Raw genomic sequence first — 71,941 nt, 5'->3', positions numbered from 1 at the left:
GCAACTAGAGAAAGCCCGTGCGCAGCAACGAAGACTCAAAGCAGCCAAAGATAAATAAATAAATTTATAAAAAATAAAATAAAATACATTCATATAATTTAACAGTATTAATATAGTACTCTTTTCCTTTTTTACTATATTTATCTTTTTATTACTGACAATTATGTATATGATATTCAATTAAAAAAATTGTCTTCTGGCTGTTATTATTTGTTTTAATTTGATTGTTACTGAATATAATCGTGTTGTACAGAGGAAAGGAAGTTAAAAATGATCTGTTCCAAATACACCCTGGGTGCCAGCTTGCCAAGGGTGCACACAATTTCCTCTTGATCCAATAAAACCTTTGACTTATCCATCCCCCACAGCATTTCAGAAACAAAGCTCCAATGAGGCTATGTCTCTGGTAAGTTAAGTTTTATCAGTTGTGTCTTCCTTATTAAATAGTAATCACCTTGGCTCTGGGTCCTAGTTCATTTTCACAAGTGTGAAAGGAGAGAGACAATTTCCCCCTTGGAATCAATCCCCTATAATGTATATATCAGAGGGTTTCTTCACCTTGGCACTAGACATTTGGGGCCCGATCATTCTTTGCTGGGGCCGTTCTTTGCACCACAGGTTGTTCACCAGCATCCCTGGCCACTACCCACTGGGTGCCAATAGCATCTCTCCCCTCAGTGTGACAACCAAAATTGTCTCCAGAAACGGAGACAATTAGGCGGAGATTCAGCAGCTGGTATTGAAATGGACATGGAAGAGGCCCTCTCCTGAATTGTTGGACTTGAACAAGGCTCTGACCATCATTGAGCCTGTTTTCTGCAGCTATAAAGTTGGAATAAAACATCTACTTTGATTTGATGTCAAGTTCAAAAATGATAATAATGTATGTGAAGATGATTCATAGGCTCTAAATTTGTTTGTGAATGTGTAAGCACATCATTATAGAGAGGTAAAAATTTTTACACTGCAATTCAGTTGTGCAAAAAAAAAAAGAAAATTGCAGCACTAAAAAGTATCTATAATTGATTTCATCAATTTATTTGAGTTCCCAGAAAATTTAATTGGCCAATTAAAAGTAATTTCCTCTTTTCCAATTTAAAACAGGCTCTTTCATTCAACTTGAACTCTTTGGGTTAATAATTCAATCAATTCAAAGTACAAATGTCCAGGGCAGTTTCTCTCAAGATATCTCTCTACCTTCCTCTCTTTCTCCAGGGTGGAGGTGGAGGTGTCTGGGTGGAGATGGAACTTAAAAGTCCTACAGTAGCAGGGGGTAGTCACAGTTCCATGTGCTGCTATTGGGTATGTGCTGACCCGTGGGCCATTCTGGTCTGGTTCCTGGGTATATACCCGGGAAGGAAATCCCGCCTGGTCCTTCGGAGCTTTGTGTGGGGTCCCCGACTTGGCCTCCAGGGATGAGTTGCCACTCCCTGCAGTCATCTTATCTACCACCCAGATCTATTCTGGTTCTTCCTTTATTTCAGCCTCTGCATCTCCCTGTGGGTCCAGGAACTCTCAGATGTGTACCCCGCAACCAAGCTGGAGTCTGCCAGTCTCTGCAAGTTGGATCTCCTGGAAACCTTCCTCAGCCCTGGTGTCTGCTGCCCTGGGCTAAGACATTTGCATTTCCTGGGGTCGGGGATGGGTAAGTCATCCTATTTCCCTTATCTGGGTGTTTCTAACCCCTGATAAATATCTTTCCTCCCCTCCTACCCACAACAACCTGAGTTTGACCTGGAGTGGAGGAGCAGAAACACCCACACCTCATACTTCTTGCCCTGACTTCTCTCTCTTCTATGCCCTCTTCTCAGACATGCAAATGCATTTCCTCCCCTTTACTGCTGGGTGTGGAATTCCCTTAATAACCTGTCTTCCTTCTTTGCTACTCCGTAGCTTTCCTCTCCCTCCCAGTGGCCATATGGCTGAAGGGATTCTGGGAAAGAAACAGATTCGTCAATAAGAGAAAATACATTTAGATGTATTTCAAAAATATTACAGTGAGGGCTCAGGGCCCAGTGGTGGGAAAGAAGAATTCTCTGAACATAAAAAGCATGCCCCAAACTGTCTTCACCCTTCAGCTTACTGTTCTACACAGAGACCAACTCCTGCCCTTGCAAAGCAAAACCCGTCCTCAGAGAGAATGTCTCTTAAACCTTTTAGACCTGCTTGCCCTTCTGAGTTTTCCTTTCTTTTCTTTTCCTCCTTGTTTTTCCATTGTCATCTCCTCTCTATCTGGATTTGGTTTCCTGTATGGTTTGCTCTTGGGAGTTGTCCCCTGGAAAGAGCCCCCTGGGTTAGCAGAGGGAGCTCTGCTTGCTTTCCCTTCTTTTCTGGGGAAGCTGGGCTGACACAGCTGCTCTGGCAACCATCGTTTCCAAGGAGAGCCGCCAAGCATTTGGAGCCTCCACGGAGGAAGCTGGGACAGCATCTCCTCACGGAAAAGCCATTCCAGTGGGTTCCTTCAGAGCCACCTAATAGGGCCAAGGCAGCCCCCAGAGTTACTCACCAGCCTGAGGCGCTCAGGAAGCAATCCCCAGTGGCTCCCTCAACAGCTCCCTTTGAAAATTCATATCCTACAACCTGTCCAGGGCCAACTATACATTCTTGATAGCACTCCAAACTCACACTATGAGCCACGCGCGTGCGCGCGCGCACACACACACACACACACACACCCGAACACATCTCCCCTTCGGCTCTGTTGAAAAGCCTGGATTAATATAATGGAACTTCCTCTGCCTTATGGACTAAAATAACTCTGGCATCCCCCTTCTGGATGGATTTTAATTAGGAAAGACACAGCATTTAAATTATGCTTATTATTTGCAGTTGCTTGCTGTGGGTTTAGGAAAAGGCAATAGAAGTCATGTGAGCTGGAGTTTTTAATGGGATGCCTCTGGAAGGGAAAAAATGCCAAGGGCATTTTTAATCTTTTCTCCCCTTGTAATCATCCTGGCTGAGAAAAGAAGTCCAGGTTCCAATATCATCATCATTATCATCATCTTCATCATCACTAATATCCCTTGAGTGCCTACTCCATGCCAGAATAACAGCTAATAAGCATTTTATATGCATTGTCTTATTTAGTCAAAAGAATTAGAATTTGACCAACAGAACCTATAAGGGACCATCCATTTCTAGGGGAGACCAGGAACAAACCCTTAGCATGAATCAAGGGTTCCTTTCCTCCCTGGAGCTGCCAGGTGCCTATCATAGTACCGGCTAAGAGTATGTATGTGATGAATCGATGTATTAATAAATAAATGACTGAATGTAGTAGATGTGCTCAGAATGAATCATATACAGAAGAAACATGTGTGGGAATAGAGTCCATCACTCCTTGGGGTTGAGTCCTGGTCACAGACCTTGCTTTTGAGTAGACCAGACAGGCAATGCATTATTCCATTCTCCAATGGATGGATAACGTGATGGTGGGATTTAAAATTTGGAAGAATAGAGAGAATTTCTCTCCCTAAAAGGTCTATTGGTATCTCAAAAGGGATAAACTTCCAGGCCACAATTATGATTTTAGGCAAGTTGTTAAACTCATCTGATTTTCCATTTCCTCTACTGTAAAGTGGCTGTGATGGTAATATCCACCTCAGGGAGTTTTCTGAGGATAATAAAAGATCAGATATGTAGCTAAGGAATGGGGGCTCCAATATATTAAATGACTTTCCCATCATTACTCATTCAATCATTCAACAAATATTTGATTATCTATTATGGTCCATACTCTATTCTAGATGCTGAGGATACGACAGTGAAAGGGACAGACCAGGCTCATTAGCGGGTCGGGGGGTGGGGGGCAGACAATAAACAAATAAAGTAGATAATTCCAGATTACAACAAATATGAGAGTAAAAGAAAGCAGAGTGAAAGGGCTGTGATAGAGTAGGGTGGGGAAATTTATACGAAATCCTCAAGGAAGAACTCTAACAAAAAAGTACCTGCGAAGCTGAGATCTGAATCATAAGAGGGAGAAGCCATGCAACTGGTGAAGAGCAGTTCAGTCAACAGCAAGCACGGAGGTCCTGAGGCAGAAAGGACATTACCGCAATGTGGAAACAGAAGGTCAGTGAGCTTGGTGAGTGAGAAGGAGGGGGTCCAGGATAGAGCTAGACAGGTAGGCAGATGCCAGATCATGGGAGGTGTTACAGGACTTGGTGAGGAGTTTGGATTTTATTTTACATGCAGTGAAAATATTTGGAAAGTTTTAGTAGGGGAGTAGCGTGTTCTGATTTACATTTTTAAAAGATCCCTCTGGCTGCCATATGGAGGATGAATTACAATGAGACGTATGTGGAAGTTAAGTAGAATGGTTGAGGGCAGACGTGATGGTAGCAGGACTATGGGACAGTGACTCAAAGGAAAAGCTTGGGTTCAGGCAGTAAGGCAACTGGGAATAGAGCCTGGCCTGCTGCAGCACCTGCCCTTCCGGCCCACTGTGTGCTGAGAGAAATACTCCTGCTTTTTCTTTCCTTTCCCATTTAACAGTGTTTCTTGGAGAGCCAGGAGGTCCCTGAAAACTGCTAAGGTCCACACCTGAGCAAAATTAGCATGCTGGTGTGATATGCATTCATCAGTGTCTCCACAGTTCACTCACCTGCAGTGCTGGGCCTGAAAGGATCCAGGAGGCCCCAGGAAGGTCAGGAAAAGAGGGACTGGTGGGATCCCAGGGCTCCTGCAAAGTATGGGGTTTCTCATCCAGAAGGTGCAGATCTGAGGAATACACAGTAGGGGTTACAGCCCATTCCCACATAAGAACAGCAAGCTTGCTGGCAGCACAAGGAGAGAGACCCGCGTGGAGGGTGCTGGGGGACAGTCGGTGGGAGCCCATGGCCTCTTTGTTTGTGAGTTCACCTCTCCCATGGAAGAGCAGTCTCTCTGAAAGTGTCTTATTGACTTTTGCATCCTTGGACCATATCAAAGGAATCAGTAGACAGTTAGCAAAGACTGCTGAACAGTTAGATGTATGACATTTCTAGAAGCACGGAGCCAAGGAATTGCTCCAAGTTGGATGATAAGAATTTGTAAATCAATAAGTCCTGGGATTCTAAGCCATTGTTGGTCACAGACCCTTTTGAGAAAACAATGATATCCATGGATACTTTCTGCAAAATTCCACATATAAAAATTCTTCTAATATGCAATTTTTAACAGATGGGAAAAATGGAGGAGCATAAAATAGAAGTGACTTATCCAAAGCCACCAAACTTTCTATGACGGTCATACCCGGAAGCCCAGGTGTCTTGACTCTCCCCTCCTGTGCCTGGGCGGAGCATGTGGACTCTTCCATAGATGATGTCACACGGAGGGTACAAAGATAACAGTCAGAACCATCCCAAGAACTGGCCCCCCAGGAGAGTTCTTAGAACACAGATGATTGCAGAGATAGTAAGCTACTGCCTGGGACTGCATGATCACCTACACCTATCCTGGGCAGGCTAGGAAGAGCCCATCGGGTATTCAAGTCCTGAAAGTGAATGACTACTCAATTGTCTCTGAGAGTGAGGCAACAATACCAGGTGTGCGTTCAGGAATCCAAACCTAATTGTAACCACTAATGAGCTCATTTTCCACCTCCTGGGCACAAACACCTGGAAGCAGCAAAGCTCCACCTTTACATAGAGGTTTATTTAGGACAAAGTCACAGGGCAATGCAGGAACCTAGGCCTGTCCTGTCTGTGTGGCTGAAGCAGGAGGAAACACGTCTGCTAGGTTTATCTCACCCCCTCCCACGTAGAGAGAGAGAGAGAGAGAGAGAGAGAGAGAGAGAGGGAATGTGTTGGAAGAAATGAAAGAAGAGGAGGAATTAGTATACGATTCCTTAACAGTTCTCTGGGTCTTCACGGCCTAAAAATGCCTTCTCAATGTTATGTCACAGAATCCCCCAGCACTGGTTGCAATGGCTGAGAAGACCTGGAGGAAAAAATAGTAATATTCTCTGTAACCATCCTGATCATTTTCTTCCTTCAAGAGCCATAAGGCTGGGTTCTCAGGAAAACAGAACAAAACAAAACACTCAAAAAAAGACAACCAGCTTCCCTCTGAGGATTGTCATTAAACACCAGATGTCCAGGAGGGAGACTCTAAACCAAAGCAGCTGTGTGGACAAGGCTGCTTCCAGCCTCTTCAGACTACAAGTCCCTGTGCCTTTCAGCCTGATGGCAGTTGCATCCCCGGCCCCTGCCCTTGATGGGTGGGGATGATCCCAAGGCTGTTGCTCTCTCCCCTTGTGGGCAGGCTCCCTCCCTTCTCCGGCCCTCCAGGCCTCTGGCAAATTCTGTTCAGTCTTATTCAGCTCAAATGTTATCCCTTCCATGCTGCTTTTATTCTTAGACCCACTCTTCCCTCTGTGCTGAAGATGAGGACGGCTAACATTTATGTGTCTATTGTGTATCCACCATGTGCTACATACAGTCTCCTAAGTCTCAGATCTAGGAATAGCTGGGCTTCTTCAGAACTCCTCTGCATTTATCTCAGCACTCTGAATCATAACTAACCATATTTCCTTTCTTACTGCCTTGGATGCTAAGAAGCTCAAAGCCAAATTTGTGCCCCATCACTAGCAATTATACAGACGCTTACGATGGGAGCTAAGATCCTAACCTTGTCTCTTGTTTTTTCTATCCTTGATTTTAAGACCTATTCTAAAAAAAAGTCATTGGGCTAATTTCTGTTTTTGAGTGGGTAAATTCAAATCCTATCTAAAATGGGTCATGATACAAATAAAAAGTGAAAGGTACTGTATACACATTTCTGTAATTTTCATGATAATCTTTTGACTTGCAAGGCAAGTAGAGCTCAGAGAGTTTACATAACTTATTCAAGATCATGCAAGATCTTAAGCCAAAGAGCAGGGCATCAAATCGACACCTGACAGACTTCAAAGCGCATGCCCTTGACAGTCATAATTGCTTATACTCACAGGCGTGCTTACTAGGTACCAGGTTTTATGCTTATTATCCTAAGTATATTTTCTCATGTATCCTTACAACAATCCTATGAAATAGCCACAATGATTACCAACATTTTTGAGATGAAGGAATTGAGGCTCAGAGAGATCAAGTGTTTGTCCGAGGTTGCTCAGCGCTCTGAGATTCAAATCCACATGCCTGAACTTTGAAACGCTGCACTCTTTCCAGGTCCTTTAACTTATAATAGAGGTAAACATATAAAAAGCCAGCATCCTAATTAAGTGTTTGACTTCTTTGGAATGCCCAACTGCCTGGTTATATCACAAAGGCTTAACAACTGACAAATCCTAGTGGAGAAATGGGTGTCTGGCTGGAAGTAGGTATTTCTGAGTTTCACAGTTCTTCATGGAGCAGATGGATCAAAAACACAAAGTCTGTGTGCAATACTGGATTTTAAATACCAGCCTAAGCACTGACAGAGGAAGAGAACTACCTCGCACCAAGGGGTGGAAATGAAAGCCTTTGGAAAGGGCAGCGCTGCTCACAGGCGCCATCTTGCAGTAGAGGTGGGAAATTGCTCCCAGAAAGAAACCCACATACAAAATGGAATTCCCCAAAGTACAACTTATTGGGCCTCTTGTGTTCTGAGTGCTTAATGCACGTATTTTTCTTTCATACCATTCCTGCAAGAGAGATATGATTATTTTTATTTTATAAATGAGAAATTTAAAACTCAGAGATATTAAGTAACTTGCCAAGATGTTTGACCATAGTGTGAGTAGCCTCTCTCAACCTCCATTCCCACTGGACCAGGTAAACTCTCAACAGCAGTGTTCCTTAGGGGCTCCTGCCTTCTCCAGTCCCTCTCAGCTGGAATCACAGGTGCTCCACCCTCCACCTTGAGCCATTCGTGAGACAGGCAGGAGCCACGGCAGCAGAGGAATCCGTGACACCACACCTGGAGCTACGGATTAGCTGCCCAGGCTGCCTACACTGGAACCAGTCTCTGTAGCTAAGCCAGCTTTCCCCCGACCATGCTCCTCCAGGCCCTCTCTTCATCGCGAACAAGACTGCTGAGGATGCAGATGAATTCTCACACAGTTGTTGTTGTCCTTTGGGTAATATGTGAAGAGATGAAAAAGGGGCTAGGAACTTGAGGGCAGACCAACGCTGCCTCAATTTTCAAAAAGGAGCAGTGATGGCTCCTTGATATTTCACTAAGTGTAACGTTCTTCAGAAAGAAATGATGTGTGAACAGCAAAGAAATAGTGAAACATGAGAGTTAGAAAATTTTGCTATGAATAAATCATGGAAAATTAACCAACTTTCCTTTTGAGAAAAAGTTGTCTTACTAGTAGATTTTGGAATGCTAGAGGCACAGTTTGGAAACAGGTAAGGATTCCAAAAGATTTTAATGGACTAAAAGTTCCCCTGGAGGGGTACCTGGTGAAGCAGCAAAAGACTGGTCTGCGCTCTGACTCAGCCAGGGATGTTGTCCGTGACTTAAATGAAACTAAAAAGCACACTTACTGATGCAGGATTCACAATTATTTGACATCTTGGAAAAACAACAATAAAGAAAAACGAAATTGAATTAGTGAAGATGAAAAGTCTTAAGCCTCCTTAAAAACAATTAAATACAGGCAGGAGCAGCCAGCAGCTCCTGACAAAAGACTGCAGCTTTTGATGACTACAAGCCAAGTATGAGTGAGAACGTGACGCTGCTGCTTAGAAAGTCCTGCAGCCAGGCTTCCAGTTTGCACAATGGCAGAGTAGAGACTTTGAAACTCTGCTCTTCCACAAAGCAATGAGAACACTGACCATTTGGTCAAAATGGTCAGAATCAGCATTTTCAGAGCTCTGGAAATTAACCAAAGTCTTGCAACAATCTGAGCAGTATTTATTACGAAAAAATGCCTGAATCTCATCAAAAACAGTGTCCTTTGTGCATGTAAACTTGTCCTATTCCTATCTGCCTCCCTTATATTTATATAAATATAAATATATAAAGATACATGTATGAACTTAGCAATGTGCCTGGTACATAAGCACCACTTAATAAATTTTAGCTTTAACGTTTCTTTTTTTCCCTTCCTGTAGTAGTTCTGCCTCCATATATGATCACTTGCGAGGTATCCTTCATTTTTCTTCCCTAATTTTCACCGGAGCTAGAAAATCCTGGCAAAAGTAGTGGTCTTCTGGGTCCATGCTAGGGCTCCAATGTATAGGGCTGGGGCAGGCCAGGTTGCCTCTGGGGAGGAGAGGCAAATGTGAATTATAACCAAGGACCAGACCAAGATTAATGCCAATGGGGGCTCAGACCCTGAGCCTGTGCTTGTGTAAGACAATGGGCAGAATGCAGGGGAGCAGGAGAGTGGGGCAAGGAGGAAGGGAGTGATGTGCACAGGCTGCAGCGTGGGCTGAGCAAGGCTGCCGGCAGCAGGTATAAGTGCTGGTCATCTTTCCGCTCCATCCTCTTCATCCTCATAGGCATCCTTTATCCCGTATCTCCATCCACTCACTGTACTCTTTGAACAATTGCAGGTGTTTTCAAAATGTGCTACCCAGAGGTGCACCCAAGGTTCTCCCAACATTTGATTTGATTTTTAAAAACTATAGCCAATTCACCATTTGCGAGCTGTAAGAGGATAAGAAAGAGACCTAGTAGGTGAAGACCCAGGTTCCATACTCCTGTTTCAGTCAGAACAACAGCTTCATTTTTATTTCTCTTAACTTCTGGGGTTTCTCTTAAAATTCAGCTTTATTAAGAGTTTTTGCTGTAACAATATTTGGCATCACGTTGGTCTACTGCAACATTGCCAGGGCATCCCTGATTTTGCCACTTTTTTTTCCTGCACCCACTCTAAATAAGTCATTCTAAGTGCTTCTTCATTAAGGTACCTCCCCCCTGATCCAGAATATTTGTTGACTTTTTATCATGCTCTGAACAAATCAAATCCCCAGCTGAGCCCCTGGGTCCTCTTCAATCAGAATGAAAGGAATGGGGACTTCCCTGGTGGCACAGTGGATTAGAATCCTCCTGCCAATGCAGGGTCATGGGTTCAATCCCTGGTCCAGGAAGATGCCACAGAGCAGCTAAGTCTGTGTGCCACAACTACTGAGCCCCCGTGCCACAAGTACTGAAGCCCACGCTCCACAACAAGAGAAGCCACTGCAATGAGAAGCCCTCGCACTGCAACGAAGAGTATCCCCCGGTTGCCCCAACTAGAGAAAGCCCGCTCACAGCAGTGAAGACCCAACACAGCCAAAAATAAACAAACAAACAAATAAATAAATAAACAAAATTTTAAAAAAAGAATGAAAGGAATGGGGTGATGCCTGACACTGTTTAGAACACTTAGTGCATGGCAGGCACTCAATAAGTAAATACCAACTTATGATATTTGTTCCTTAAGGGAAGTTTTGCATCCTCCCAACTCCTAGAACACGACCTTGCACGCAGGACCTTCCTCTTCACAGCATAATTCCTTGTACACAGCTGAATTTCCATGGGGAAGCGACCTGATGATGTTTAGGAAGGTCCCGAATTTCTATTTTCTGTGGAAAATGGTGTGGTGATGTTTAGGAAGTGCCTTCCACTTCCATCTTCTGTTGTCTGGAAAAACACCTACTTCTGGTTGGCTTACAGATGGAACTATTGGGATGACCTAACTGAATCCCTGGGGTGGTTCATCATTAACCTGGCTCTTGGTGCCCCCTTGTGGCAATCTGCCACCATGCAGAGTTCAACAAGAGGGTGAGAGCCGTCCTTTAGCGGGTGGCGAACTCTGAGCCAAATATCACACTAGGCGTAGCTCATGCATCCTCACCACACTCCTCTGAGGTAGCTGCCAACTCGTTCTTAGCAACATAGCTAACAAGTGGCAGAATAGAGACTTGAACCTAAGCTGGTTAGTCTGGGGCTTGTGCTGCTGATGGCTATGCTAACATGCCGAGAGACATTTGGGTGGGCATATAAAGATGAATTAAGAGGCAGCATTTCTGGAATAAAGGAGTAGAACTCTTGGCAGACCTTATCCCCAGCAAAATAACAATCGAACTGAGAATATTATTTAAAATAGTCATCATTGAAAGTCTCTGGAAAGTGTCCTAAGGGCATACAGCAAAAGAGAAACATTCGTTCAAGAAAATCTATAATATCTCAATCAAAACCGTGAAACTCTGTGGTGTGTGAGCCACACTCTGCTCCATTGCCCTCCCCACTAGCTCCATGTTATGGAGGTTCTGCCCAGGGCAGGCACAGCCAAGGGCTCCATCTCTCCTGAGATCCCAGTCTGGGGTTGTGGTTTGACCCCAGAAAAGGCAGGATGCTGGTGCTTCTTGGCCCCCAGCCTCATTTTGCAGAAGTCGTACTGCAGATAGGCACTCCAAGAGGACCAGGCCCCCCACCTGTGGGGCGGAAGCTCTGCTCCAGGCTTGGCAAGTCAGGGTACTAGGGCCCTGGTTGCCCAAACCCCAGCTCACTTGCAGGGCAGAGATTCTGTGCTGAGATGACAAGGGGTTTCCACATCCCCCTCCCCCAGAACCCACTTGTAAAGCAAGCACATCACTCTGGGAGAAGGGTCTCTGGCCCAGCTCCAGTGCAGTGGTAGAGGGGTGCTGCCTAGTGGGAAAGGCAGGCCATAAGGAGGAAAACTTCCACAGCTCTGAGTTTCTTTGGAATAAAGAGTGGAGAACTCCATGCCTAGGAGTGTTGTTGAAAATACCCCTAATCTTTGTGGAGAGCAATGAAGGAGGCTGATATCTGCATGATACAAGCAAAGTGGTGGAGCACAAGCCTAATAGCGAAAACCAGGGAAAGAGAAACACAGAAGAACTCCCCGTCGATCACAGCCAACTCTGGGGGTCATGCTGCCCCCTCAGGAGCAGTCAGAGCAGCATGAGGACAGAGGAATCACTGTGGACTCAGACAGGAGCCATTCTGGAGTGGTGAGGGGAGAAAGCCGACCAGAATGGGCACAACAGTGAAGGGGGAGTCTGAATGGGAAGAGAAGATGTGGAGACAGACCACCCATCTGAACTAAATGCCCCAGAGGAAGGCAATGCTTGTCTACACAGGTCTCGTCTGCCCAACAGCTGAGTCAGAACTGTGTCCAGCCATCCGCTGCTCTGAATACAGGACAGCAAGCCCTCTGCAATGGCCCAGCTGTTGATCAGCAATGGCATTTGTTGGGACCACAGAGACCCAGTTCCTCTTCCTCTTGCTAAGAAACACTTAGAGCCATTCACTGGGGCCTTATTTAAAGACATTACATTGATAAATTAAATGGAATAATATATCCAGCTTGCCTAGCACATAGGAAGGCTACTTTCCTCCACTTCAATTATAAAAACACAATGAAACAATGGAGAATACACATTGCTCTAAAGAATTGTTTTTCCCTCTGAATTCTAAAATTGCAATAATTGTAATACTGAAACTATTATTGCTATTGTTGATCCTAAATCACTCTCTTGGCATTGGCTGGAATTCCATCTGAAGTGAGTCTTTCCTTGGCCCCTACCAAATAGGCTTGGTGATGCAGCCTGGTCTAGAAGGTGTTCTCTCAGCAATAATGGTAATTACCGCCCGTAGTGAGATGCTCCCGCGTGTCAGTTAGGTGCTGTGCTTGACGTACATTATCCCCATTTTCCCAGAAACTCTGTGAGAAAGGTAATCGGCAGCCCAGCTTAATGGATGAAGAAACGGAAGCTTAGGAGAGTCTTGGCCAAGACTATTTTATTCATGATGAAATTCATAAATAAAAGGTTTTATTTGATGCCTGTCATGTCATTGATGAAGCATAGCTAACCTTTGATTAGAATCTTCTGAAGAATTTTAAAGTTCTTTGAAACTGTTTCCTAAGCTTCGGTCACTGTGATCAAACACAAGAGGCATATAGTTGAAAATGGCAAGTGGAAATTCATGCCTATCTTATATTTCTTGAACACTGCTGATTTTTGATCAAAACATAGCTCCAACTATGGGAATCTGCCCTTGGGTTTTCCCTTCTCCTCTGCCATTGTCTCTCTGTGCAACCTCACTCATGCTTAGGGCTTTAACTGCCAACTCTATTCTGAGGACTTCTAAATCTTTAATTACAGTTCAGTCTCTTTCCTGAGTTCCAACCCACTTATATCCAGTTACTCATGAGGTAGGTGTCTCCTCCTGGGTGCTCCTAAGGGACCTCAAACTCAATATATCCCAAACTGAACCCATAACATTTTGTCCCAAACAAGCATCACCTCTTCTAGTTTCCATCTACGCAGACAGCTGTGGCAGAAACCTGCAGTTCACAGAATTCTCCCACTCCCTCTCTCTCTCTTGCTGTTATCCTATTGGTGGCCAAGTCCTGTAGAGGGGAGATTCTCGGAGTAAGGTCTCCAGATCACCAGCGGCAACAGCATCTGGAAAGTAGTTAGAAATAAAGATGCTTAGAGGCTTCCTTAGGGGCTTCCCTAGGGGCTTCCCTGGTGGCGCAGTGGTTGAGAGTCCGCCTGCCGATGCAGGGGACACGGGTTCGTGCCCTGGTCCGGGAAGATCCCGCAAGCCGCGGAGCGGCTGGGCCCATGAGCCATGGCCGCTGAGCCTGCACGTCCGGAGCCTGTGCTCCGCGGCGGGAGGGGCCACGGCAGTGAGAGGCCCGCGTACCGCAAAAACAAAAAAATAATAATAATAAAAATAAATAAATAAATGAATATGCTTGGACTCCATCCTCATTCAGAACCAGCATCTTTGGGGCTGGGACGCAGCAATCTGTGGTGCAACCAGCCCTCCAGGTGATTCTGATGACGCTCTAAATTGGCCTTCCTTATTATCTCTCTAATTTCTCCATTCCTAAAGCTCCTAAGTCAGGCCCTCCTCTTCTCACAGCTGAACTATTGCAATCATTTCCTAACCGTGTACCTTTCTCCAGCCTTAGATCTCTCCACGCTTCCTCTCCTTTCCTGCCAGAATGTTCCCTCCAAACGCAAATCTGATCATGTCTCTACCCTACATAAAAGTCTTCAATGTTCCCCCAGTGCCTAAGTGGCACCGTCCCCAAGGAAATATAATGCAGGCTCATATGTAATCGTTTTATGTGGCTACTAGAAAATTTTTTAATTAAAAAAAAAGAAATTCCTTTCTCTCCTTTCTTCTTTTATTTTTTTGGCCATGCGGCATGAGGGATCTTAGTTCCCCGACAAGGGATCGAACCCGTGCTCCCTGCAGTGAAAGCATGGAGTCTTAACCACTGCACTGGATGGCCAGGGAAGTCTCCAAAAGAAATTAATTTAAATAATATATTATTAAATCAAATATATCAAAAATATTTCATCATCTAAACAATATGAGGGTCATTAATGAGGTACTTTACATTCTTTTTTTCATGCCAAATCATTGAAATCTGGTATATATTTTTATGCTTACAGGTGTATCTCAATTCAGATGTTAAATTTTCATTGAAAATACTCAATTTATATTTAGATTTTATAAAATGTACAGGTGAGTTGAAAGAGTAGTTGTACTTATCCAAGTTGCTCCAAACATACTTAAGCATTTTTCAATAATTGAATTAACACCTTTAAAATTTAAATGAATTAAAATTAAAAATTAACTTCTCAGTCATGCTACCACATTTCAAATGCTCTATAGTCACGTGTGGTTGTGCTACCGTGTCGGTCAGCATGGCTTAAAGGACAAAATCCTAACCCTCAGCCCTCCCTCCAGGACGTGGCTTCTTCCCCTGGTCTCCAGTCTCATCCCCGTCGCATCCCTGCTGCACAGAGTGATTCATTACAGGGAAGCACATTTCCTGAGATATTTCTTGTCATTTCCTGCCTCAGGACCTTCCCCCACGAAACCTCCTCTCCCTCCACTGCCCTGTCCCTCATCTCCTTCTTCACGTGGCAAAACCCACTCATTAAATTTAGAGTCAGCCCAAGAGGCACCTCCTCTATTAAGCCTCCTACCTCTCCTCCCCAGGAATGACCAATCATTGAATTTTATTTGGATATAAAATTTATTTGAATTTTATTGAATTTTATTTATTTGTTCACGTGTCTCTTTTTTTTGAGATTTTTAAAAAAATTATTTTATATTGGAGTAGAGTTGAGTAACAATATTGTGTTAGTTTCAGGTGTACAGCAAAGTGATTCAGTTATATATATACATGTGTATGTGTCTCTTGTTACTAGGGAGTGAACTCCTAAAATCTTGTTATTCATCTTTTTTATCCCTAGCACCTAGAACACCATCACTAATAGACATTAATAAATGTTGTTGAATGAACACATGATTAATACCCAAATTTACACCCTTTTGTTATCACATACTCCCCTCCATGGACCTGAAGGGCAGCAGTTCACTGTCACTGAAGAAGTAGTGCTCTTGTAATTGTCACATCATGGCAATTTCCCCAAAGCTGAAGGAAAGAGATAGGCTTTTCACTATTTTTTTTTTTAACATCTTTACTGGAGTATAATTGCTTTACAATGTTGTGTTATTTTCTGCTGTATAACAAAGTGAATCAGCTATACGTATACATATATCCCCATATCTCCTCCCTCTTGCGTCTCCCTCCCATGCCTCTAGGTGGTCACAAAGCACCAAGCTGATCTCCCTGTGCTATACAGTTGCTTCCCACTAGCTGTCTATTTTACATTTGGTAGTGTATATATGTCAATGCCACTCTCTCACTTCGTCCCAGCTTACCCTTCCCCCAACCCGTGTCCTCAAGTCCATTCCCTACACCTGGCCTTTATCCTGTCCTGCCCCTAGGTTCTTCAGAATGTTTTTTTTTTAGATTCCATATACATGCGTTAGCATACAGTATTTGTTTTTCTCTTTCTGACTTACTTCACTCTGTATGACAGACTCTAGGTCCATCCACCTCACTACAAATAACTCAATTTCGTTTCTTTTTATGGCTGAGTAATATTCCATTGTACATATGTGTCACATCTTTTCTATCCATTCATCTGTTGATGGACACTTAGGTTGCTTCCATGTCCTGGCTATTGTAAATGGAGCTGCAGTGAACATTTTGGTACATGACTCTTTTTGAATTATGTATTTCTCAGGGTATATGCCCAGTAGTGGGATTGCTGGGTCGTATGGTAGTTCTACTTTTGGTTTTTTAAGGAACCTCCATGCTGTTCTCTGTAGTGGCTGTATCAATTTACATTCCCACCAACAGTGTAAGAGGGTTCCCTTTTCTCCACACCCTCTCTAGCATTTATTGTTTATACATTTTTTGACGATGGCCATTCTGACTGGTGTGAGGTGACACCTCATTGTAGTTTTGATTTGCATTTCTCTAATGATTAGTGATGTTGAGCATCCTTCCGTGTGTTTGTTGGCAACCTGTATGTCTTCTTTGGAGAAATGTCAGTTTAGGTCTTCTGCCCATTTTTGGATTGGGTTGTTTGTTTTTTTGATATTGAGCTGCATGAGCTGCTTGTATATTTTGGAGATTAATCCTTTGTCAGTTTCCTCGTTTGCCAATATTTTCTCCCATTCTGGGGCTTGTCTCTTTGTCTTGTTTATGGTTTCCTTTGCTGTGCAAAACCTTTTAAGTTTCATTAGGTCCCATTTGTTTATTTTTATTTCCACTTCTCTAGGAGGTGGGTCAAAAAGGATCTTGCTGTGATTTATGTCATAGAGTGTTCTGCCTATGTTTTCCTCTAAGAGTTTTATAGTGTCTGGCCTTACATTTAGGTCTTAAAAATATGGAACGCTTCACGAATTCGGGTGTCATCCTTGCGCAGGGGCCATGCTAATCTTCTCTGTATTGTTCCAATTTTAGTATATGTGCTGTCAAAGCAAGCACTGGGCTTTTCACTTTGCCATTTGTTCTTACTGCAAGGTGATGGGGCACTCCTATGAGTGCACCCTTCACAAAGGATTTAGAAACAGAAGACTGTAAGCCCTGATGATTGTTATCTTTCTCTGGTTTGCCCAGACCAAATCCCTTAACCTCTCTGAACCTTGGTGTCCCTTTCCGTAAAATGGGGATGTGATAACCTAATGAACTAAAGGTTGTAAAATGCTTGGTAGACTATGCTGAGTAAAGCACACCTATGGTTCTATTGTCATTTAACCTCAGAAGGTCACCAACACAGACAAGAAGAGAGGAAACACCTCCTTTATGCAGGAGTCTACACAGCCTGGGGAGGCAGGTGAGGAGTGAAGTGTGTGTATGAAGCGTGGATGAAGACATGGGCTGCCTCGTCCTGTCTCTTCATCACATTATGTTCCTAGAGGGAGAAGATGCCACCTTGCACTCTCATTGGTGTTGGGTGTTACCCAGCTGCTACATATGGCCTTTCCCCCTCCAAACCTTCTTTTACCGTCTTGAGATCTTTCTGTACACAGGCCGCTACATAAAAGGTCTTTGGAGTTCAAGGTGGGACTAAAAAGCAAGAACAACATTGTCAAATTATTGGGTGTTAAGATCACCGTCGTAATCCAGTTGTAAGCTGTAGTGATTTAGCTCAGGATACTTGCTGAGCTGGGTTCCCCCTGCCCATCTCCATCTCCCAAGGGGAAGAACATTAGAAGGTTGGAAGGAAAACAAGAAAGCAGATGGTGAGTGTACCTGAGAAGGGACCACCCCCCCTCCCCAGAGTCAGCTTCAAGGGGGGTGAGATGAATGTCCCCAGGTGAGTGTGAGTATCCAGGAGTAGGGGAGCCCTGCCCTGGGCCTGGGACCCAGCATGCAGGTGTTCCTTATACCCCTGTGGCATGAGAGCAGTAGGTAGAGATTATTATGCCAGAGGCTGAGAGTAGAGAGAGTCCAAAGCAGCCACACACAGTTTCCTAGGCTCACAGGAGCATGGGAGAATTCTAAATTGCCCTGTGTGTCCAAGAAGGATTGAGAGAGACAGCCACCTGGTAGACCCTGATGGTGTCTGTGTCACAATGAAGCAGATGGTCAGGAAACCACACCTGGGGATCAGGTGGAGGCCAGCACAATAGTGACAAGTGCCACCCAGGCGTCTGATGCCCCCCCAACCTCTAATGCCCACTCAGCATATGATGCTTAGAACTCAGACACAGTCCTAGGAAGTGCTAGGAAGGAAAAGTAGAAAACACGGGATTGACTGGGACAGCTTGGAATTGGCTTGACTAGGAATTCAGTCAGAAGTGAGTGAGGCGGGGGATGGAGACTTTTATAGAGATGAAGTCAAATTACAGAAAATAACAAAGTAGGGATGTGTTTCTGGCATCCATGAGATATATCACATCCTCTGTGGACAGTTGTTTGTGTGCCTGGATTCCTGCTAGACTGTAAACTCCTTCATGGTATGTTTTGTGTCTCGTGCATCCCTGCTCTCCCCAAGCCCAGGGTCTGCACATCATAGGTCCAACTGATAAGTTTGCTCTGAAATGAGACGAGGTGGAGGTATGTTTGCCTGGCACACCTGGGCTGTGTCGTGTCTTTTCCATTTGCTCACCTGTTGTCACAGCTCAGGAAGTGTGTGTGCATTCTTTCATTTGCTCACTCATTCATTCACTCAGAAAATATTTATCGAGTTCTTGAACTGTGAAGCTTTACAGAGTGAGTTAGGAGGGGAAAGGAGATTTAAAATGTATTTGCATGGTTTGTTTTTAATTTTCTAGAGTCCTTTCCTACGTACTGTCTCACTTTTGCTTCACAGCCATAGTAGAGGTAAAGGGGAGAGGAGTGTGTTAACTGCACTGTACAGGTGAAGAAAAAAGAGAGACAAGTTGAGATTTGACCAAAACAACACAGAAACTTGTGGTAGAGATGGAGTGGGGATGGGGTGGGGGGAACATCTGTCCCCCCTTTGCTTCATTGTTCTTAGGTAAAAAGACATCAGAATGTATATTCGGCCAATGGAAAGAGTTCCGAATGGCCAAAGCCAGAACAATCCGAACAATTAAAATAAAGTAGTATTGGATTATATCCATGACTCTATAGTGATAGAAATAAAGGATTGAATAAATAAATGGGAAGAATAGCTAACTTTCCCTGCAGAATTCCAGATAATTCATGTAGATATTCTGTCCTCAAGGACAGGGAGCAGACTCCCTGCTCCTTAGTGTGGCTGTGCGTGGTGACTTCCTTCCCAAGAGCACAGTGTGGAAAGATAGGAAAAAGGGTAACTTGACAGTGGAGAAAGCTGACAGGCACTGCCTCAGCCAGGTGACCCAGGCCAGCATAAGCAGTTGTAGGTCGTGTGGATAGTAGGCACCCCTGGTATGATGTGATGAGAACAGCACTTCACCTCCGTCGATCTCCCTCTCAAAACCCATAACCCCTGGGCTTCCCTGGTGGCGCAGTGGTTGAGAGTCCGCCTGCCAATGCAGGGGACACGGGCTCGTGCCCCGGTCCGGGAAGATCCCACATGCCGCGGAGCGGCTAGGCCCGTGAGCCATGGCCACTGAGCCTGCACGTCCGGAGCCTGTGCTCCGCAACGGGAGAGGCCACAACAGTGAGAGGCCCGCATACCGCAAAAAATAAAAAAATTAAAAAAGTTAAAAAAATTAAAAGTTTATGGGAAATGAAATGAATTTTTTGTTGTTGTTAAAAATAAATGACTTTAATCCCAATCTCCCAATTCATCACACCACCACCACCCTCGCCACTTTCCCGCCTTGGTGTCCATACATTTGCTCTCTACATCTGTGTCTCTATTGTTGCCCTGCAAACCGGTTCATCTGTACCATTTTTCTAGGTTCCACATATATGCGTTAATATACGATATTTGTTTTTCTCTTTCTGACTTACTTCACTCTGTATGACAGTCTCTAGATCCATCCACGTCTCTACAGAAAAAAAAGAAAGAAAAAAAAAAGGAACGAAATTGGGTCATTTGTAGAAATGAATTTTTTAAAAAGATTAATTGGGACTTCCCTGGCAGTCCAGTGGTTAAGATCCCATGCTTCCACCGCGGGGGGCATGGGTTCGATCCACATGTTGCACGGTATGGCCAAAAAAAAAAAAGATGAATTGCACAATGAAAAAAAGTGCTGTAAACTTATTGCTGGCATTGTTAGGGTGGTGGTGGGAGGCAGCTGCTGTATAAGCCTTTATCCTACTTTCCCATGAGTCAAGAGGGATTCAGTCAGCTTTGGTTGAAGTAACACAGAAAAGCGCTCTTGTGTTCCTATCACAAACATGTGGTCCCTTCCATGCCTGGCTGATTCTGGATAAACACATTTTCCACACCACCATCTCCAGAATCTTTGCTCTCCAAGGTCAATAAGGCTATGAACATCTCTTTGGTTGTTCCTGGAGCCTGAATATATACTTCATGAACCAGCTTATTTTCAGAATCCAGAAAAGAGTGGGAAACTGGGAGTCAGAGTACCTTTGAGTATCACCTGATTGCCATGCTCCTTGACTTGACCTTTCTCATTCCTTACTTCTTTATCCATAAACTGACGATAATGATGGCCCCTGGGGTAGTACAAGGTGAAAGGGTAGAAGGTATATGAAAGCTTTCTGTGACCTAGAAAGGGCTGCGACGTTTTATTTTGGAACGTCTTTGGCTTTGGGAGACTAGGGCTTCCTGTGTGTCATCCCTTTTTAAGCAGCGCTCCGGCTTATTCACTCCGTTCATCTCCACAGACATTTGTCAAGTATCATTACTATGTCAGGCACGTGAAGAAGTGCCTTACCTGGGTAATGGCATCCCTGGAAAAGTAAGAAGTGGAGAAACTCAGGTTTGTCAGAACCTTCATGGCTTTGAAGAGCTGCACATGGCTGGATGGATAAGCTGCTTGTATGGGGATTATAACCCACAAGAGGCATTCATTAGTCATGATGACTTTGGCTGTTGGGCATTGAAAACCCAAATCAAAATGTCCTGGACAAGCTGTTGGCTCACCTAACTAGGATGTCCAGAGTTAGGTGGGCTTCAGGGTTCAATGATACATTGGCTTAACCACAGCACCAAGGATACAATGTTTCCTTTTTCTGTTATCTATAGTGATGGTGTTATCCTATAACTAGCACCTTTTAGGGTATGGGATGGCTGCCAGCAGCTAGTGGAGCTCTTAGCTTCCTTGTTCATGATGAGGCAGGGTGGGGAGGGCACTTACAAAACTAAAGCCACAACTCATGACCTTGGCCATCCTATATTAATTAGCTGCCCCTACCTCCAGTCTCTTGCTCCAGTCTCTCTGCATTATCTCTTACACAATTTGAACTACTATTTATTTTTTACTTTGCTTATTATTTATTTGTATGTTTCCTCATTTATAGTCAGCTCCCTTTCTGGAATATGAGCTTCATGAGGTCATGGATTTCATCTTGTTCACCATTGGTCCCTAAACCACCTTCTAAGCAGATTGGGGTCCGTCCTCAACACACAGGAGAGAGGCTGAGTGTGCAAAAGGGATCTTCTTTCCCTGCCATCCTTTCTAAGCCCACGATGCTTGCTGCCTGGGTCGTGACTACTGGAAGGAGGTACTGCCAATCAGAATATTACTGGAATATGAGGATCACAGGTGCCACTTGGAAGAGATCTTTCTAATTTTTTCTTTTTTTTTTTTGGCCGTGCCACACAGCATGTGGGATCTTAGTTCCCTGACCAGGGATCAAACCCATGCCCCCTGTAGTGGAAGCACGGAGTCTTAAATACTGGACCACCAGGGAAGTCCCAGAAGAGGTCTTTCTAAACAAAGGCAATCTGAGTTGGTCTAGTCTGGGTGGAAAAACAGAATTGCGGACAAGAGAAACCTAGGTAAAGTTGGGAAGACAAGACTGATGGACAAATTATCCTTGAAGTGAGAAGGAAAAGTAGTAGTGGGCAGCAAGGCTGCTGGTCAAATGGGTGAAAAGCAAAATATCACAAGATGACCAGTTCAGGACCAAGTCCAAATAGAGGGCGGGCATGACAGACAGAGCTCCTGTCCCACAAACCTCTGTCTACGTTCCTGAGCACATTAACTACACTTTTGCATACACCTTGGCGATGTTCCAAGGGCCCTGTGAAAGATACATAATAGCTCTTTGCAGTTTAAGAGCATTTCGTAACTTGCCAAACATATTCCCGGACATTATCTCATTTCATTGTCATAGCCATTCTGTGGGGTTGGCTTTATTACTCCTATTTTGCAAGTGAAGAAACCAAGCCTCAGAGTGACTTTCCAAAAGCCATGCAGTTCAGAAGAGGAAAAGCTGGGTGCAGACATTTTCCTTCGGACCTTGAGTTCATGCTGCCTCAGTGTAGTTGAAGAAAAATGGGCTAATGATTTCCTGAGATGAAAACACATACTTAGGCCTAGGATTTTTATTTTGCACTATTTGTCTTTCTGTTTAGAGTTGAGTTGCTGTGTACTTTTGTATACATATGTAATTTTCCATAATGAAAAATTTAAAACATTGAAAGGATAGGGCTGAGTGGCTTGGGCAGCCCTCAGCAGAGAGAATCAAGGGAAGGTCAGGCCCCAAGAAAGTCAGGTGCTGAAGGGTTTGGGCTTCAGTGATTTAAGATTTCACTTATTAAAAAAAAAAAAAAAAGAACATTTGGGAATAAGAAATAAGAAAAAATCATATGTGTGCTCAAGCAGCTAAAAAAAAAGGCACAGAGGAATGAGTTGCTCCCTCCGGGTTTTATATTCTCTTGCCAGATCCTTTAATTATGCTTCTATTCTTTTTTCCCAAATTTAATTTTCCCCCAGACTTAAATAAAGAGCAGCTGATGCTTCATAGAAGACTTGGTGAAGCAGACTTTCAGAAGGTATTTTTGCCCAGGTGCAGGTCCTGGCTTGCTGTCCGTTTCACCGTGTGATCTTGGGTTATTATTTCCCTCCTAAGAGGTTCACTTTCTTCAACTGTAGCATAGGAGTTATGTTATTTGCCACCAAATGGCCTCCCAAGAAAACTGAAAAAGAAAGCGGGGTGATAGCCATGAAGGCTCTTGGAAAATTTCCAAAGTAGAATGTCTTAAGCTGGGAGATGTTATTATTAGAACTTTCCTTGAACTCACCTGGGTTTGTGGGTTACTAGAGTACAGGGCACTGGCAGCCTCTGCTGCCCTGGAATTAAATCTGAAAGGACCTTAGTGATTGACCTGCCTGGAATGGAACCTCAGAGCTTTGGAAGCTGGATGCCTCCTAGTTGATTTGGTTGGTTGGACACAGCTTTCACCCCATAAGGTGTTATGAATTTGCACTGATGCTTCAGGAAGCAGTGTCCTGAGAAAGAGGTGTGGTCTGTCCTTGATTATCCATGCTAAGGGGTAGATCAAAATCTCAAAGGGCAGATCTTCTCGAGGAATGGGATCATTTTAATTCAACATTGCAATACTACTATTTTTTTTTTTTTATTTTTGCGGTACGCGGGCCTCTCACTGTTGTGGCCTCTCCCATTGCGGAGCACAGGCCCTGGACGCGCAGGCTCAGCCGCTTTGCGGCACGTGGGATCCTCCCGGACTGGGGCACGAACCCGCGTCCCCTGCCTCGGCAGGCAGACTCTCAACCACTGCGCCACCAGGGAAGCCCCCCCTTTTTTTTTTTTTTTTAACCTCCTTAAATTTGTTTGCTCAGGCTTAGCTTTGCAAAACAGAAGAGAGAGGTGACCCAGATAGATACTGGGTGGGGGGAGGAAGGTCATCTGGGATTAAGCCTGGCTCAAGACTTGTCTCTCTTTGCTTTCACTTTCAAAGACATCAGTACACGTGCTGATGGCTCATCTGACAGCCTGGTCTCCCAGCTTCTTGTCTTCTCAGTGTTATGGATGTTCTTTCAACAAATGCTCCCTTCAGTGCCACTGACCATCAAGTCTTCATTTAATCATTCATTCATTTGCTTATTCAATGTATGTTCCAAGTAGCTCCTATGTGTTGAGAACTTCTTAAGGATCAGGTGTACAAAGATTAGAAACCTTCCTTTACCTTGAGGTCTGTTGTGGGAGACAGGTGAGCACCATATGGTGGGATGAATAACTATCATAGGGGAATGCCTTTGGTGACTGTGAAGGAGGAGCACTTTCTAAGCCCAGTGGAGTCAGAAAAGACTTTCAGGAGGAGGTAACACTTGAACTTGAAGCCTAAGTAGGAATTTATCATGTGGATGGATGAAGGTGAAGGTGGGGGGAGGGAGGGCGTTCTAAGAAGAGGGCACAGCATGTGCAAAGCCATGAAGGCATGATATAGCGGTGGCATAGTTGAGGAGCAGCAAGCATTCTGAGTGGCTGGAGGGTACCTGTGGAATGGCAGGAGAGATGAGTAAGTAGGTAACTAGGTGCCAGACCCAGCACTAACTAGGCTTATCCTGAAGGACATGGGGAACTACTTTGGGGAATTGAGTCAGATTCTCATTTTAGAAAGAATGCTCTGGCAGAAATGTGGAGATTAGAATAGAGACGTGTGAGATTGAAGGAGTGGGGCGGGTGGCAGAGAGACCTGTGGGGAGCATTCACCATGAACCAGCTGAGAGTGGATAAGGGCCTCCACTCAGCCAGCGCTGGTGGAGGAGGGGAGGGTTGGAGAGAGAGATCTGAGCGGAGGGTATGAGACTCGGGAACTGACAGAATGTGGGGGACAGATGTGAGGGAGGGAAAGTCTAGAGTGGCTCCCAGATTCCTGGTGACACCGAGCAGGGCCCTGTGGGGCTCCTGGGCACAAAGCCTTCCTGTGTCCCCACTTCTTTGATTACCTTCATTCAGCCTCCATGACCTTCCCTGTGTTCCAATGGGCAGATTCAAGCAGTTGTTCATTAGGGAAGGGAGGGAATGTGAGACCAGGGAGACACAAACAGTCAAGAGAAGCAACAGTGCAGCCTTGGGGCAAGGTACTGGTTCCCCATCAACAGATACACACAGCAATATCTTTGAACTGTTTTGCAGATACGGAAAGCCTTTACAGGTGGGAGAAGTTAACGATTAACGATGGTATGCTGCCCACAAACATGTAGACCCCAGGCCAGCTGGAACCTGAAGGTTGGTGATGCGGACTGCTACTTAACTCACCACCAACCCATCAGAAGAATATCCACGAGTTGATCACACCCTCTTCGAACCATTACTATAAAACTTCTCACTATCCTCTCCAAGTTGGGACACATAGTTTTTTAAGGCAGGAGCCTGCTGTGTCCCCCCTTTGCTTGGCAAAGTAATAAAGCTATCCTTTCCTACTTCACCCAAAACTCTCTCCGAGATTTGATTCAGCACTGGTGTACAGAGATGCTGAGCTTTCAGTGTCACTGGCTTAGGTGACTGTAGACGATCAGACTGCTGGCGCATAGGACACACAGGAGGAGAATCAGCTTTGGGAGAAAGATGATTTATTTCGCTTTGAAAAGACTGAGGTGAGTATGGGACATCTATGTGGAAATAGCCAGTATGCAAATAGGTTTGAGGATTTGGAACACAAGAGTGTTTGAGGCTAGAGACCCTCACCATGGGCATCAGTGAGATCACCGAGGCTGAGTAGGGGAAGAGAGGAAGCAGGAGGGCCAAGGAGGACCCCAGGAAGCCAACATTTTAGGTCACGTAGAGCAGGACAATCCAGGAAAGAAGACTGAGAAGGAGAGTACAAAAATGCAGGGGGTGGGGGGAACCACGAGACAGCATGCCAGGGAGAACGGGGCAGATTTCAGAAGGGAGAGTGGACAGCGTTGTCAGGTTCCTAGGGAGGGCAAGTCTGATGAAGGTGAAAAACGAGGGGCATGGTTGGTAGAGCATGGGCCCCGTAGCTGATGGGCTTGAGGAAGAGCCTTAGCTAGGAGGAGGGCCACCCTTCACTCACATGGGATGAGAGGAGCTGGGGAGCAGAGCCATCTGCCTCACCCTAGTTCCTAGCCAAGATCCTAGCCAGGAGCTATTTCACATTCTCCAGAGCACCTCTGAGGAGGAATAGCAGTTGGAAATGGAATTCGGCACCTAGTGATTGTCAGGTCCTGTGTTGGACATTTCATGCAAATAATCTCACCATAGCCCTGTGAGGTGACAGCATAATCTTCTCTTTCAAACTGAGGACATCAAGGCTGAGTCAAATCACTTATCCATCTTTCCTCTGCCCAGGTCACAGCCCCCAAAACAGATCTCTGAAGAGCCAGCCTTTCATCTCTCACTGGCTCAAGTTCCTAAAGCTGATAAAGAATAAAGATAGGCTTGGGCCAGATACAGAGTAGATTTCTACCACTGAGGCCTCCACGTGGACAAGTTAAGTCAATGGGCAGAAGAGCGGTGGAGACCCTGCACAAAGCAGCTTTCTTTTTCAGGAGCAAAGATAAGCCAGGGAGGGGTGGAGGTGGGGGTACTTGTAGGGGAGGAAGGTCAGCTCCCTCCATGACTTAGCTGCAAATCTCCCTCCCAAACAATTAGATAGTTCAAGGCTGCTTGGGAGGGAATACACAGGACCACTTTTTATCTCTAAGATTGGTGCTTGTTTTAAAATGAATAATGTTATGTGTTTCACTATCCTCTGAGGTTGGTCTTATTACTAAAATCTCCATTTTGAAGATAAACCAAAACTCAGGGATTTGCCCATGTCCTTTCTGATATTTAGGAGCCAGAACTCAATTCATTATGCAGAGCCCAGCGTTGGGATCTCTCTAACCCTGAGATGTGGATGATCCCACAAGGAATCCCATCACTAATAACAACCCCACACATGCACCCAGGGACCTTACAGTGGCTTCCAAGGCCCTATGTATCCGTCATTCCGTTCCCCTATTAAAGAAAAAATTATCCATGACACTTGTTAAAGATGGGAAGTCAGACATCATTCAGGGGCTACTGCAGTGGGGTTTTGGAGTAAGGAAACTCAACTCAATACGACAAGTGCGGAGTTATAGCCCAAACACCAGGGCCGGCGGGGGAGAGGGGGTGGCCAGAGGATGGAAAATTACTAAGATATCAATGGTTGGGGGATGAGGAATTTCATTAGCTATCAAGGGTGGGGGATTTTCTACTGAACTGACCCAGCAGGATTCTTGCTAAAACTGGACTAAATGAGCCAAGGACAGAGCCCAAGGTCAGGGACTGTTCAGAAAGAGGACTCAGGAGGCTGACTCAAGTTTGGTCAAAGGAGATGGTCTTTATCAGCCTCTCTGACCTCATCTCCAGAGCTGCTCTTCCCTTGCTCAAAATGCTCCTCACAGGCCTCCTTCGGTGCCTGGCACACTCCATCCTCAGGCCTTCCCAGGAATGCCTTTCCCAGCAGGAATCATGGCCCCCGCAGGTCTTTACTCAATCTCCCCTTCCCAGAGAAGCCTTCTCGGGCCAGTCTGTGAGCGCAAGTCCACCCCTGCCCTTGCACTCCCCCTGCCTCTTTCCTATTGATTTTGCTCCATAGCACTTAACACCATCTAACACGCTGAGTGTTTTACTTATACATTTTATTTATAGTCTGCTTTCCCCCCAGGAGAATGTCAGTCCCATGAGGCAGGAACTCGTGTCTGTTTTCTTCACTGTTGTAACCCCAGCACCTGGAACAGCATCTGGCACGTAGGAGGGGCTCATTCTTTGCTGAATGAATTGGATGCCTGGATGATGGTCTCCATAATGGCTCAAATCTTGATTATCTATGTCAACAGCAAAGGATAACAGTCCCCAGTGTTGGAAGACCCATCCAACCAACTCATAATGTACTAAACCATGTGTTATTTCAAATTTTATACAGTAACCCAGGAGTTAGCTCAGATGAACCACGGAATATTTGCCTCCCATAAGAATTCTATGGTGTTATGTGCTTAGGAGAGGTTGAAAAAAGGAAAAGGGAGCCCAGAAATACTGGAAAAAAGAAACTCGTCTAGGATTCAGAGTTTGCAGCAGAAAAATCCACATGCGTATGGGATCATCTTCCTCGCTCTCCAAAAGAACAGATGAGTCAGTCTCCCTCTCTCTCTCTCTCTCCCCTCTCCAGAGAGATCATGTATAACAGGCCCTTAGTTGGCACTCAATCCATATAAGCTGTTACTACTATGTTATCATTATCTTCCCTCCAGACACCCTGTGTGGCGTTTCCCAAGTGCACCCCATGCTGTTCCTGAAACTTGCCCTGCTTTCAGCTGCCAGGCGTCCCTGCACTTGCTGTTCCTATGCCTGGAATGTTGTCTTCCCCCACCCTGTCTCTACCCACTGCCCCTTCACTTCTCGTCTCCCTAGTAATTCTTCACACACCCTTCAAGTCTCAGCTGAAATTGCCTCTATAGGGAGGACTCAGGACTCCCCTGGGTAGAGTTAATCACTCCTCCAGTAATAGCAGCCAATATAAACACTGTGATTAGGTTGCATTATAATTGCTAGTTTGTTCCCTTGACCTCTCTAGGAGAATGTGGGAGCCTGGAGGGCACAGACTTACCTTATTTGGTACTGTCTCCCCAGCCACTGACACATGTCCGATACACCCCAGGACTGGCGTGAACAATGGGGGGCTACAGGCAGCCCAGGCACTGTCAACACCAAGAGAAACATCTCCCTGATCGGGTGTTTCTCATTCCTCACCCATTGCCTGGGAGGCTGGGGAAAGCCTGCTTCAAAGGCACCCTGACACACTTGAACTTATGAGCTTCTGGGGTGCAGGGTGGCTCGCTCCCTCTCAGGGATCACACATCTGAGGGCAGAGTTCACACAGGGTTCCTCTAAAGCATAAGCTGCTTTCAGTGCTCTTCCAAAGCAAGAACTGATTTTCAGACAGGGAATTCGAACCCGGCCCAGCAGATGCAAACCTATTGAACCAAGCAAGGCACCCCTGTTGAAAAGCTAGTTAAACCAGCATCACTTTCTACTTGCCTGTTCACACTGTCGTGTTCACTGGCTACATTCATCTGGAAAGTGCCAAAAACAGGTCAGCAAAACCTCACCAAGGCCTCGGAACCAGAGGAGGGAGTGGAGCCAGGGGATCATCTGGCCTGAGTGACAGGCAGGGGTTTTGTCTTTTTATAGCATCCCCAGTGGTGGATCAGTCCCTAGCATAGACTTGACACCCATTAAACATTTGATGAATGAATGTGCAACTTCACTGGGAAAGAAACAAGATGGAGGAGATATTGTACCACTGTAGTTAGAAGTAATTCTTTAACAAGCCAACAAAGGTGCACCTGGTAGGTAAGCCTACCAAGTGGCACGCTCAGGTAACAACAGACAGTGACCAAATTGCTGTCCAAGAGTGTGGGCCCAGTTAACTAGAGGCCTTTGTGTTGACTAAGTGGAGGAAGCATCCTCTCTGTGCACAGAAGTAGAACTACCCAGCCTTCCTTGCCCATCCTTTGTCCACATAGCGCTCAGCGTCTGTTTCAAGAAATATTGAATATTGAAAGAACATTTGTTACAGAGGGCACACAATCATTAGAAAGCCAGGGGTGACCACATGCCTCCGTTTAGCTTTGGCCACACTTCCATATATTTTTAAGAGCTAAAAACTGCGCAAGACTTTTTAAGAGTGCCACTAACTGTTCCTTCAGGTTGCTTCTGCATGTAAATCTCTGCAGGGGGGCTACAATCATTTTAAAAGCTCAGCCATATGGGAAGGAAGCTAACATTTGTCTAGTGCCAGTCACATGCCAGAATACATGTACTAGACACTTTGGGGGTATTATTTCATCCTAGGGCTGCACCACGAGGGACGTGCTGGACCCCTTCTGCAGGTAGGAATGGAGGCTCCAAGGTCATGAGGGACTTGCCTAAGTTCACCGGCCAATCTGTCCCAGGCTGGCTGATTCCACGCCGACTCAACACACAGCTCGCAGATGAGATCAGAAAACACTCGTGATTTTAAGAGAACCAAATCTTTTTGATGGATAAAGTTTCCTGACCCTTTCGGTGGCTGACACATTCGTTTGGGTGTACTAAGTTTGGCCTGGCACAGAACAGCAAGGGGACCTGTGACCTCTCCCAGGAGATAAGGTAAGGCTGAAAGCATGTTTCCCAAGCCCGCCTGAAGCCTAGCCAGTGTTTTGACTTAGTCTGAGGGACAGTGAACTGTGTAGGAGAATGAGAATGTGCTGTTGTGTTGAACAGGCCCCTGAAGGGAATAAACTCTCTTTGCAAATGGCTACACTGCACAGTGGTACTGTTTCTTGAAAAAAATCACCCATCACTGGGATGTAGGAAGATGCACAGAATGTACGAACAGGTTGGCACTGTCTGTTCCAACCAGCAAAAGCAGCAGAAAGACATGAATGCAGTAATTCTAACCTTGTTAAACTAAAGACATTCCTTGTGTCCTCTTGGGCCACTTTATTTTGCTTCCCAAGGAGGGAGGTGAATCGGCTTCCTCGAGGTCAGTTTCATTTGGATATTTTCTTCTTCCACTCTCCATTTAATTGGCACATGAGAGGAGCAGACATAACCTGAAGATGCCAAGTAAAAATCTGGAGGTTTGGAATGAGTTTTATGTTTAAAAGGTCTTCCTTTGGGTAAACCCATTAATAAAACTTTGACCCAGGGATTACACGCCTGAGAATGAAAACACTAAGACTCCAGGCTTTCTGGGTTTTATCAGGCGCTAACACTTACCCTGGACAAGGAAATTCATTCATCTGTGCTTGTCTCCTAATCTGTAAAATGGAGATAATAAAATTATCTACCCTTAAGGTTTTCTGTAAAGAGTGAGATAATCCATGTAACTAGCACAGTACCAGTCCCCCAAACATAGGAAGCACTCAATTGTTTCTTATTATTAACTTAAAAATTGTTTCTTATTATTACCTTAAAGACCCAGTCACAAACATGGACAAAGCTTTATGCAAAGATTTTCATGCAGCACTGTTTACAATAATGAAACATCTGAATCTAAAAACCCCAAATTAGGTGAATGACTAAGCAAAACTGGCTGCATGTCTGGTCTGGAAAGACGATGGAGCCATTAAAAATTCTGGCTATGGAAACTATATAATAGGGACTTCCCTGGTGGTGCAGTGGTTAAGAATCCACCTGCCAATGCAGGGGACACGGGTTCAATCCCTGATCCAGGAAGACCCCACAGGCTGTGTAGCAACTAACCCTGTGCTCCACAACTCTGAGCCTGCATGCCACAACTACTGAAGCCCGTGAGCCTAGAGCCCATGCTCCGCAACAAAAGAAGCTACCCCAATGAGAAGCCTGTGCACCGCAACGAACAGTAGCCCCCGCTCGCCGCAACTAGAGAAAGCCTTGTGTGCAGCAATGAAGACCCAATGCAGCCAAAAATAAAAAAAATTTAGAAAACTAAATAATAATTTTTAAAGTGTTTATAATGTAATAAGTGGGAAAAAGCAGTGTAATAATTGCAAATGCGGCATACTTACAACTGTATAAAACAAAAACCAAATCCCATAAATGGGGGGGAAAGAAAAATGGCAGGAAATACATGAACATGCATTAGGATGAGTGAACTCTATGTAATTTTTAGTTTTCTGAGATTAAAAATATACAAAATAATATGTAGAATTATGCTAAAGTTGTTGCTTTCTCAGTGCAGTCTGCACCGAGGTTCAAGGGTTGCAGAACTGAGTGCTATTTCAGTTTATTATTATGTTCAGAGAAGAGGACCAGAGGGATGCAGGGTAGGCAAAATCGTTTTTCAGACTTTTAAATGATGGATAGTTGGTCCTCTGGACTCTTCAGTAAACAAGCTTGGATTTTTCCTTATTTAGGACACACTGTCTAATGTTTCCACGCCAATTTCTCATCAACTCTGCTGTGGTTGCTACAAATGTTCTAGCTGGCCCTTGGTCAGGGAAGCCAGTGAGGCCAAGGAACTGAAAGTCAGGCTTCAGCCAGTCAGTGAGAGCCACCTTGACTTGCATGGACCAGATCAACAGGATGAAAATCAAGTCCACCCTAAAAACACTTTATTTTCAGTCTCTCTCTTCCGTGACACCATCCTCCAGCCCACCTCTCCCTCTCTTCTTTCATTCCCAAGCCCTCTTTCCACTCCTACTGTGAGCCCAGAGCTCTGCTGGGGACAGAGGTGGACGAGACTCAGCTCCTGCCATGAGAGAGGGCAATCCCCAGCCACAGAGGAAGCAGACAAGCAAATGCATCCCAGTGCAACATGACAGGGGCCACGAAGGAGCGTCAGTGCTGCAGCGTCAAAGAGGCCTGGGCCTGGCTGGCATCGGTGGAGGTTTGGACCCAGCAAATGTTTCAGGGTAGGGAAAGGGCTGGGGTAAAGGCATTCCAGGCCGAGGAACAGCAGGTACGAAAGCACGGTTACAAAAACACCATGAGGGCAAGGTGTTGTCGTGGTACTGGTCTGTGGGGTTCAGCAGGGAAGAGGTTCAGGACAAGTTAGCATGTGAAGAGGCCACGAGAAAGAGACTGGCTTGAGTCATATAGACTCATAGTCAACGGCAGTTTTGAAGCAGGGGAGAGACATGCTCAGATTCTTTCAGGAAGATAATGCTGGTAAGTGTGGAGGATGAGCCTGTCTGATAGGTGTGACCAGGGCAGGGGTACAAATGAGGTGGCTACAGTAGTCTGAAGACAGCTAACTAGGGCTTTTTAGGGCCCTGCAGTGGGAAGGGGGTGAGAAACCAGATCAGGGAGCTGGGCCTAAAGTGGAGGTGACAGTTCTGGCTGACTGGTTGGATGTGGGGGGGTGAGAGAAATCAAGGATATAGATGGCGATGGCCATGCCATTAACCAGGATAGGACGCTTCAGATAAATGGGTTTGGTGGGGGAATAAAGAAAGATAATGCACTCAGTTTGGGACAGGGTGAGTAAAATGTTCCGGAGGTGGGGAAGGGGGGCATCTGGGAAGTTGATTAGAGAGGTCTGGCCTTCAGAAAAGTTTTAGGCTGGAGATACTGATAAGGAAGATGATAGCACAGAAGTGAGGGCAGATGCTCTAGAGAGAGATGAGGTTACCCTGGTGGACTAGAGGACAGAATTCTTGGGAATAATAGCGCTTCAAGACACTCAATCTTCAAAATTATGCTCGATGGAGGTCTCCCCGAGGGTTTTTTTAGGCTCTAGACTGCGTGACTATTTGTTTTCTTTTCCATGTGCATGCCTGATGAATTTTCAGTTCAATTTTTTTGATTCATTTGTTTTTGCTGACTTTGACGAATTTTCAGTTCAAATTTTTCGATTCACTTGTTTTTGCTGTGGTGTAAAGTGAATAGGAGGCTTCAGAGCTGGAGAGACCTGGGTTCCTGTCTCAGCTACCTAAGCATGAAGCAGTCAGAGCAGCTCTGACTCTGTTTCCCACACTGTAGAAGAGGGAGAATGAAATCTAACAAACACAGAGTTGTTACGTTTGCAATATGTGTGTCTGCTTGGTAACAAAAAAGCGTGTAACCTCAGTCCTACGGCATATTATATAAACTAAACCAAAAGTCTTCTCTGGGATGAAGATACATCATTTATAAAATTTATAATCTTTAGGCCCAGACTAGTATATTTTAAACTGAAAATGTGGTTTGATTTTAACGTTTGCACTGGTTCTGGCAATTTAATTATTAAAAAGTGGACTAGAAAATTCTAGATGTCAGGGTACATTTGTTTTTCTTCCCATCCTGACTTTTCAAAAAAAAAGGCTACTATACGTATTACATATGTTAGATGAGCTCAGGCTTTCAAAAATGCATTATCATTTTCACAGTCATCTAATTTAGAGACAGTGGAACAAATCCAAGTAACAATTTTATTTTAGTCTACAGCACAATTTTTTAACATACATTTTAGTGGTTTTGACAGTGGTACTTTTGAGCAGACTTTAAATGGATCCACAAAAGTTAATACATTTAAAATAAAATATACACAATAAAACGAGAGGCATCCAGATGTTCAGAATCATGCAGAAGGGGTGGTCTGGTCGGTGTTATCACTGGATACCTTGCCTATTTAAGAATTCACCAGCAAGAGGCCATTCTTCTGTTCTTCATTTCCACATAATTTAACAAAGTCAAAGAGTTCTAAACATACACACACAATATAAACCCTCATTTAAAAGCTACGTCAGTACAAAATTTCAATGAATTGAATTCAATGTATTGTCAAACCAACAATTCAATGATCAAACCCATCACTAGAAAACAGGCAATAACAGCACCTGATCTAAAGGCAAGGTTATCTCATTTATTAAAACACCAACAGGAGATTAACCAACAAAGCAACTAATATGTTAATATAAGACACTGAAGGAAAACCAAAAACAATATATTAAATACCACTCCACTGAGCCAGGATATAACCCATGGACGACAGACACATGAGTTTATCTGTCAATCAGTGCTTTAAATACTTTTCCATGAAAAAGAGGAAAGTGTATCAGAAGATGCAAAGAAAAGGTAGAAATGTGAATTTATGCATCTAGTTCCATAATTTAAAATGACTATCAAACTGATAATACAAAGCTAAGTGACAATGACTTAACCATTGGGCACCAAACAGGCATGACCACTATTCGCTGTAATCCATAACGCTCTTCAGGAGTTTTCAGTGGATGGCCAACCCAACAATACTCCCTTAGTACAGACTAGATACTCATCCGCTGTTGAAAAAGACCCTGAAGAAGACATGGCAAAGGCATAGAGAAAAAGTTGAACCTTTTGAAAAAGTTAATGATATCAAAATACTTTTCCATTGCTGGGAAACCAAACTAGGTCAAGTATACAGCCCAAAGCAACATGGAATTCAGAGTCAGAGGCTGGCAGAAGAGTTTTGGAAAACTTGTAGTTTTTAAAAATTGGCAATTTCTCCATGCTTAATAAAACTATCAGAAGAGGTATAATGTTTGTTCATTTGTGGAATGTTGACAGCTTGCTGCAAAAATTCACATGAATGAGGAACTGCAGAAATGCGCTTCAATGAAGTATTTTTTAAAAATTTACAAAAAACTGAAGTTTCTATTTAAAAAATAACCATGTTATGCCAAGATGAAACATGGTAAAAAGTAGTGTAAATTCTGTCCACGATTCTTCACACAGCTAATGGGAAAGTGATAGAAACCATTTTCTCTTAAAAAGGAAGTTTTGTTATTGCACTGACTTTTACAGCCTGACCTAGTAATTTAGAAAAATTATGTAGTAAAATCTGTAAAATTAAAATACAAAATTCTGGTTTGTAAACATCAGTTGGCCAAGTCTATCCAGAGTACTTAGTGATAGCGGAATGGAATGAATAATTAATTCACTACCTTATTTATCTGCTGTGAGGGGGAAAATTCCAGAACACAGCTTTTATACTTTCACAGTAATTATATTCAAAAGTTATAAAGTCAGTACAGCTGTCTTCTTCTTCTTCTTTTTTTTTTTTCCCTCTGTGCAGTTTTCAGCTCTTACCCCGCTCCTAAGTGCCATAATTGAAATAATACTGGTTTGGAGACCTAGTAAAGATTGGTCATAAATGTCGCATAAAGTCTGTAGGACTTCGGTAAAGATATTTCCAAATGGCATAGTAATGCACTGCAGCTGCCGTGGCCACGAACAGGTGCCAGATGGCATGGGCAAATGGAATGATGCCATCGCTCTTGAAGAACACAACGCCCAGGCAATAAATTAAGCCCCCACAGGCAAGTTCCTGAAGTCCATCGGTGTTACTCTGTCAACAGAGGAAAAAAATTAAAGGGTTTGGATGTTATTCTGATATGACAAGCTAAAGAGATCACTGCAATTTCCCCTAAGTCTCCTGATTTTCTAGACAATGAAGTAGCTCTGAACAGATAGAATCCTCATCTGTAAACACGAATTACACTTAAATTGACCTGGGTTACCCTCTGAATCGGCCGTCTTGATTTGACCAAGCAGTCAGGTTACAGGTCCCATGGGAAAAAGAAGCACCTTCTGCTCGTTTATACCATGTTTAAGCAGACTGCAATCGCATCTAAAATGAACAACAGCTCATTTTAATAAAGCACAATCCTTGGCTTTCATCTTCCTCTTTAGGAGCTTTCTTCCCTACACCCATGCCACTCCATTTATAATCCACATCTCAGCCTGGTTTTCACTCCCTTTGTCCTCCTCAAACACTGTTCTACACTAATCGCTTTTCCCAGACTCTTCACCTGCTTCTGTGAGCTTATGGCTTCCTTATGGCTGACACGAGAAAATCATAGCTAGGAGTGACCTCTGAGATCTGAGACCATGTAGCACAATATATTTCCTAACATTCTAGATGTTGCCAGGCCTTTTTGTCTTTGTGCCTGGGAGTTTCTTAGCTTAGGAGGAAATTAACAGTCAGGTGTGCTTTAGCACAAAAAGGAATATTTATAGGCTACTCTTGGTTTTCAAAGACCTCGACCCATCTACAAGATTAGACTGGGCTGTATGAATGAGAGGGGAAGAGAACAGAGGCAGAGCTTAAGAAGCTGACAGAGAAACAAGTCAGGATTTCTGGGGACCAGGAATAGAAAGGTCTCAGGTTCTGCAAGGTGAGTGGAAACCTAAGTCAAGTCGTGGCAAGGCCTGGGAAGGGGACAGGTGTGTGGGTGTCCCAGAGGCCTGGGCACTGATGGCTGTAACCCTGTTAGCCTTGGAGCAGGTCCTGGTGGCCAAGTCCAACAAGGAACATGGGGAAGCTCCAGTGCAGCCACCTACTTGAATGGCCCCATTGGCCTCGGCCAGAGCAGTGGCAGCAACAGACACGAGCTAAGAACCAAGCATGAGGATCCAGGGCCAGGGGTGAGGATTAGCCCTATTTTCAAAGTTCACATAAGCACCGTGGTTTTCGTAAGATCAAAAGATGAGGAAGGAGCCAATCCAAACTGACTGATACTGGACTTCTTAACCTTGGTAAGATGGCACATCAGTCAGATTTTGTTTTATTTAAAAAGTAAAACATAGCAAAACAAAACACCAGCTACATTTATTAGTTCCTAGAGGTTATAAAGCAATTAGTATCCATTAATTATACAAAATTCTCTGTTGTATGTGTTATTAGAGGCATTTTCCTAGAGAGGATTGAGGTTTTCATGGGATTCTCACAGGGGCATCTGACTCCCTAGTGAAGACTCACTCATCCAACACAACCTCCTTAATTTAGAGATCAAGAGGCTAAGGCCAGAGAAATAAGTAGCCTGAACAAAGTAACACAGCTGGTTGCTGCCCCGAAAGACACCACTCCTTCTTCTTCCATTAAAACAATAAACAAGAGACCAAACCAAGCACACAGGTTGGTTTTGACATACATTCTGTTAATAGGTAGTTCCTCAAGATACCACATCTGCTTATCAACTTTCAAAGAACCAGAACATAGTTAATCCTAAAACAAACAAAACCAGGTATGTTTTCTTCATTATCAATGTCATTACTATGTTTCTATGTACCAGGACTTGTTTGAAGCACTCATTTAATCTTCACAACCCTAACTTAGGTACTATTTTTATCCAAACTTTACAGACGAGAAAACTAGAATACCTAGAGGTTAAATAATCTACCAAGGTCACGTAACTTTTAAGTGTCAGAATCAGGATTTGAACCAAGAACTGAACTTATATTCCTTTTTTGGGGGGAGGGGGATTTTTAAAAATTGATGATTAATTTACATAGTGTAATGCGTAGATATTAAGTGAACAATAAGGTTTGCCCTTCCACTAAGGCAACCACTGTTCTTATTGCTATTACCACAGACTAAGCCTCTCTGTTCTAGAACCTCACATAAATGGAATTAAACTGTATGTACATTTTTGTGTCTGGCTTCCTTTTTGCTCAATATAATGTTTTTGAGATTCATGCATGTGCTACTGTATATCAGTTATTCATTCCTTTCTATTACTTAGCATTCCACTGAATTATTTAACATAATTTGTTTATCCTTTCCATTTTGGGGCTATCATGAATAAAATTAACATTTATATTGTTTTACAAGTCCTTTTGTAGATACATGTTTTCACTTTTGTTGTCATAAATTTATGCTTAATTTTATAATAAACTGCTAAACAAATTTCCAAAGTGGTTATACCATTTTATACTCTCCCCAACAATGAATTAGGGTTCTAGTTATTTCACATCCTTGCTGGATTTTGGTGGCATCAGTCTTTTTAATTTAACTTTAACTATTCTATAGGGTGTGTAGTGGTGGCATGTTGAGGTTTTAATTTTCATTTCCCTGATTTCTCTGATGACTAGTTACACTGAGCAGTTTTTCAAGGGCTTACTGGATACTTGTATCTCTTTCTCTTTGTAAAGTGTCTGTTCAAGTGTTTTACCCATTTTTATAGGATTGGCTTTTTATTATTGACTTAGAGTGCTACAATATTTGATATACACCCTTTGTCAGATACTTATAGAGAAAGCAAATATTTTCTCCCAGTCTGAGGCCTGACTATTTATTTTCAAGTTCATTGATCTTTTCTTCTGCAGTATCCCATCTGTTGTTAAACCCCTCCAAATAAAATTTTTTCTTAACATATAGTTTTCAGATCTAGAATTTCCATTTGGCCCTTCTTGCTTGTCTAGTAGTATTTGTCTGGATAATGGATGCTGAGTTGTTAAAGAGGATAGATTTTGTTGCCTTCCTCGAAGGAATGTGGAGTTTGTTCCAGTAGGCAGTTTATTTACCAAAGGATCAATTTTATCCTTTCGAGGTTTCTGGGCTTTGTTATGGCAGTGCCAGAGCTGCCCTCACTCCAGGGCCAGAGTAGCTCTTATCCTGAGGTGTGGTCTTGCTAGGGTCAATGGAATAGCTAAGTTGTTCAGCATGGTATCCCCGCTCTGGCTGGCTGGAACTCTGGTATCTCCCAGTACTAGGCTCCTTCTGGAATCTCCATTGATCTCACAGCCTTCCAACAGCTATCCTCAGCCAGGGCACAAATGCAGCTTAGTATTCAGGCAAGGACTCAAGGAAACCCCTTGTAGATTTCTGGAGACTCTTCTCTGTGAAGTTCCCTCCTCTCCAGTACCCTGCCCCAAAACTGCAGCTGGCTCGGGAGGTGAAATGCTGATTTGTTTCCTCCACCCAGACTGCTGCTCTTGGACTCCATTTTCTTTCGCAGTTTGGAAAGCATTCCAGGGAGAAAACTGCAGTGCGTATGAAGTTCATCTTTTGGTTTCTCTCCCCGCAAGGATCATAGTCCTATATGTCTGTGTCCAACGCCAAAAAATAGTTGTTTCACATACTTTTCCCACTTTTATAAGTTCTTTATGGTAGAAGGGTAATTCCGATACCCATTATTCTGACCAGAACACCAAAGGTTTGAGTCTTCATCACTTGTACCGTTCCTTTGTTCCTTCAGATGGCCTGTGTGGTTCTTTTTGATCTGGTCTCTGTCTAGCTCACCAGTTTTATCACGAGACTTGTGCTACCTGCATAATTACACCCCCTCATGCATACATGCATATTCAGATGCTCGTGCTCTCCGCATCTCTGGGGCTTCCTTCATGCTGTATCCTTTTCCTGTACCACCTGCATCACTCCTTCCATCTCTTGGCTCCTATTTGTCTTTCTGAATCAGCTTAAATAGCATTTCCTCTGGTAAATCTATCATGTGCTCCCATAACAGGCTGTACTTTCCCCAATCAAAGACACTGTAAAACTTTACGGTAATTTCTTATTTTATATGAATTGTATTTTTCTGCTTGATTCTAAGTTCTATCTGGGCAAGTGTGGGGATTTTCCTGTTTGATTAACATAAACATTAGTCACTTGCTATTGTTCTTGAAAATGTCAATGAAAGATATAGGCTAGTAAAAATACTGGATAAACTTGCTCTTATGGATACCCAGAGGGAATTTACTTGAATTTACACTCTAGTGATTAGTGACCCATCAACACAGACCTTGTTCTGGGTGTCTTCAATCGCCCTCTACCTATATGGCCTTCAAGGAAGATCTTCTCATTTCTGACTTTCACCTCCCTCCCCTCACTATTCCCTGTTGCCTTTACCAACTAAAGTGTATGTATTTTTGCTACGAGGTAATTATTAAAGCTATTATAAATCTCATATCTCAAAGAACATATCTTGATACATTCTCATAAGACATACCCTCTAAAAAAACATAAGCAAACCTATAAATCCTAAACCTTTTACAGGTGTTTTTGTGACCAGGGCAAGAACTATACATGGCAAAATTACATTCTTATAACTTGCCTATGAGCTCAGGAGGAAATTATAGGTACAATTCTGACCCTTGTAGCCTGAGAAGAGAGTTCAAACTAAACACACAGTGGCTGGTGCCCCAAAATGCAGAGTGTAGGACTGGGAAAACATAAGCTAAAGGCACAAGTGACCAGTAGATGGGATCGTGAGGTTGTTATGTTATTGTTTTAAATTGACGGATAAACTGATGTCTCAACAGTAATCAGTCTGAATGGGAGTACAAAACACATAAGTGCAAATGCCTACTACAGGTAATGAATGCTACACTTTCACCCATCAAAGTCCCCAAAAGAAAATTTCAAGCAAAGTTTAAAAAAAAAGCACTTTCCTGAGAAAGAAATAATAGGACTTAAAACCAAGTGAAAGGAAAAGTAAGAGTGAAGAAATTTGACAAATATCCAATAAAATGTTGAGCCAAATGACCTTTTGAGGTCCTTCCAATTCTTAAGTTTTAAGAAGTCATGGGACTTCCCTGATGGCACAGTGGTTAAGAATACGCTTGCCAATGCAGGGGACATGGGTTCGAGCCATGGTCTGGGAAGATCCCACATGCTGTGGAGCAACTAAGCCTGTGCGCCACAACTACTGAGCCTGCGTGCCACAACTACTGAAGCCCGCACGCCTAGAGCCAGTGCTCTGCAACAAGAGAAGCCACCACAATGAGGAGCCCACACACTGCAATGAAGAGTAGCCCCCGCTCGCCGCAACTAGAGAAAGTCCGCTTGCAGCAACGAAGACCAACGCAGCCAGAAATAAATTAATTAAGAAAAAAAAATTTCTGCTCTAAAAAAAAGAAGTCACTAATTTATATTTTCTTCATTGTAAGAAACCTCAAAATTTACCCTCACCATGGATTTAGGGTTAAGACACTAAGTAATCCAAGTAGAAATTTCCACCTTCAAATAATCTCACAATTCTTTGGGAAAAGGGTGGGAGTGGAGGTGGGGTGAACAGAAGGGTTATCCCAAAGAACAAATGCAGCAGATTATCATATGGAAGGAGTCACACTTAGATGTATAGCTTTTCCAAACTACAGACAGTAGGTAGTACAAGTTGTGGCACTTTGTAATTTATATATTTTTTCTTTTGAATCTCTAGTTATTGGACATGTCATAACTTCAGAAAGAAAAGCTTCAGATCGTATCTATAGACATATTAAGAGTCACAGTGATTTAAAAGAAAATAAGGTGAAATAACTTAAATTATGAAGTAACTTCTTACCATTGATGTCACCACCAAGGCTGGAGAAAACCCCATTGTGAGATAGAAAAAGAGCTCAACCACCTTATACCTGCAGAATAGAAATGTGTTAATTTAATTTAAGTTAATTTAATATATCTATTCCTACAACACTCAGACTATTTCCTTACCAGTTTTTCCCTTTTTCTTTTGAAAAACAAATGTAAACTCTTGACTATTCAAATGAAATGTATTTTCCCTGTAGGAGACCATTAGGGCTCTAACTGAAATACTGTAGTTGAGTAACAATGAAATAGCATTTCTTTCAGGACTGATAAGGCATCAAATTCCACATACTACATGCAAAACGTTCTCTGCCAAAAGCTGTCATTGAATCCAATTCACATGCATTTTCCGTTTCTAATCCCAGAGTGTTTGCCTTCATCACCATTCCAATCCATGGTTATAAGACACTGAAATTATGAAGCTGCACAGGGAATAGCTTGGAGCAGTTTATCAGTGGCAAAGAGATGGGAGCCCTAAGGAACTAAGGGCATGTGTTTTTTGTTGTTATTGTTTTTTTTTTTTTAACTTTTTTTTTGGTATTTTTTTATTTTTTGAGGGCATGTGTTTTTGATTGTCTCTTAATTTTGTATCTGTACAAACTCCAGTTTGTAAGGCTCATCACCTTAGGTGCAGAAGTCTGAAAATGCTAAAAAACATACTGTACTGAAATTCAACTTATATTTATGCCTAATCAAACTAGACTCTAAGTTCCTCGAAGGCAGGGACCAAGTTCTGTTTATGTTTGGGTCTGCAGGGCCTAGAACAGTATAGTGGCACCATTTAGGTTCTCTGTAACACCTGCCAAACCAAATGGCCAAGTGTGACTCGCATCTCATTCTTAGTGTTTTATACTCAAAGTCCACCATGAAGTAATCATATCAGGGAACTGGGGATGAATGTGGGTTTGGTTTATATTAGAAAGCCTTGAATAGGAGAAAAGATAGTTGTCTTACTTTACTTCCTAATTTATCCAAGGATATAAATTAGGGGTTTGAGCCTAGAAGCAAACTGTTCCTTTGGATATATATATAACGCATAATACCACTCAGAATTGCTAATTATGGTCAAAAATGCATTTAAGTGAATTTCAAAGTCAGAGAGAAGTTAGTTAAAACTACCACTTTCTTCTGAAAAGAGAAAACAATTTATTACTTTGTGACAAACACAAGTTATGTTTAATTCTGAGGGCCATTCTGCCAAAAACAATAGATAAATAATTTAATAAACTGTATCCAATGACAATTATTTCATGGTTGTGAGTTTCTCAAGTTCAGGCATGTGAAATAATGAAAAGAGCCATGGAACAGGAACTAGGACACATGGGTCCTAATTCCAGATGAGTCACTATTTGATGCATGTACTAAACATTCTCATTTTTTTTTTTTTTTTTTTTGTGGTACGTGGGCCTCTCACTATTGTGGACTGTCCCGTTGCGTAGCGCAGGCTCAGCAGCCATGGCTCATGGGGCCAGCCGCTCCGCGGCATGTGGGATCTTCCCGGACCGGGGCACGAACCCGTGTCCCCTGCATCGGCAGGCGGACTCTCAACCACTGCGCCACCAGGGAAGCCCAACATTCTCATTTTTTAAACATGAAGCACAAATAGGTGACCTTGAAGGTCTCCTCTAGAACTAAGCTGCTAAATTTCAATACGTTTTCTTTTTATATTGCTTCACACTTAAGACTAGGAGATATGAATAACGGGTTAAAAAAGGCGTGTCCCATGGTGAGGATACTAAGGGTTTAGATGCCCTTCCAAATGTCCCCTTTCTCAGGGAGTCCTAGGTTGGAACATCCTCTGGGTTTCTAACTAGGTGCTCTGTGGGGGCTTAATAGCTATTATCTTCAACCTTCAAAGAAACTTAGAAAAGCAGTTATTTTTCTCATGTGGTAACTGTAAGTCATAGAGGATAAGGCTAGTTTGCTAAGACTAGCCTGCCTGAGGATGTGAAATGAGGTCTGACTGACTCCAAAACTGTCGTTTTAGATGAGGGACAAGTGCACCTTGTCCTTCAACTATATCATATATCACACAGGCACCATTCATTTCTGTCTGAGTAATCTGTAGACCAATGATGAATATCAAATGGTTCTAAAGATTTGTTAAAACAATATATATTCTATTTATCTATTTCTACTATTTTGAACTGCAAATATAAATTATACTGTAATGTAGATAAAATTTAGGAAGTTAATTTTAAAGCTATCAAATGTAAATTATTTTCTCTTACTTTTCATGGTAGAGAAATACATAAATGGTTCCTCCAGCTGCCATGAGCCAGATAAACCAACGCATATGAGATGCCAGGGGTCCAAGTTCACGGAGATTTAACCTAAAAATGTAAACAAGATAAAAAAGAACGGAAGTGATAAATGAAGGGAATTCATACAACCTGTGTTTTCCTCTGCTCTTGAAAACTGGGAGAGAAGGTACCAGGACAAGACCAGAAAGAAAAAGCAGTCAACATGCGGTTGGAAGTATTTGGGCAACTGGGATAAAATTAATAACTCAAGGATAAAATTGTCATTCAAGCTTTAAGACTAAGAATTAGTTCCAATGTGGTTTAAAAATAGAACCAGCTAAAAGGAGACACGTAGAAGTAAGTCCCAGCACATCTGTGATGCCCGACTTTCCTTATTAGGCAGACTGCTGTAAAGGCTACTTGCCTTATTGTTCCTGACTACGTATTTGGGAGCAGATTGTTTACAAAGCTGACTGAGAATGCAACAAAACCCTGAACTAGGTCACATACACACAGTGGATACCTAATACACAGACCAAGTGTCTCCATTATCAATTTCTCCACCGAGAGAGAACATGAGAAGGTCTAGCCTAATACATGTTATGGAAGATACTCTGTAGGTTAGAATTTAACCATGGACTCTTGTGAGGCCTGAATTTAAAATGCTGCAAATTCATCTGTACTAAATTCAGATTAAGAATAGATATGAAAATAAAATGTTCTGAATGGCTATTACTACAAGATTAATATTTCCAAATGGAAAAGGTTCCACCTGCATATCGAAGACTACATGCGAACAAACTGCCTACTGTAATATTTGATTCCTCAGTCTACATTTAAAATTTTTATTTACTTATATTAAATTGAGGTATACTTCACAAAAGCCTTTAAGTATTCTCGTTCCAGTATGATTCAGACCTATAATCTAGTAACAGTTACTGGGGAGAGACAGCACTTACTTTTTACTCCAACAGATAATTAGGTTTCTTTTGAATGATGGATGCTGCATTAGTCAGAATCTAGAGGCCTGCTGTTTCTAATGATATATAGTCGATGGCATAATATGAATTTCTGAGTGGTTAAAACTGGACCATATCTTGATAGAGGAAAATCAATGTTTCTTTAATTATGGGTTACAGAGCAGCAAAAGACACTATCTGATCTATACCAAAAAGGCAGGAAGAACAAGGACACTGAACTGAATAGTAGGTATTTTAAATAGCTAACTAATTAGGCTACTTCTCTTATTCATATAGCTAAAGAAATGAGAAATGCACTCCATACATAGTAGCTACTGTGCTGTGAAGACCAACAGTATAAATTTCAAAAGTGACCTTGTTTTCTTTGTACGTATTTACAGTATTTCTACTTAAACAATTAGGTGTCCAGGTATTCTGAGCAGCAGCAGAAGCATATAGAAAGAATATGGAAGGCAAAGGTAATATATTTCAAAGGTGAGCGTGCTGCCTACCTACAACTTAGCAGCACTTCTCTCAAACAATCCAGTGCCACATATGTATTCTGAATGGCAGTAACATTCTCCCCTTAAAATCTGCAATCTGACCCAAGTAAATCAAAATGGGAAAGAAAAAAAAGCATGTATGTGTGTTGGGATGGGGGAACCGGGGAGCAGGGATAGGAAGGAGGAAGGGAAGGAGGACCGAGAATTCTCTCATAAAAACACTATCTTCAAAAATATAAAGACTGTATCTTACCATGGGGCGTAAGATGCAGCAATGAAGAAATAGATAACCATTCTATCACACATGTGAAAGCAATGCTCCACTGTCCTGTGGGGGGGGGGGGGAACAAGTTAGAGTTTTCAGAAAATTTTACAACTGAAAGTAGGGGTTATCACTCCACTATGTCACAACTGCCACTCTTGTTCTTGGTTCTCATGGCATTTGTAACTTGGCCTTCAAAGTTGCACAGCTATTTTTAATAATATGGAGCCACAAGTAAAAGCTCTATATTATTTTTAAGATCGCATATACCATAGCTCCTCTCCATGTAAGAACCCCACAATAATCAGGAACTCAAAATCTGTCTTTTCTGATACTTTCTATTTTTTTTAGATCCTATCTAATAGGAAAATGAAATTCCTTGAGGGTAGACCACCTCTCAACCCCTATCATAGTGCAGGGCACAAAATCATGAAGGCTCAGTAAATACTCCCCAAAGCCACATTCTTTTTAGAATGTCTTAGAAGCAGCTCTTACTCCAAATCTTAGTGTAGACAGTAAGCTGCAATAAAGCAAATTTAGAAACTAATTTAGGAACAGCAATAACACAAACCAGAAAAAAAGAAAACAAAACGCTCATTTGCTGTCAAGAGGGTAGCCACCTGGGCTGCTGCTTCTTTTTTTGTTTTAACAAACTTATTTATTTTTGGCTGCATTGGGCTTTTGTTGCTGCACGCAGACTTTCTCTAGTTGCAGTGAGCGGGGGCTACTCTTCGTTGTGGTGCACAGGTTTCTCACTGCAGTGGCTTTTCGTTGTGGAGCACGGGCTCTAGGTGCACAAGGCTTAGTAGTTGTGGCTCACGGGCTCTAGAGCCCAGGCTCAGTAGTTGTGGCACACGGGCTTAGTTGCTCCGTGGCATGTGGGATCTTCCCGGACCAGGGATCGAACCCATGTCCCCTGCATTGGCAGGCGGATTCTTATCCACTGTGCCAACAGGGAAGCCCGCGACCTGGGCTTCTAACCAAGTTTTTCCTTCTAAAACTGAAGAGTCAGGAAATGTACAAAGATTTGGCTCATTGAGGTCTATTCACAAAACAGATTAGACAGAATCCGCCCTTTACTGAGGTTATTTATTTATTTATAAATTTTTGGCCACACCGTACAGCGTGTGGGATCTTAGCTCCCTGACCAGGGATCAAACCTGCGCCCCCTGCAGTGGAAGCGCAGAGTGTTAACCACTGGACTGCTAGGGAAGTTCCTGAGGTAATTTAAAAGTACAAATGCATTGCATTGTCTTGAATCCATTTTCAGTCCAAGGGGTAGTAGCTGTGGTTTGGTGGCGCACAAGTATTAGATTTTGCCTCATCACACACTCTGTGTCGACCAAAGCAGGCTGAGGATGTTTTAGTCACTGTTAGTGCTAGTCACATGTTAGTGAAGAAGTGAAAATAATTTAGGTGTAAAAAAGCAAACACTAGATTAATGTTTCTCAAACTTGACTGCCTTGCAGAATCGCCTGGGGAGCTTATAAAATACAGGCGCAAACTCCAGTCCAGAAGATCCTGATTTAAAAGGGCTAGAAGATGTGGTAGAAGATGCAGGGAAGAGAAGAATAACTCCTTGGATGACTGTGATTCCAAGCCAGGTCTGGGGTCTTTCTAATTCTGCTTTCTAGACTGTTATGCACTGTTGCAGCAGGTAAAGTCAAACGTGCAGTTTCATTCAAGACCCACCACCCATCTCTGATCCTCACTCTCCCCAAGGGTGAAGCAGTAGTAATATCATCTGTATCACAGAGTGCGTGTGAACATTAAATGAGACGATGTAGCCATGCATTTAGCACAGCACCTAGCACACAGTAGGTACTCAATAAATGCTTGTTCCCTTCCCTCTTTTACTTAAATTAAGGCTATACTTAGGATATTTTAAAGAATTAATGCAGAGCAAAAATCCACATGTGGCTTATGATTCTAGCAGTGCTATTTCAAGGTTCAAGAGAGACTGATTTCTATTACATCGTCTCAGGCCCTGGCAGGGAGGCCCTGAATAACGAAGCAGGCACCTACAACTCTTTGATTCAGATATCTAGACAGCAAAGCCAAGTCAGCCAAGGGAACCACAAGCACTGGATCGTGCCAAGAAGATAATGAAGTGCTCCTGCCTCTGGGCTCTGCAACAGTGCACCCTGAAGAGCCAGGACAAGTACTTCTGAGGCTTGCTTTTGAGTGTGTACCAGAGCTCCCTCGTGATTCAATGCTGTGGTTTTATGTTAAACCCTGGGAACTGTCAGCTTATAGGCAAAGGTAGCAAACTGCCAACTAGAAGCAATATTGTAAAGGGTGCAGTGGAAATAAACCTCGGAAATAAATAAAATAAACTATGAAATAAATAAACTATGAAACCTCGGGACTGGGAGTCAGAGATCCTGGGATGATGATCAGATTCTGCTGGAATCACTGAGTCTCAGTTTCCCCAGGAGAAAATTATGGGGTTTGGATCAGAGGTTCCCTAAGGATCCTTCTAGCTCTAAAAGTCTGATTTTACATATGAGGAAACCAGTAATCATCATATGAATCCCAAATCCTGCTCTTAAATAAAGCATATCTTTTTAATATTAGATTGTTTGAATAACGAGATTTTTTTGAACATTCTATCTATAAAACCAAAAGTTACCTTGTTTTTTAATTTTATTTATTTATTTTTTGTCTGTGTTGGGTCTTCGTTGCTGCGCACAGGCTTTTCTCTAGTTGCAGTGAGCGGGGGCTACTCTTCGTTGTGGTGCGTGGGCTTCTCATTGCGGTGGCTTCTCTTGTTGCGCAGCATGGGCTCTAGGCGCGTGGGCTTCAGTAGTTGTGGCTCATGGGCTCTAGAGCACAGGCTCAGTAGTTGTGGTGCACGGGCTTAGTTGCTCTGCGGCATGTGGGATCTTCCTGGACCAGGGCTCGAACCTGTGTCCCCTGCATTGGCAGGCAGGATTCTTAACCACTGCACCACCAGGGCAGCCCCCAGAAGTTATCTTCTAATATTACATTAAATCACTCTAAGTCTGTTCTGAGTCCTCCTTTTTGAGAAGAAACTTTGTCCTTTTGGGTTGTGCAGAATCCGTTTCATAAGCAACTAGATGGTGCGCTGCTACCTTTGTATCACCCAAATTAACCCTTCACTCAAAGGATGAATGCTTTTAAGTCCTCACTGGGAGACTAGGGATCACAATATTGTTTGGAAAGTGCTTGACAGCTAACTGTAGCAACATATGTGAATTTTGTTTGAGTAGATGCACGGGACCTAATTCTGAAAGCTGAACTTTGCAAAACAGTAAACCCGAGCTGTGATATACCTGTAGTACAGCTGTAGTGATTTGTAATTTTCCAATCATTCTCACATGCATCATCTCATTCACCTATCACAACAGCCCGCCAGTCGGGCATTACCATTCTCATTTTAGTGATGAAGAAACTGAGGCTACACAAGACTAAGTGGCAGGGCTTGGACTCAAGGCCCAACTGGTGACTGCAAGTCCAGAGTACTGGTCATCACCCTGCAGCTTAGGATGAGCCATGCTCATCCTTAGTGTGCTGACACACTGGAAAACAGGTGTCAGGACTGTACATTGTAAGTCCTGGGGAAGCAATGTGGTTTTGTTCGGTTTCCGAGTAAAGACCTGCTTTCTTAAGACACAGATAGGGGTGCTCAAATTCTGTCCAATCCATAGGAAATTTCCTGAGTGTTGGGACAGCATTAGACTCTACCAGGCAGGAAAATGTGCACTCTTTGCCTCACCTGACCAAAGCATGCCAGCGTGAGAGGCTAACCCGAGCCAACTACTGTGAGTGACCTGTTGAAACAGCGTACCATCCACTGTACCTTAAGTGGCTCTTTTTCCATGATACGATGTGAAATACTGTGGAAACAATGAAGAGGGCACAGAGGCCCATTCCATAAATCCATGCTGTTATCTTTTCCCAGCAGTCATCAGACAGCCGGTGGAGGAGGGCACTGCCCACAATGGCTGGAACAATGAGGAACTGAGAGAAAGGGAAAGAAAAGTAAATATTCAGCAAAACACTGAATTGAGAACTTTATTAAATATACATAGGTTTACCAGGGGCAATTTTAGGAAGATCATTTTAAAACAAACATTTGCCTTTCCTGGATAATCATAACGAGAGCCAGATGAAGTTGTCCGTTTATGGCACTGAAAACAAGTACTGCTGTTTAGGGCCCAGGACCTGTGTCCACCAATGGGTACACAGTCAAGCAGTAAGAATGAAACATTACTCAATTGTTGCAAAACAAATGTCCTCTATCCTAATTTCGTTAGTTAAGAACATGTTTCATCCTATTCTCTAATGTGATTTAAGGTAGGCACTTAAAATATTCAAATGGCAAGCATGTACCCAGATTTCCCAGGGAGGTCTTGATCTTTAAATATTCTTTCCTGTTTCCCCCATGTGCTACTGAAATTCCAATATTTCAGCAAAGGGTAACTAAATGAATCAAGTCAGTAACTATTATGTACATACCACACTCAAATAAATCATTTGTTCAAATCATATGTCCTGATTTCTAGTTCGGATGTCTACATTCCACCAATTTCCGAGCTACTGCAGAGTGAAAGGGTTATTTCATTTTTAATAGCACCTTTCATATAGGCAAGAGTAATACACTCCTACTTATTCAAATAATTTTAAGAGACTAGAATCTTAGAGAGACCTTTGCTTTCTGCACCACATTTTACACTACATATTGACACAAATTTCAATGTCTAGTCATATCAGTGTGACTAGTAAACATTTAATAATAACAGAAATCATCAGAAGAAATAAACTACTTTATTAGATAGTGGAATAAACATACCTGGCAAAGAACACAAACTTTAGCAATCTTATCTTTTTTTATCTCCAACACCTTCTATTTCCCTCTTGAAACAGAATATTAAATCTCCCAGATGAGATGAGCACTGAATTTCAAATGCTGAAGTATTCAATGGCCCAGAACAGAAAGAAAATTAAGGACAACAAAGTTTTTCATAAAACAATTTAATTTTGAGATTATGTCCTTTCTACTTTTTTCATGTTAAAGTATCTTCTCTTTAATGAAATATGACATTAGATGGAAGTTTCTTGTTTTGTCAGTTTTAGAAATTTTACTGCTCTCTGAAATCCAAAAATCAGGGATACAGTTTAGTAAGTTTAATAAGATAACATTTTCTGTTCTGAAAAATTAATGTGGATGTTTTGTCGGTTTTTCCTTAACTTTGGTTTCTATAAGTGTTCCTTGTGACAATCCAGAAGAGATAAACTAAGGGATTATTCAGGTCTATCTCAAGCAAATATTCTTCTTAAAGGTGAGCTGTGCATCTCAACAGCCAAACCATTATATTTAAATGCTCAACATTATGCTAAGTAATAAGCATTTCATTGGTTGCTTTATTTATTTATTTTTATTTTAAATTTATTATTTATTTATTTATTTTGGCTGCGCTGGGTCTTCACTGCAGCGCGAAGACTTTAGTTGTGGTATATGGGATCTTAGTTCCCCGACCAGGGATTAAACCTGGGCCCCCTGCATTGGGAGTGTAGAGTCTTAACCAATGGACCACCAGGGAAGTCCCTCATTGGTTGCTTTTATTGGTCAGTATTATAAAAACTATCAGAGCACTATTTTCATAACTTTTATCAGTGTTCTGCAGTTGGTAAAGGCATATCCATAAAATGGTGGATGTACATTGGAACAATAAGTGAAGGAACAGGACATATAAACTGTTATTCAAACTTTTATATTCTTTATATCCTAATGCTGACCTAGATTTAAATACACACACCCCTACATTTTCTTAGGGGCCTGTGGACAATTAACTTCAGAAGTAACATTAAGTCTCTGTTAAATTCATCAGACATTTAGTTAAGAATAAAAGATGGAAACAAACCAAATGCCCATCAACAGATGAATGGATATATATATTATACACACACACACACACACACACACACACACACACACACACACAATGGACTATTACTCAGCCTAAAAAAGCATGAAATATTGACAATTTGCAGCAACGTGGATAGACCTAGAGATTATCATACTAAGTGAAGTAAGTCAGACAAAGACAAATACATGATATCACTTATACGTGAAATCTAAAAAATAATATAAATGAATCTATATACAAAACAGAAACAGACACAGATATAGAAACTTATGGTTCCCAAAGGGGAAAGGGAGTGGGGGATAAATGAGCAGTATGGGATTAACAAATACATACTACTATATATAAAATAGATAAGCAGCAAGCACTCACTGTATAGCACAGGGAACTATATTCAATATTTTGTAATAACCTATAATGGAAAACAAGCTGAAAAATATGTGTGTGTGTGTGTGTTTGTGTGTAAATATATATATAAAAAACTGAATCACTTTGCTGTACACCTAAAACTGACATAATATTGTAAATATTATATTTATACTTCAATTAAAAAAAAAGAATAAAAGATGGATATCCAGGCAAGTATAGTTGACAATCAAACTAGGCTGTTTTTTCTTTAAAACCAAGTTTGGACTCTAAACATTTTGACCCTCTGGTGTTGTGAAGCTCACTTCACAAAGCGTTCACTAATGCAAAGACAGGGGTCAGCTCAAGGCTAGAGAATTCCACTAAATCCTTCCTGCCCTGAGAATCCAAACCATGGGTCCAGGGAGACTGTCCACTAGTGAGGTTACTCCAAATTTCATTATTGAAGCCCTTTTATGGAATCCAGGGCAGGCATGTCAGGTACAAACTTTCTTCTAAAGAAAAAACATTTAGTAAGATTTCAGCATATTAATTATTTAAATAAAAATCTTTTGAGCACCTAAAGAAAAAGGACAGTGATGAGAATAACGTTTCAGTATTACCAAGTAGTATTTGAATTCCACTATTACAATACATAAAACTGATACTTTATAAAGTTTGATTTCTGCTAAGTAATGACTAAACAGCATTGTTCTATTAGATTACAAAGAAATCCACCAAAAACTAGCTTATTTCAGGTTTATTTGGTATCATGACCTCTTTATAGAAATACTGACTATTCTTTGAAGAAGGGTTCAAGAAATGAAAAGGCACAACTTGAATTCAAGCAAGTTTTATTCTAATAACATATGTATATAACCTACACATTGTACTAACACTGTCTAAAATAATTAATTAGCCTGTTCTAACACTTCACTAAAGGAATAAATTGGTCTCCTTCTCTATTTCTTGTCTTCAGACTATATACCAGCCACCACTTTCCCCTCAAAAGTCTCACTAAGTACAACTTTCAAAGGGAATAATGAAATCATAGATAAAAGGAAATTTATATGACACAAGAAAATGCCAATAAAATGAACTTAATAGGAAAACTATGAAAATACACACATATTTACAAACACCACAGACAAAAAGAAGAAATGCATCCAAGTGTTAGCAATTTATTTCTAGGTAGTTCTGTTTTTCTCATATATTCTTCAGTATTTTCTATGTTTCTTATAATGAATATGTTTTGTTTTTATAAGGAAGAAAAAAATTAGGAATTTAGGGATTAAATCAGCTTTTTCTTCTACTATCAAAAAAATTAAGAATTTAGGGATTAAATCGAACTTTTCTTCTACAATATGGACTAACATCTGCTCTGAGAAGCAAGGACCACAGTGGAGATGGAGAGGATGTGGCTACCTGTTTTAGGGGATCACTCAGGGAAAAAAAACACCTTTGTCAACAAATGGTGAATTCTTCTTGCCAATAAACACTCTGACTGTCTTGAAAAGGTGATTCATTTCATTCCAGGGGCGACAGTCTTCATAGTTTTCTTTGTCTTTTTTTTTTATAACTAAGGTACTTACTATTATTATTCTTTCAAAGACAATCTTGTCTGAGAAAGCAAGTCCAGGATAGACAGAGCTGACTGTAGTCGGAGCACTCAAAGTGTCTGACATGCTCACAGTTTCTGGTGACATGACCTAGCACTGACACTTTGGCAGGTAAGGTCACAGAGGTGGGTACACCCGACTAACGGGGCTGAGGTTAACAGAGATGATTGCCCCTTCCTCCCACCAAAGCCCTTTGGGAAGGATGGAAAAGGCAGAAAACTCATACTCACTGCATGTGTGTAACAGTTAGCAGCATGTTCATAACAAGTTGGTTTGTAGCGGCCATTGGCTGGGGCCCGGTGGTTCATGAACCTGTAGAGACAAAGACATCACGTGAGAAAAGCTCAGAGCGTGTAAAGAACAATGGTGAAGTTTGTCAGTGGTTGTTTGGTCTATTCTAACTGAAGAGGTGACTGCTGGAAATACCTAGTTACGGGATCAAAACCAAAGCCACTAAACAGGTGTAAACTGAACCAACAGCCAAAATCCTAAAGCGAATGCCCTAGTTTACTGGATTAAGTATTCTTTCAGTTCATTTAGAAGAAAAACTTTCTACCTACCAAAAACAAACAAAAACCATATCCACAACTGGTACCCCCACAGTAAAAAAAATTAAAAATAAAAAAATGGTACAACCAAATCTTAAATCTTAACAGAAAAAAAAAAAAACAAGGTCATTTTTCTAAAGTTAACAAATACCAGAAACCACCATTTAATGCAAATTCAGTGTATTTGAAAGGTTTCTATTTCTTCTCTCAAAATGTATAAAGCTTATATATGTAGATCTTTAAAGCCTCCATCCCATGATTGGCAGGCCTGTTGAACTAGTTTCCGTCTATTGCATTACTTGTTCTGGCACCAGACAGCTTAAATAAATGATACCTGGCTGCCTCCTGGCACCTGAAACAAGAGGTACGTTTTCACCTGCATTCTTCCTGAATTAAAAGTTTCCTTCAAAATCTAAATATGTGACTAGCACCAGATACACTGGCTATAAAATTCATAAACACATGTGTATGTATCTGTTACACATATAGACATACACCCATATTCCATATCCCCTCTGGGCTAATTTTGTGGCAACCAGCAAAGCAGTGAAAAGCACAAATACCATCGGACATGAAGAGATAAACAGCCTTCTTCTATTTCAGTGTGTGGGTGAGGATCCCCCCAGCCCCAATTCATACCCATGCCATGTTTCATGAGGGATTCTGGTTTAGTCTGTGTGTTCTTTAGAAGGAGGGAGATGTAAACTCAGGAAGATAAAAAGGCAGCTGCCTGAAAGAAGCAGATGCAGAGAAATAATGGAGGTAAGACAGCCATGATGGCATTCAGGTCTCAGCATTCAAGCAGCATTCCTGTGCTTGGGGCATGCAAGATGTCAACAGGCTTTGCACAATAAAGTAGCTTTTTGCTTGAGCTAGGTTAAGGGGGTAGGGGGAGGAGATTCCGTCACTAGTCAGTAGTCACACCTTATTAATTAACATGATGAAAAAATGGTACCAGGCTAAACCAAATGGCACAGCCAGGTTGCCAAAAACTGACTAAAACACATGGTCAAGCGATTCCAAACAGTGCTCACTTTAAGAAAAGACTAGCCAACACTTTCTCCCTGAATTAAGAAGGGCCGGTTATCCCTAGAGCAAATAAATAAAGTGGCAGTCCCTGCTAACCCAACATAGAGAGTTCAAGTGGCAGATCCACTAGGAAATGGATTTGGGACCTTTAAGATACCTTACTTGGACCACCAATGGGTAGCTATCTAACTAGCATGCAAAATATACACATATGGAATGGAATTCACCAGATGGCTTGGAAACTGTTTAAGAGAAATGTGCAGTTAACAGCTTCAGAATTATTCCAAGCTATTCTCACACATAGATAAATAAATCTTTTCTCCCCTGACAATCCTTTAAATAATTTTACTAAATTTCCTAAGGAACGAGAGTGTTGCTATACGGCAGTTATTAGTAAAAAGGAAAATAATTACACTCTTGGGAAGGATGATTTAAAAGTGTCCCTGGCATTCAAGGATCTACCAAATCATTAGCCTGAGACATAACGACAGGGCTATAAGTAGCATATCCTATTAGGAATTGTAAAGGGTAAAGAGCAAGGCTCCGGGATGGTTGAAGGTAGATTAAACTGTGAGCACTCTGTGCAGGGTACAGTAGGTAGGGTTTGACTACCCACCACAGGCTGCAAACTAAAATAGCAATTTATATCTCTGGCAGCCCAATCTAAAAATAGTCAGGCTATTACACAGTGACAGGGATAGACTTTCAAATTTTCTCCTAAAAGCAGAGAAACTCGGTGGCCATGTTTGTGACAGCTTAGTTCCTGCCCACCTGGAATCACTCAGGTTAAAAATAAACTCAGAAGTTGCAGAGAAAAATATCCCACCCATGTGACTTAAGGTAGTTTCTCCTTAAGGGCAGGGCCAAGATTCCTGCAATACAGAAAGGGAAGAGCAAGTATTCCAGGCACAGATCACTGCCTGGGGCCCCATGGGACAGCACATGGTTCTGCCGGGAAATTTACAATGCATTTTTCCATTTCTCTCTGATCTGCCAGGGTACAATCAAGCCTCCAACAAGGCCTCCTGCAGAAATCACTATGAAGAAATTAGTCGCCCAAGACCTAAATGGAAAAGCAGATGTAAAATGCAAATAAACTCCCACACACTGAGCCTATTCTCTTCCCCCCAAAAAGAATGAGGAAGGTTATCAAGAGTTATGGGAAATAGCACCCACTTATGGAAGACACCTCTACTTAAAGCAAAGCCACCCTAATGGTTATCCAGTGCTAGAAGACAGCATCCAGCCAGCTTCAGAGGGTTTGAGGGAAGGCGATTAAAGTTTTTAGTTGACGAGGTTTTGTTCATTCATCCCCTCACTTTCTCTTTCAACACTCTCTCCACTTCCCCTGGCCCAGTGTCCTCATGCTCTCCCGGTGATAGAATTTCAAAACTATGGAGAGAGGGACCTGGGGACACTCCTTAGCACACTTTTAATTTAGCCCAAAGCAGTGGCCTTCGGAAGGTAAATCTGCAACCCGCCAGCAGATCTCAGAGGCCTAAGATCAAATCTCAGAAGTTGTCCTTGATTCCTCTGTGTTCCCCATACTCCACATGCAAGCGCCATCAATGTTACCTTCAAAATATATTCCAAATCAGTTCCGCTCTCTACAGTTCCAAAGACCCTACCTTAAATCAAGACACCGACACCTCTGGTCTGTAAACATACAAAGTCTCTGGTCTCCCTGCCTGCCCACACATGGGCTCTCTTCTTTACTCAGCAGCCACAAGTCTATCAGCACCAGATCACATCAAACACTAAGCAGAGCTTAAAATCTGTCTGGCTTCCCAAAGTGCTTGGGATAACACTGCATCCTCCGCAGGCCACAAGCCCTCACCCACTTCTCCAGCCTGGTGCTACCTTCCTCTCACTCTCTGCCTCCAACCAACCGCATCCTTTCTGCTCCTCAAACCACCCAGGTCTTATCTGCCTCAGGGTGTCTGTGTTTGCTGTTTACTTCTAACTAGACCATTCTTCTCCAGAATGCCCAGCTCTCCTCTCACCGGTCAAACTCATCTCAAATGTAACCTCCTTAGAGAGGTTTCCCTGACCATCCTACCTAAAGTATCACTTCAGCCCTCCTCACTCCACCAGAGCCCTTATCATAATTAGTAAGAATTGGACTTTTTGAACTTGTTTATTTTTTATTTCATTTTCTCCCACTGTAATGTGAATTCCATGAAGGCCATCTTGTCCACCATTTCATTTCCAGTTCCAAACACAAGGCCCAGCTTATTGCTGGAGCTTAATAAATAAGTGCTGAATGAATGAATAGAAAGACAGACATTCTGCCTGCTGCTGAAGTATTTTATCCTACCCGAGAAAGATCCACTCGTCAATTAGTTTCACTGGGGATTCTGTATGCAACAAAGAAAAACAGGCAGTCTTAGGGCAAAGAGAATCCTCAATCTCGTGAAAATAAAATTCTCAAAGGCCAATACCATGGACATTCCAAGGGCTCCTTCAACATCACTTGATGGGGCAACATAAGCTGACCCCTGTGCACAACCTTACTAATTAGCTTCCCTATATGAATAAGCATGATGTTTAGGAAAAGTGTCTGCTGCCAGAGGTAGTGATAGTGGTGGGATACATTTAACTTAAATAAGGGAAATGGCACATATAAGGAGACTACCCCATGCCTATGATTCAATGCTCTGAGAACACGCCAAAAAACAAACAAACAAACAAAAAAAGGCAATAGGCAGTCCTGGAAGACTTCTAATGCTTTAGAATTATATGCTTTGCCACATATTCAATTTGAAGCTAACCAGTGGTCATGAGGCTGGGGTTAAGGAAAGGAGCATCCTTTTCCTTGGATTTTTGGTTGCCAGGCTGGAGAAATGAGCATGCACCAGTAAGATACCAATAAGATACATTAGAAGCTCTGGGTCCTAGGCCTCTGCGCTGTCACACAGATGTTGTGATGTGGGCGGGGAGACAGAGGTGAATGGCTGCATGGGTGGTGGAGAGGGACATGATATTGAACCCTTCAGTGTGCCCCTTCCTTGCTGTGTGATGATGGCAAGCTCACTTTTATTCTCTAACCCTATTTGTTCTTCTATTAAATGGGTATAAAATTTGTCTCCTAGGGTTACAGTTGAGGATGAGATGAGTAATCTACAAATACCCAGCTACTGCCTGGCACCAGTAGGTACTTAATAAATGCCAGCAGGTATTCTAATCAGTCAGAGATGCTGTGAAAGGGAGAGAATGACTCTGTGTGGAGGGGTGGTGGAATCAAGTGTGGAAGGGTTAAAGCACAAAAGATAAAAGGTGTCCCACTGGGGTTTTTCACATCCTAAGCTTTTTGAGAAGCCATGCCTGCATAAAGCCCTCCACTTATTACACTGGGCTAGGCATCCCTACAGCCCTCCTCCACAGATACGTCAGAACTCTGGAAGTTGATCCAAAGCCACAGTGACCGCCAAGTTTCCATTATGAACAAACCAACAAGGTGTTCAGGTTTTCTTATAATTTAGACATAGCCACAAACTATGGCCTAATGAAATGTTTTTATCGCAGTCAAATGCTCGTCAATGGAGTCCTGGTAAATCTACCAGAAGGAACACATGGGTTCAAAGATAGTGTATTCCTCTTTCTAGTTCCTCTGTCATTTACCTACTTGTATCTCTCCTGAATGCTCAAAAGATGTATAATAAACACAGTTTTTAAGAGATGCAGAACAGTACTCTCAACATGTCAATGTATGAACCACAAAAACCATGATTTTTTTTGTTATATTACTTTTTATTGGCAGGCTTTATTTCTAAGTTCAAATTGACTCTTAGAAATATCTTTCCATTTTAGCCTATAATACAGAAAACCAAGAAATTATGGGATCATTCATTGTTCAAAGAAAATCGGGGTAGTTCTAGATGTCATCAAGAAAATAACTGTTAAATATCCATTGATATTGTGCAGCCGCTGAGAAAATTACAATGTCTATGCTGCACTAAAAGAAAACGCCTGTAGGTTTTCATTTTTAAATGAATGAAGTAGAGTGCAAAATCACCTTACAACTGTGATAATAAGGACTGGATAGATTAGCGTCCAGCAAAAAGAAAAGTTCAGGGCTTCCCTCGTGGCACAGTGGTTAAGAATCCACTTGCCAATGCAGGGGACACGGGCTGTAGCCCTGGTCCAGGAAGATCCCACATGCCACAGAGCAACAAAGCCCATGTGCCACAACTACTGAGCCTGTGCTCTAGAGCCCGTGAGCCACAACTACTGAGCTCACGTGCCACAACTACTGAAGCCCGCATGCCTAGAGCCCATGCTCTCCAACAAGAGAAGCCACCACAACGAGAAGCCCGTGCACCACAATGAAGAGTAGCCCCCGCTCGCTGCAACTAGAGAAAGCCCACGCGCATCAACGAAGACCCTACGCAGCCAAAAATAAATAAACAAATAAATTTATTAAAAAAAAAAGTTCCATCAGCTGAAATGGTAGTGTCCTAAATAAGGTTTGTTTGTTTTTCATTTCTCTTAACACTTTTAATGTTTGTGCGACAACCAATAAAACGGGTTCCTTTTCTTTTTCTTCTTTCTAGAGAAGAACTGAAAGGATAGAAAAGAAATACAACTCTTAATCTAACAAAAACCAGTAATTTCACAGAATATTGCCACTGTTCTCTGAAAACAGGAAGAGCAGAGATGTGCAGAGAAGTAAGACCAAATCAAACAAACCACAGGCACAGAGCTTTGCCAACCATTACTGAACCTGTGTTACATCCTCCCTTAAAGCCCCTCCAGTCCTCATGGCTGACTTCATGTTCTCAAGCCAGAACACCATGGTTTCGTTTTGCCTTTAGAAGTACTGATATGATATCCCACTAGGGGAATACTGCCAGGCATTCAACACCCTGAGTGATGAGCAATATTCGGAAGTTAATCCAAGTTTTCAAACTGATCACCCTTCTGATGGCACAATCCACCACAACCCTCCCTGTGAATATTTCACTCCTTACCCTGTTGGACTGGAGGAGGAATAAGATCAGAATGGGAGAGGGGGCGTCAAGGGATTAGGAAGTTGGAAAGAAAAAAAAAGTGCACTTTAAAATCTTGAAATAAAAAGCAGTGCCTAAAAACTCAACAATAACCTCCTTGGAAGACTTCATGCATTCTTTGTCTTTTTTCAAATTCCCCGTCACTGCACACTAAGCTAGCCTGCTCAGGGTGAAGGTCTGGGAATGGGGACGGCTGCCTGATTCAGACAAAGGGATGGAGAGTTACCACAACACAGGAGAGGTGAACTTTCACCCGCTTAAACGAAGGCGATTAGAAAAAAAAGCCCAGAGCTTCCTCTCGGAACTATGGCCAGCCTCCATCCATTGCTAGATGGCAGACACCCGGGGTCGGGATTAAGGCCACGGTACCTCCCCAGGCCGGCGTTACCATCGGCTCTCCAGCGAAAGGGCAGCCGGCCAGCCTTCCGGTGGTGCCTCCTCGGTTCCTCCTCCTCGTTTCCTAACACCGGCTCCTCAACAGCAGGTCTCACCACCCGGACGCTAACTTGCCCCTTCGCGGCGCCCCCAAATAGCACGCCCAGGGACTCTAAGCCTGAGTACCCTCAGGGCCCGGACTTGGCCAGGCAAGACTAAACCAGCAGAGCCTGCCTCAGTTTCCCCGTTGCTACGGCCGTTCAAAGACAAAGCACCTAAAACGGCCAGCACCCCCGCTTTACCACAACTCTCGCTGCAGGGCGCAACAACGAATGGGCCCCGGTTCCGCCCGCACCGGGAGCCCTCCAAGCTCCCGGTAAGGGATGGAGGGCAAAGCTGGGGTCGGAAGACTCGGGGGCAGCGCCTGCGGCTGGGCTTCGGGTCCTCAGATCAACCAAGAGCCCCGCCTGGATGGGGTGAAGCCGGGTGAGCAATGGGATACCGCGGGAGAAGGGCAGGCTCGTGGTCCGAGGTCTGGGAATCCGAGGTTCGCAGATCGCGAGGGGGACCCGGGACAGGCACGAGATCCTGGTCTTTGGAGGAAGGGGATCACCCAGGGACAGCAGGGAGGGGAATCCCCCGGGAGCCGGTCCCCGGCCGAGGCGCGGGATCCACAGTGGATGGACCCAAGTGAGGAGCCGGGACCCACGCGGGAGGAGGCGGGATCCAGGACCCGGTCCCGGCACGGGCGGCGGGGCGGGGGCGCCATCCCTCTCACCGCTGGAATCGGTTCTGGAACCGCATTGATCCTCTGCTCCTCCTCGTGGGCCAGGAGCTCGGTATCGTCAGCGCCGGCGGCCGGGCGCGCGGCCCTCATGGGCTTGGGCTGCTCCGGAGGCCGCCGCGTGCCCGGCGGACCACTCGGCCAGGCAGGGTCGGAGTGGGCCAGGCCGGGGGTCGGGACAGGACCGGAGCCAGACCTGGCGGCTGGGGGCGGGAGGGAAGCCGCTTAAACGGCCCCGGTGCCTCCCGCCTCCAGCCTCCCGGCTCCTCCACCCACTGTCGCCCGCGCCCCGCCCCGCAGCGGAGCCCGGCTCCGCCCCCGTCCGCCCCGCCCGCCTGCGTGCTCCCGCGGCCGTCGGCGCGTCACCGCGCCGGGCGGCCAATCAGCGCCCAGAGCGGAGCAGCGGCAACTCTGCCATTCATCCCGCAGCGCCCGGGCGGAGGGGAGGGGCCTCGCGGCGGAGGGGCGGAGCGAGGGGAGGGGCGGAGAGCTAGAAGGGCGGCTCACTTGTAGAAGGGGTGGAGTTGGAGCGAGAAAATAGAAGAGCCAGAGGACAGAGGAAGAAAAATTGTAAAGGAGGAGGTGAGACACGAATCTTGAAAGAAATTGTAATGAAAATAGCAGCAAACAAGGACCTCTGTCTGCGTTCTAGTCCTGGCTCTGTGTCATTTATTCCTTCCTCATCATTTCTCCATCCCTCCGTTCATTTATTCCTTCGTCATTTTCAAGGACAGCTACACCTGGGCTGTTGTGCGAGGTTCTGGGGAAGATTTTTTAAAAACCTTTCCTTGTCTGTCATATGACATGCATTGTCTAACTCAGATTCTATGAGAAACTCAAAGGAGGGAGTCCTCCGCAGGGATGCTTGTGTTATACTTTTATTTATTTATTTAATCCAAATCTACTTTACTTAAAGTAGATTTGAATCAGGGTCCTGTGGGAAAAACCTAAACCCAGAGGGCTTGCTGTAAGAGAGGTTCAAAGGATAGTGAATGAATCGCTGATTTTTTTTGGGGGGTGGGGGGTTAGGGTTCTTGGGATGAACTAAGCTATGTACAACTTTTAATCATCTTCAAAGTCGTAAATGATAATGTTTGTTTTTATTTTTGTTTTTTTAATTTTTTATGGTGGTGTCACATCACGTGGCATGTGGTATCCTAGTTCCCTGACCAGGGATCGAACCTGTGCCCCCTGCAGTGTAAGCATGGAGTCCTAACCCCTAGATGGCCAGGGAAGTCCCAAATGGCTGATTTCTTTGTTAAAATAATTAATTAATTAATTTTTTGTTCTGTTGGGTCTTCGTTGCTGTGCGCAGGCTTCCTCTAGTTGCGGTGAGCGGGGGCTGCTATTCGTTGTGGTGCATGGGCTTCTCATTGTCGTGGCTTCTCGTTGCAAAGCGCAGGCTCTAGGCGTGCAGGCTTCAGTAGTTGTGGCACGTAGGCTCAGCAGTTGTGGCGCACGGGCTTAGTTGGTCTGCGGCATGTGGGATCTTCCCAGGCCAGTGCTCGAACCCGTGTCCCTTGCATTGGCAGGTAGATTCTTAACCACTGTGCCACCAGGGAAGCCCTATGGCTGATTTCTTGATCCTTTCCCTTATGACCCCTAGAATGTAGATGTGGCCCCCTCCAGGTAGCCTGTCCACATCATCCCCCACACCCTAAACTTCAGACTCTCAAGGGGACATTAGGCCAGCCTGTTAGGAGTGTTTACTTTTCATGCAGTGAGAGCTTTGGAAAGCTGGGAATTCTTTCCCCCATAATTCTAGTTTCCTTTCCTTTAACACCTGCCAAGTTGGTGAGCTCTAGAAGGGTGCTTTCCGAAGTTATTTCATTAATTTCCCCAAGAGCTCCAGGAGATAAATATTATCTTACTCACTTCACAGATAAGGAGGCTAAGAGGTTTAGAAACTTGCCAAAAGCAAAACTAGGATTTGTACCTAGCTTTGTCTAACATTAAAGACTCAGATGCTTTCAGTGGGCCAGACTGCCTCTCGCTAAGTTTTTATTTATTTATTTATTTTCCTAAGTTTTAAAGTAGTATATTTCTTTAAATTTTTTTTTTCTAAAAGTCAGAAAAATGAGCATGGATTGAAGGTTTACTGAACTGCTCTGTCCAGCCCCTGGGCTCAGTGAATTGGTGGGAGAGGGAAAGGTCACAAAGGAAATAACTAATAAAAATAGGTAAAAAATAATGATATGAAATAACATAGGAAGGATTAAGAAAACAATGAACCAGCAGATGTCAGGTCACATCCTAGCAATGACTTAGGAACATGCAGAAGACTGCAAGGAGCTAGCAAATTGTGGTGAGGCTAATTAGGTAATGGGAAGCAGGAGAGAAGGAAGTCTGGATATGGATTTTGAAAGAGATGATGGGCATGACGACACACAGCCTTTCATACAGTACAACAGCTTGGACAAAGAGGGGATGTGGTCAGTATGGGGAAAATTTGTGAATGGCCACCTAGGTTTAGAAACATCAATGTGAATGGCATTTACCCAAGGGGAAAAAAATGAGTGAGAGAAAAATTAGATCAAATCAGAATAAAATACCTTGACCTACAGTGGTGTCTTCCATAGAAATGTTGAAGGAATATAATATGCAGGAGTATTAACTGAAAGTGGCTTGTTTAAACAATATGATCACAAATTTAAATCAACCTCATTTTTGGTGACTCTCCCCCAGAAGTGAAAGCAATTCTCAAAAGATAAAAATAAAAACTATGAAGCAGCTTAAGATTATTTACATAAACACCTGCCACATTTTTTTTTTTTTTTTTTTTTGGTGAGGTGTCCATTTGAATCTTTTTTAGGAGAAATCCTGAGTATGTTTGCAGAAAAAAGGTACTAGATTCGACTTAGAGATTAGCGTTTTGGAGTGGAAGAAAATGGAAAGTTTTTCACATTAGTAGGATGTGACATTTTTGTTTAGCTCAAAAATATACAAGTTCTTCTTTCTGCAGAACTGCAGAAAATTATTTGCGTAGCCTCTGCCTAGAATAAAGGATTTGTGAAGGAGCAGATACCAGCTGCAGAGGAATCTCTTGGGAGAACACCTGCCCTGCTTGTTGAGGGACACAGAGTTCCTGGACTGGATGCTGACCATACTAGGAAGCACCTGGAACCTAGTCCTTCGGCTGCCATCATCCAATCAGAAAGTAGCAGCTCTGCCCCAGACTGACTCCAGATGCCCAGGAAGGTTGCCTGAACCTCTGATTGCAAGTCTTGCTCTGTGACTGGCTTTCAATATGTCTCTTTACGAATATGACAAAGTAAAGCTCTGTGACTGGCTTTCAATATGTCTCTTTACGAATATGACAAAGTAAATACTCCCATCCTTTCCCCTTTTCTGAAGAGAGGAACGCTATCTTAGTCTTAGTGTTTTGCCTACATTCCCTGATTGTCTATGCCCTCATCCCAAAATGCATATGTTGAAATACTAATGCTCAATGCGATGGTATTGGTGGGGGGGATGTTGAGAGGTGATTAGGTCAACCACCACCCTCATGAATGAGTTTAATGCCCTCATAAAAGAGGCATGAGAGAGCTCGCTGGCCTCTTTCACCATGTGAGGACACAAGCAGTCAGTCTGCAACCCAGAAGAGGGCCTTCATCAGAACCTGATCATGCTGGCACTCTGAACTTGGACTTCCAGCCTCCAGAACTGTGAAAAATAAATTTCTGTGTTTGATAAGCCACCCAGCCTTTTTTTTTGTTTTTCAATAGTGGCTCAAGTAGATTAAGACACCTGACCTTCGAGGAGTACCTGTCTCTTTCATGCCCAGTTCCTAGACTTTCATGATGAAAACAATTGGGGAAACCAATGGGAAGAGAGATCCAGGGAGAAAAACAGAGGCCTTGGCAGATAGGCTGTTTTGGTTTACATGGTGAAGATGAGTGAGAAAAAAACATTCCATAATCTGGGGCATATTGACCTTTTTTGACCCTCCTGCCTTCAGTCAACTAAAGCTTGGACTCTGTTGACCTAAGCTCCAATTCTATTCTGGATTCCCCTCTGCTTAAGCCATGAATATGAATGTATATGCATGTACCCTTAGCTTAAAACTTCCCCAATTTTGCTGTTTGGGGAGACATTGCTTTGGGAGAGATCCCTGGTGTTTTCCTTACTTGCTGCAAGTAATAAATCCTTCCTTCTCCTGCTCTTTGTCTTGGTTGTGTCTTTTGGCTTGACACCCACCAAGAGGTGAACCCAGTTTTCCAGTAACAAATTTTGGCCCAGATGGGATATCTCGCCTAACCCCTTTGGATTCCTCCAGCTCCCAATAGGCTATGCAGTGGGCTGTGGCAGCTCACCCAGGTGAATTTATCTATGTTGCTGGGGGACCTGTGGGGAAGGGCATAGGAGAATCCCTCTTGGCACCTGACTTGTTAGTCTGTGCACCTCAACTCACTGAACAGGCTCAATGGCCACTCTGGACATCTTGATTTAAGGAGTCCCTTTGGAGAGGTGAGTGACATTTATCCTACAAATGGGATTCAGGGCTCTGTCCCCATCTCAAGGGGGGAGAAGGATGCCTGATTGTGAAAGCCTTCAGTGAGACAATCTGTGTCTCTCCTGGTACTGGCCCTTGCTAGGGGGTCCTGGTAACTTGAATCATTTCTAGAGGGCTGCCAGTTTGGTATACCTGAACAACCTGCATATATACTTTTAAACTATTGATTAGAAGAAATTATTACTAACTCTCTAGAGAAGAAAATTTTCAGTGGGCTAAGAATGGCTGAATCTGTGTCTCCATCAGCCCTCATTATAGACCTCTTGGTAGTTGAATACAAATCCTCAACCAAGATCTGAGGATATGGGGAAACAGATATTTGTTCCCTCAGACAGCCAATTAGCGTGCATTCTGAGTCATCAGAAACTCTGTAGATATACCCCAATGACAAAAAACAACTTATTTTCTTTTGTAATACTGTTTGGCCACAATATCAACTAGGCAACTAGGAGAAATGGCCAGAGAGTGGTTCATTAAATTATAACACCATCTTTCAACTTGAACTGTTTTATAAAAGGAAAGGATAAAAACCCCTCCACCTTTTTGGAGAAGATTGGAGAATGACTTAGGCAACACCCCACCCTGGACTCTGAGGATCCAAGAAGTGCAGTAGGAATAAACACTTAGTTCATATCTTAGAGTGTTCCAGATATTTGCTGCAAAGTTCAAAATATTGCAGTGAGACCTAACACCCCCACCTCCCAACTAGTTGAAGTGGCCTTTAGAGTTTTCAGTAACTGGAACATGGTGAAAGAAGAAAATGAAGACAAAATATGGACCACCCCAGTATGGATGAATGGCCCCTGCCCCAAACGTGAGACATGCAGGCAGGCCTCCAGCAAAACTGGGACCCAGTCAATGCACTTACTGCAAGATAGAGGGACATTGGAAGAGGGAATGCTCTGACTCTCCCCAGAGAGGGAAGGCCTGAGCTCACCACCCTTCCTTTCAGCTCCCAGTAGCCAAAGAAAAGGACTGATGGGGCCTGGGGACCCCCCAACTGGATCTTCAAAACACCATCCCAATCTCCCCTGAGGAGCCCTGGATTACCTTAGAAGTAAGGGAAGAGCCAGTTTAATTTTTGTTTGATACCAGAGCCACACTTTCGGCGTTGACAACCTGAGGGTGTTCCCCTCTCCAAGAGGGAATACATCATCAAAGTGTCATCAAGAAAGAAAGATACTAGGAAATCTCACCCTGGAAATGGCCAAAACGGGGCTCCTCTGACATTCTAAAACTGGTTTTGCTATGCAGTTAATAACAGCTGGCTTTCTAAAAGTAACCTGAATTTCTCTCCCTGTGCCTTTGAGATGTAAATGTTCTACCCAGGCTCTCAGGAGCTTTTATCTAGACCATTCTTAATTCCTGAGACTGAAAGAAGAAAAAAAAAAGAGGACTTTTTAAACTCAAGCAGGAAAACTATGAGATCTCTGTGTCTGTGTGGACGTAAGTATGTCTTTGTTCATTACAGATATGAAATGTCTTTACCTCTGGATGGTATTATCAAAATTAATTTGTTTTTTATTTTTTGGCCTCACCGCACGGCATGTGGGATCCTAGTTCCCCTTCCAGGGATCAAACCCATGCCCCCTGCAGTAGAAGCATGGAGTCTTAACCACTAGACCACCAGAGAAGCCCAAAATTTGTGAATGAGCTCTATTTAGTTGTCTTAAAGCAAATTAAGTGCTTATATAAATTCTCAGAGACATAAAAAGAAACCGACTAGAATGAATTCTGGGTTCATGAGGTCTGGAAAATATTTAATATTAAACTGATATCTGGTTTTGAGGCTAGCTTAAACTTGTTGGTTTAATTAATATAGACATGTCTTTAGAGTCATCAACATTAAGTATAATACTTTTATTGTACCTAGGTTTTCTAGAAGTTAAATAAGATTGTATTATATCTGTTGCAAATTTGTCAGCAAGGAAAATAACCTTATACAATTATACTTTTAAGTAAATTAGATGTGAGATAAGAGTTTTGTTTTTTTTTTTTTTTAAGGTGAGCTTGTTAGGAGCAATTATGTTTTATGAATTTCTACTTTAAAAATACTCTTTACAGATTTTGGTAGCTTGAAACTAAATTAAGTTAAATGAATTCATTGACTAGGTCATTTAAATGAAAATAAATACTGGAACATTAATTGCTAAATAGGTCTAAGCTTACCTACTTTTGTCTTCTTATGAGAGGGAAACTAAAGATGTTTGGGTTTATTAAATGCATGTCTTATACCGCATTAAAGAAAGATATTCTGCTATGAGAAAATGTATTTTTCTAGAGGTTATAAAATATGTTCATAAGTTTGCCAATTGGGAAGTGCTGGTGTGACAAACAGTTTACAATTTCTTATTTCTTGGTTTTTGTTAGAGATTAAGGTTTTTAAGGGTTAAAATTATATGTAATTAAAGTTACTAAAATCATAGGGGAAATATTTCAGTATGTGAGGAAAATAGGAAGCAAAGAAGGTATGAGGAATAGAAATTCATTTGCTAAAGGAACAAAAAGGTATTTTGTTCTAGAACTAGTTGTTTCTGAATGGAAAAGAAAATAAGGGGCAAAATATATGGATACAAAAAGTTATAGAAGGTTTGTGGAAAAGGAACACCGAGAAAAGAGTTTTGTAAATGGTTAGGATTGGCTAAGATTAGATTGAATTTAGTTAAGTAAATGAACTTCGTTATTAAGAGTAGGCTGATGCAAGACTGGAGTTTGGTTTTCTCTCTCTGCTGGGAAAACAGTTTTCTTAGAGTGTTGAGCTGCTTTTGATAGTAGATTATAAGTTTCTTTGCCTTTTGAGAGATCTGATTGGAACTTTCTGTATTTGCCTATGAGATCTTTTATTATCACTTTGGTTAAGTGAATGGGTATTTCACAGTGACCTCTGATCCCATTTGACCAGGTGTTTTGAAACTTTTTGATATTTTTTACAATCTTCCCAAATATCAAATACTAATTGAAGTTCTTTTGACCAGCTAACTTTGGGATGCTTTGGAGGAACCCTGAGGCATCTCACAGAGAGACTAAATTAACTAGAATTATTTGGTATGTTAAATTATGTGGGAAGTATTGTAAAATGACTGGTGTTAAGCCTTCTTAGGTTATCCTGTATGGGTAAATTTTATTAATATAGGTATTCTAAAAATCATATAAATTTCTAAAAATCTGTATGCGTGTATGGGTAAATTTTATTAATACAGGTATTCTAAAAATCATATAAATTCCTAAAACTCTGGTATGTCCTGATAAAATATTATCAGTCATAATTCTAGTTACTATAACCAAGTTTCTTTGTCAACTGCATTGTGATCAGGTGTTTCATTATGCATTTAGAGTCTTCTGTCATTCGTAGGCAACTTTTGCTTTACTCCAATGTTTTTGCAAAAAACATTGCTTTATCTTCAAGAAGATTCACAGGAAGGAATTTTTGACAATTACAGGTTTCTGATAAATTTCAGATCATACTGCTGAACTGGGTAAGAAATTAAAGAATCTTAATGAAAACCCTGATGGCTTCATAAAACTGTTAACAGAAAGGATTAATTACATTATGAAAAGTTTCAGCACAGTCAATTTAAAAGAACCTATGTGGTGCATTAGCCAGACTTATTTTGCAAGCAAATTAGTCTTAATCTGGCTATATTTGGTGGAAATGAGGGGAATTTTAGAAAGAAAACAATTATGTTTCTGTGGATATTAAATTCTAGTTTGTTAACTGAGGTCTGTGTTTACTGCCTAAGACTCACTTCCCAGATAGCTCCTTGCCGCTATGTTATATTATTGTAAAGTTTAATTGAATTATTAAAATGACTTTTGTCAGAAGGGACTTTGAATTGGACTGGTCTATACAAAGGACTGCTGACCCCAGAGGACACCCACACCAGAAAGGGAAAAAGACAACAGCAGTGGTAGGCAGCTGACCCGAAAATCTGGACCAGGTCTGTAAGACCCATCCTACTAATTTAATTGAGCTGTTTACAAAACATTTGTCTCCTTATCAACATTGAAAGTTCCCCCAATGTTTAGGATGGGAAGGAAATTCTGTAGTGAAATTGTCACAACTACTCATGGCATGTATCATGGCTTGCTTTAAGTCTACTGCTAAAAGCACGTGTAAAATGTTAGTGTGACAATTCAGTATAATAACATGTATAGCCTATAAAATGTTTCCCCATTAACTTAACTCTGAGCTTTTTCACTATATCTGATTAGTTTTCCCAAAATGTGGGTAACTAGGCAAATATATGAACAAGAAGAAGGCTTAGCATTGATGGACATGATGGACCCATGGCAGGCAGCAACCACCCTGTCATGTAGGGACAGATATTTTGATCTATCAAAAGATTTGCAATCAAAAGGGGAAATGATAAAAGAAATTTTCCAATTGAGGAAGTCATTCTGATGAACACATAATTTAACTCCAACTTTATACTGACCAGAGTGGCCTGTTTTGTGGCCTATAAACATGCATTGTACATCTGCTTTGGCTGTTGAGGAGGGGAATGCATTTAGAAATAAAAAATAGAGAATATTATCACTCACATAGAGGCCTTAATGAATTTTACCCAGCAAGCCTTAAAATGATAGTAATCGGGTTGTCAATCTGCTGAACTCAAATGTTTCTATGATAAAAAAAAAAAAAAAGTGGTCCTACAAAAACGCATGGCCCTTGATATTTTAACAGTCTCTCTAGGAGGAACTTATGCTATAATGTATACCAAATACTGTTTTTTATACCTGATTAGTCTTCTAATGTGATTCAACTTATGATGCACATGAAAAATCAAATCTCCTCTCTGAATGATCCCCTTCCTAGTTTAGGGAAAACATTAGAAAAACGGTTTGATTTAGGGGGCTCTTGGCTCATATCTCTGCTAATAATGATTGCAAAGTTGCTGTTCATTGTCCCTCTTGCTGTGCCTCTCCTACAACTGCTAGAATAATGCTCTTTAAGCGAGGTTCAGACTCTGCTTCAGTGGACTCCAAAATTTATCTAGCTCTAGCAGCAAGAGAGTTTCACTCCTCTAACTAGGGAGACTACATCACCCATTCTCAGCAGGAAGCAATTACAGAAGACTGACCTTTGGCCCTGTAGCACTCGAGATTGAGGAGTGAAGTATCTCAAGGGGAGATTTTGTAAGCAGTTAAGGTAGGGAGTCTTTTGGCTTGACACCCACCAAGAGGTGAACTCAGTTTTGGGGTAACAGAGCACAGCATATGCAAAAGCATGATGTGATTCAAGACCTGCAATTCCACATGCTATAAGTAAAAGGCATTTGTGGAGAATTGTAGTAGATGAAGATGGAGTCATAAGAAGGGTTCAGATTAAACAAAGGACTGATGTGGTAAACTAAGGAGATTTGGAGTTTATACTGAAAGCAGTAGAGACCTGTTGAAAAACTTTAAACACACAAGTGAGGTGATCAGTTATATATGCTGAAATTTATATGAAGAATTGGAGGGGTGTGGACAAGATTGTTAGTTGTCTATATCAGCTCTATCCAGTGGAACTTTCAATGATGATAGAAATGTTCTATATCTGTGCTGGCCAGTATCATGGTATGTAGCCACTTACACTACTGAGCACTTGAAACATGGCTAGTGCATCTGAAAAACTGAATTTATGCTGTTACTTAATTTTAATAAATTTAAATGTAAATAGTCACCTGTGGCTAGTGGCTACCATATTGGACATCACTATTATATATCCTTCTCCTTTTTATCTGTCCTAATAGAGGCCCAATTTTTTAGCTGGGCACATGGCTGTCCAAAATAAAGACTGCATTTTCTAGCTTGCCTTATAGCTAAGTGTGGGCCATATGACTAAGTTCTGGGCAATGGGATATGTGAACTGAAGTGCAATTCCTGGGTTATGCCTTTAAAGGTAATGCCCCCTCATCCATGTCCCTTCCTCCGTAGACTGAACTGCAACATGGGAAGTATGTGGTAGAGCAGAGCAGAGCAGCAAGATAGGAGTCAGGTCCCCATGGTTCAGAGCTGCCACGCCAGCCAGACTTTTGAGCCCCAGAGAAGTTCTATCTCATTTATACCACTCTTAGTCTGTGCTTCGCTCACATGCAAGTTATTCTAACAGATACTGTGACTGAAACTGGAAGTAGAGTGACCAGGTGAAACATGATTAGAATAATCCAGCCAAGAAGTGATGAAGGTCAGAACTAGGGTAATGCCATTGGAGTGGAGAGAAAGGAGCTCATCTGAGAAGGATAAAAGGGCTATTTATACAAAGCCTGAATCTGTGAAAACTCAGGGAGGAATACAGTTCCATCCATGACTGCTTCTGTGAGCATTAAGTGAAACTCACAATTCAGTACCATTTAAAAATAGAAATCTAATGAGTAAAGGGAAACAAAAATAGGACATATGCTCTTCCCCAGACCCAGCTCAGATTGCCAGCAATATAGATATGATTAAATCAATGTAGTACCCTGACCTATTCAGAAACTGAGAAATCTTTGTATTTGGACTAAGGGAGGGCAAGCTGAGAACTAACGTACAGTACAAATTCTAGAATAATTTAAGTATCTGTATTTTGTGCCTGTAAATCACCAATTCCATGTCAACAAAAACATTGATGGCAAGTCTTAAGAGATGTTTTAATGGAAAATAAGATTCACTTTAAACTGCAGCATGTCCATTACTTGCCGACAATTTCTTAAGACAATGATATTTTAAGCAAGTTAAGCAAATTTTCTATTCCCCTTTTTACACTAAAACTTTGCACCAAGCTCTTTCTTCACACTGTAAAAAATT

General features: G+C 42.6%; 2 protein-coding genes and 1 non-coding gene across 4 annotated transcripts; 1 reads left to right on the top strand and 2 right to left on the bottom strand.

Moving 5' to 3' along the window:
• Nucleotides 1–16,625: 16,625 nt before the first annotated feature.
• LOC132415591 (U6 spliceosomal RNA) lies at nucleotides 16,626–16,732 on the bottom strand. The gene has a single exon (XR_009517314.1). It is a non-coding gene; the product is annotated as a U6 spliceosomal RNA (small nuclear RNA).
• An 18,319-nt stretch (nucleotides 16,733–35,051) lies between these two features.
• Nucleotides 35,052–60,726, bottom strand: MMD (monocyte to macrophage differentiation associated). 2 transcript variants are annotated; one of them, XM_059997503.1, is made up of 7 exons: nucleotides 60,652–60,726; nucleotides 53,143–54,190; nucleotides 48,881–49,041; nucleotides 45,049–45,123; nucleotides 43,322–43,423; nucleotides 41,068–41,137; nucleotides 35,052–35,351 (listed from the first exon to the last, which is right to left on the bottom strand). In XM_059997503.1, exons 2-7 carry the CDS (start codon nucleotides 53,218–53,220, stop codon nucleotides 35,151–35,153), a joined length of 687 nt encoding a protein of 228 aa, XP_059853486.1. In that variant the 5' UTR covers nucleotides 53,221–54,190; nucleotides 60,652–60,726; the 3' UTR covers nucleotides 35,052–35,150. The 2 variants fall into 2 exon arrangements, with proteins under 2 accessions (XP_059853486.1, XP_059853487.1); XM_059997504.1 differs by lacking the exons at nucleotides 45,049–45,123; nucleotides 60,652–60,726 and having other exon boundaries at nucleotides 53,143–54,435.
• On the top strand, nucleotides 59,111–60,886 carry LOC138413891 (collagen alpha-6(VI) chain-like). Its single transcript, XM_069540091.1, has 2 exons — nucleotides 59,111–59,982; nucleotides 60,193–60,886. Exon 2 carries the CDS (start codon nucleotides 60,257–60,259, stop codon nucleotides 60,884–60,886), a length of 630 nt encoding a protein of 209 aa, XP_069396192.1. The 5' UTR covers nucleotides 59,111–59,982; nucleotides 60,193–60,256.
• Nucleotides 60,887–71,941: the final 11,055 nt, after the last annotated feature.

This window comes from Delphinus delphis, chromosome 19 (genome assembly GCF_949987515.2).
Source record: "Delphinus delphis chromosome 19, mDelDel1.2, whole genome shotgun sequence".
Lineage (NCBI taxonomy): Eukaryota > Metazoa > Chordata > Mammalia > Artiodactyla > Delphinidae > Delphinus > Delphinus delphis.
The sequence above is the reverse complement of the archived record's forward strand: the minus strand, read 5'-3'. Positions and strand labels throughout refer to the sequence as shown.

What these genes read in the sequence shown, in the direction of transcription:
- MMD (XM_059997503.1), bottom strand. Translation starts at nt 53,220, where the DNA reads ATGAACCACCGGGCCCCAGCCAATGGCCGCTACAAACCAACTTGTTAT. An exon ending in GCTGCATCTTACGCCCCATG is followed by an intron (nt 43,424 to 45,048) that starts GTAAGATACAGT and finishes TTACATTTTTAG; the next exon opens with GTTAAATCTCCGTGAACTTG. An exon ending in CCTTGGTGGTGACATCAATG is followed by an intron (nt 35,352 to 41,067) that starts GTAAGAAGTTAC and finishes CTCTGTTGACAG; the next exon opens with AGTAACACCGATGGACTTCA.
- LOC138413891 (XM_069540091.1), top strand. Translation starts at nt 60,257, where the DNA reads ATGGAGGGCAAAGCTGGGGTCGGAAGACTCGGGGGCAGCGCCTGCGGC.